Below are 72,089 nucleotides of genomic sequence, written 5' to 3' on the forward strand. Positions count from 1 at the left end.
GCAGTTTAAATAACTGAAAGTCCCTTCTCACACAGAATAAGCTCTGCAAATTCAATTCAGTTACATCGGTGTGATTATGAACTATGTAATGACTTATGGAGATTTAAAGTTAGGAGAAAACAGATTGATTTGTGCTCTGCTGACCAGAGCCTATTCTTTAGGGATGGACACAAATTTTATTTTTATGTAAATTACTTCAAATGCTGTTCTTTCTTCTAAATTACATGAAACTGGTATTTGCTCATTTGCATTTGTTTCCTGGGCAGCAGGAACCTTGTCTGGCACCTGAAAACCCAATTGGAATCCAAATGTGACTATGAGGAAAATGAGGAGAAAGTATTAGGAACAGAAGTGGTTTCTATGTTCAATTTCAGAAATTGACAAATTCATTTAGTTTTGATTTCCATTTAGTGTGATCTAATAGAAAAGTTAGGAATTGGAGTCATAAATGGCTGGGTTCAAATTCTATATGGCTGATTTTTGCCTTTGGCAAACCTAGCCTCTCTTTCAAGGGCCCATTTGTTTTTCATATTTTCAGCAATGTTAATTGAGGACCTTCTATTTCCCAATCATTGGAAAAGCCTCCAGTAGTGAGGAAAAGAGTATGCCTCACAACAGGGATTTACAGTCATAGAGAGGATAGATAAAAATCAACTGAAGTGCAAATACTTGGAATATTTGTGATTCTGGAGTTAAAATATCGGTGGAGGTTCCGGAAGTTAGAAAGGACAGAGAGTATCAACTTTAGTAGTCTAAGCTTCTGTGGAAAACAGTCACTAGCTGAAATATACCTTACTGAAGGGAAATTCAGATAATTGTGTATATTCAGTAGATGTTATTAGGAATAAGTAGAAAACATGTATATTATCTAATCCTGATTATTTCCATCGAAATTAAAATTGTTTTTATGTTAGTATTATACAATGCAATGTCTAAAAGTAGCTCCTACTTTTCGAAAACCCATTCTGCTACTGTGCTTACACAAATATTTTGTATAGCATAGTCACGTTTAACACTCATAATTGTCACATACCAGACTGAGGATCAAAGCCCAGAACTCATGCTAATGGCTGAGAATCATTCAGGACAACATATCCCAAATCAAAACATGTTTTTATCTTTGGCAATGTAAATGTACCTGGGCTACTCACACTACACTTGTCATCAAAACAACAGCAATTCAACAAAATTCGAGTTAGACAAGGGCACAGGAACACATCCATAATCTCTTGGCTCAAATACACCACCACTCTAAACCCATCCATATGCTCAACTTTGCTCAATTTTTCATTTTTTGTTTGTTCTCTGTTTTCCTAACTTCTTTGTTTTGCAAAATGTGTGAATGAATGCATCTGAAGCTATTTGTCTCTATTCATTCTTTTCCCTTGTGCCCAAATTGCAACTTTAATCAACTATACCTTGTAAGTGATAACGGTTGATAGTACTAGCCAAAATAGATTATATTTTTCTACTTTAGAATTGTATGGCAATTATGGTCCCTTCCATGCTCATGCATTTAGTGAAACCAGCTTCTATAATTCTCCCACACTATATATTTCAGCTGAGTTCCTCATTAAGATCTGATAGTATTTATAAATCAGTTTGGACAGAACTGACTTAAGCAAGAGAAAGTGTGACAACTTATTTATATGGAACACTCATTCTTTTATTTGGATCTCATATATATTCTCTTAATAATATTTTATGAATTGCCATTCATATTTTTCACTATACACGTCTTATACTACTAAAATTACATATGTAATATATAGAATCTAATTTTCCCAATGCATCTTATTTTCTCAGCTTGATTATATAATGAGTTTTAAATTGTATGTGAACCATGAAAACAAGGAATTGTCCATATTATTCAAGTGTCATAGTTTGTATGCAAGTTACAGTCAGTTTTATGTACACACAACAGTGAGATTTTTGAATGATAAATTTTATTTCTTATTTTATTTCTTATTCTATTTATTTTGTTTCTTATTCTCCTTTTATACTTATTTGCCTTGTAGACTCAAGGAACAATCACATTATTTTATGTATTATGGTTTCAGATTTTATTTGTATTTAGTAATACAAACACCAGATAGTTTCTGTCTATTGTCAGTTTCTTGGTGGATTCACTTAAGAATGAGAATTAAATTTTAACATCTCCTCTTCATCTAATGAGGAAATCATAGCTTTTCCCATTATTATGGCAATAGGGCAAATTACACTGATTTTCACCTAATCAATCTTGCATCCCTAAAAAAACAAAATTTTCACATTTTGGGATTATTCTCAAGACAAGCTGAGGCAACAGGAGCAGCAACACTCATAGTGTGATTTAGCTGCTTCTGCAGTGGTATCATTGACTCAAAGATGAAATATTTTGACTTCTGTTTTCTCTATGAATCTGCCAATGAGTTACAATGAGTGAACTGAATCATAAGACAGGGGAGGTGTGTGGGATATAGTTCTACAGCTTAGGCCCACTGCACACAAAGAAGTGAAGAAAGAATCAGAACAATTTACGGATTATTGAAAGAAGGATAAAGTGCATAGTCTTTTCCTATTCTGTCCATATTAAAGAGACTTAATGAGTGTCACGAGATCTTTGTTTCATTTGTCTTCAAGCCACCTGGCTGTGAGGAAGTTCAGTACCCTCCAATAATTTGGTCATGTCTGTTAGACAAATGAGGCCTGCAAGCTAAGCTAATGATACCAGGGGTGTATTACTACCTATTACACATGCTAATTTTTCAACATTTGACATGAGGCAATTAAAATGCTGCAGAGTAACAGGGACTGACCCAGATTTCTTACTTATTATGAAGTATTATTACACAACAGCAGGTACTTTATAGTAACACATCAACATAAGCAAGTAGTTTGACATCAAATTCCAGATGAAAAAAAACACTTTTGTATGAAAAAAATATGATTGATACATTAGGATAAACTACCTAAATAGGGACCCAAGTACTTTTTATCTGTGAAACCCTTTCTACTTAGATTACTAGCTGTACCACTATTGCCTTGTCCCTACTGGAACTTGACTGATGCATTGGAGGCCAGCTCAAAACTTCTCTCCTATAGGCTTTCTGACTTCTTAACTGTCTTTAGTAGTCTGCTTAATACTGGGCATTTTATTTTTATTTATTTTTTTAAGATTTATTTATTTTTATCACAAAGTCAGATATACAGAGAGGAGAGACAGAGAGGAAGACCTTCCGTCCACTGATCCACTCTCCAAGCATCCCCTCAGTCCTGCATAGCCCAGCTGCAGTAAAATTCCTGGAGAGATGTTTGCTGGGAATCTCTTATCTTCTCTCCAAAGAACCCCAAGAAAGGTCAGTTCACTAAACATTTGTCCCCTATCTTTGACATCTTCTTAGTAACTTTTCATCTACAAACCTCCCAAACTTGCTCCTTTTCTATATATTCCCACCAGTCCTTGCTGCATTGCCTGTTTCTGTTTTTCTTTGACAAAATGTTAATTCTGTAAAAACATTAGAGAATGTGTAATCATTTCTTCTATTTCAGTTTATTGCATGACATAACCTATCAGCATTAAAAACTCTTTCAAATATGCTTGTCAGTAAATATATCTGTACATTTCTAGTTGGTGTTTTATTACTGAGATTTCATTTGTTTGGGTAAATCAGTTTATTTCAGAAACCAGAATGGTATCACAACAGGGAATGCCCACCCTGACAGTTTCTCATGCAGCTGGCACTTATTTGTCACTTCCTTGCTTCTGTGTTCGGGGTACACAGAAAAACAATTAGGATGGAATACGAAACACGACAGACAAAGCTCAAAGTTTCAGTTTCAGAGAAGTAGAGAGAATATTGTAGGAAGACAAAAAATAACTATAAACAGCAATATGTGGAGAAAATAAGCAAGCTAAAATAGAAAATAATGGGGAAACTAGTTTAATGTGGCTTATCAAAATATTTGGTGACTATATTGAACCAACAATTTAAAAAGGATTAGTGTTTTCCTGAAATGACTGTTATTGGTATAGAGTATAAGCATGATAGAATCAATTTAATGTACAATTGTAAGTAGATATCTATTCATTCAGATATTCTTAGGAATTTACTAATAATTTAGACATAGCTTTTGCCATGTGTAACCTAAAATATGCAAGCAAAAGTATAATAATAATAGTAATAACAGTAATAATAATAATAATAATAATAATAATAATAATTTCGAGCTGGTGTTGGGTCACACCATGTCAAATTACTTCCCAAGATGCTGCATCCAATATGAATGCAAATTAATATCCCTAGAACTCTACTTTCCATCTAGCTTCCTGCTAATGTCCCTTTAAAGGCAGCAGGAGCTGGACAAAATGTCTGGACCTCCACAGCACACACATTGTGGCATGGGGCACTTTGAGGCTCCTGGGTTTGGCATGGCCCAGTGCTGATCATTTGGTCATATGGGAAATGAACCAGCAAATGGAAGATCTCTCTCAATATCTGTCTCTGACTCTTCTCTAGCCCTCCTGTAATTCTACCTTTTCAATATTTTTAAAAAAATCTTATTTTAAAAATAATAGTTATGGGCTCGGCAGCGTGGCCTAGTGGCTAAGGTCTTTGCCTTGATCCCATATGGCTGCTGGTTCTAATCCCGGCAGCTCCACTTCCTCTCTATCCTCCTCTCAGTATATCTGACTTTGTAATAAAAATAAAATAAATCTTAAAAAAAAATAATAGTTATACAAATGGTCATTTGTGTATAATGCTAAAAAAATTTACCTTTCCCAGCATTTAAAACCTAAAACCCATAAGATCTACATTGCTATCACCCCTGTGATATAACCCACAGCTATTCTTAAACAAGGAAGGAATTACAATACAGTGGTATAAATCTACATACAGCTTTTCAGTATCCTGTGTATACACTTTAACACATGCTTTCACAACAGTGTTGGGGCTTGGTGGTAACATTCACAAAGCGTTTCTTAGAACATTCATGGTTTAGAGAGGACGGTGGATTTCGCTGCATTACATAGTTGTGTGCTGCAGGCAGGACTCAATCTCAACTCTGTTGAATCCAAGACAATTTCCACCCACCCATGTTTTCTGTTTCAAAACGTCGAAAAAAGAAAAATATTTAAAAATTGAAAAGAAAGCATAATGTGTTTGAAATTGACAGCTTCCATTTGTTTTGACAAGTCCTTATACAAAAATAAGCATCCTAATTATTATTTAAACATAAAATGTTCTTGTGACAACTAAGAAAATTTAGGTACTGTGTCACCCCACTTAACTTAAAAAAAATCAAATCCAAGAAAAGGAACTGACCAGCCTGGGATACTAGAGTCCACTTATGCTAGCATCTGCACAGCAGACTCTACAGGCAGTGTTCACTCTACAAAATCAGCAATTTTTTTGAAAACTTACTTGTAACAAATACATTTGCATCCCTTTTAATTCATGTTTTTTTAAAAAAAATATGTCTTTAAAACACAATTTTTAGTTATACCGTTAGTGTAAAATAATGTTTTCATTGTTACTAAAATCACATAACATTTGTTAGCCTTAAAATAAGCAATGACTTCCAAATTATCTTGCCAAATGAGTTCAGTAACAAACGCCCTGATGGTCATAACATTAATATATCCATAAAAGTACCATTACATTAATTAGAACTTTGTAAATGCTGCAATTAAGACATTCTGTGACAGCTGTCTTTCCTATCCCTGAGTGTTCCCAAGGAATCTCCCAACACCACTTATTTCTGAACCGTCATCTGCTTAGGGCCGAGAGAAGCCATCTGTTAGTATATTTGAAATGTTATGTGACAAAGGACTTTCAAACTAGTATCCTTCCAAATTTTTATTTGTCAGGGAGAGGAAAAGAAGCATCACTCAGCTACATTTCTAAATGATTTTTAGTTAGGCTTCATAGGTCATTTGAAACAAAGAGCCAGTAAGAAACAGAAAGATGAGACAGAACTCTCCCATTGTCTAGTTGATCCAGCAAAGTCTTCAATAGCAGGGCTGGGCTGTGCTAGAACCAGAAGGCTCAGATCTCCATTCATGTCTTCCCTATGTGTGGTAGGAAACCAACCATTTGAACCATCTCCTGTTCCCCTAAGAGTGTGCATCAGAAGGAAAGCGCAACAGGGACCAAACCGACACTCAAACCAAGGCACCCAAAGGGGATGTGGGTGTCCCAAGAAGTGTCTAACCCCTTGTACAAATTTCCATCCTTAGATATTTTTTTCGAAATCATAAGAAAACTCTTACTTCATTTTTTAGTCAAATGGTACATTTTTATGTTTAAATTATGCTTTATTAATATGAAGAAAATAAATTTATAGTACCTCCTTTGCTCTTTTCTTTTTTAATCTTTCTAAAACTTTGTGATATGCTTAATTTACTTTATAATCACACTGCTAATGCTCCCTTAAATAAAATTATGCTTTTAAGCACTGCATTAACAATACATGATATAAATTGGGTTTGTGATTGCATAACTCAGACCTCATGTTTAGTCATGTTGCTAAGAGCAAGTTGTTTAACATAGCTGAGCCTCAATTTCTGCTCATTTATTTTGGGAAAGTAGTATAAATCTTCCTGCCAGTTTTTATTACTATTCAGAAAAAAAGATGAGAATCTTACATAAATGATTTATAAGAAAGGCTAAATTCACTTCAAAATATTAGTTAAAAAATGGTTCTAAAGGGGATACTCTGCTTTTCTTAGGTAACTTTGGAAAATGTGTCAATTTCAGTTTGAAACTACTCAAGTCAGACCAAACTCATTTTTATTAAATCTAAAAGTCAATTCTGACACTTAATACGGTGTCAGAATTCAGAGGTTACAGGTGTACCACGTCCACCATTCATTTGATTTTAAACAAATCACCTAACCTCACTGAACTTCTACTGGAAAATGATGGTACACCTAGGGATGACATTAATTTACTGTTAGAAAAATAAATTAAAATACTAATAATCACAGCTCACTTTTTACTTTTTTAATCTCAGTTTTGCACTGTTTTGTTACTACTGCTAATTTTTTTCTTAGTTTCAATGAGTTAGCACTACTTGCACATAGTTAACTTTGCTGTAAACTATAAATTCCCAAAAATTCCATACAGCGGATATTATCACAAATAATTTTTGGAATAAAGAGGTTAATTTTTAGAATAATCAATTTTCTCAATGCTATACAGTTCATAAGTGATGAAGTCCAGATAAATTATATAACTATCTCACACCAAACTCTACATTTCCAATATTGTCTTCTACTATTGTGCAACTTTCAAAATGCCAAATAAGTGGACAATATTTGTTTTATAGCAGAAAGAATCAATGACAAAATAACCTTGTTGGCACATTTACTTCAGTCTAGTACAGAAAGGCATTTCTTTTCCTTAAAAAAACAAAGATTTATTTTTCTTTGAAAGGGGAACTTACAGATAGGAGTGACACAGAGTTTTTTTCTGTGCTGTTCTGAAAGATTAATAATTCCTTTGATAAATTAAAGGTCTGTAATACACTGATCCTTTCACATATACAAACACTCTCATGAAATCTGAATTTTCTTCCCTTGTCGCATTTCTTCCTTCTTCTTTCCTTCTCTCTTTTATCTTCCTCTTCTTCCACTTCTCCCTCTTCTGTTTGAAATAAGAATAACTGAATATTGGGACTATCATGCTTGACCTAGTTACAGAATTAATGAATATGAATCCTCTGAATTCATTTTAATGCTAATCTCATTGGTACTTGTTATGTTTTAATTTTATTATTAATAAAATTTGCGTAGTTGAGAGGCATGCACAACCATGTGAGCCTCTGAAAAGGGTGCTGAAGGTCAAATATGGAGCAAGGTGGATGGGACAAATGTTTCAGTATTTTTTGTTAGTTTTTTTTTTTTTCTTTTTCCCTATGTGCACAGTGAGGCGAAGGGAGTAGGTCACTCCTTGCTGTCAAACTATACCAGCACGCGAGGATAGGGGACAGTTATTGTTGACTTAGAGACCCTGATGTGGAAAAGAATGTTCCAAGATTGTCATTTCAGTGGCTTTGGTGTTTCTGAGACTGTGTTTTCTGTTGCTCCAGGGTTGAGAAAATCTTTTCAAGCTCTATTGGCAGACCAAGGCCACTTCAATGTGCACCTGTAGATACTTGCTACAAAGCTTGACAGATAAAATTGTCCAACTTGTTCTGCTTTCCATCCTCTGACCAAGTACTCAGTGTCCTCTGCTGGCTTAGATGAACTGGCTGTCATATCCACTGTGTGCATCTGGGTATGTTATCCAATGTATACACGCAACAGAGGAGGTCCAGTACTGATACATGCACTTCAAGGTTGGACCACACATCTTATGATTTTCCCCTTAGTGGAATTTGAGTCCAGTGGTCTGGTTGGGGAGTCCCTAAGAAACCTGTGTGAGGTGACCTCAAACTTGACTTTTGCATGTGCTATCTAGTGTAGGGTCATGTTCAGTTTGTTACCTGAACCAGTCAACATACATACCTGAGGTTGCAGCTGCATGGTCAGTTCTGCTCACAACCCCATCTCTCATGTAAACTGATGGATACTGTGGGCCTAGGCCAACCCAGCCCACCACCACCCCAGCTTTCACACACATACCAGCAGGTGCCATGTCCTAGTCAATGTGACCCCCAATAATCTCTACCAGGCCCATCCCGGCCCTGTTTTTTTAATGTGCTAGTATATGCTGTGACCCAGCCCAGCCAGTTGCATCTCTTCTGGCTCTTGTGCACATCTATGGGTATTACGGTTTAGCTCAGCCTGATCTGTACCAAGATTCTCACCCCATGTATGGGAGCAGGTGCTCCATCTTCACCAGCTTAGCCTATCCCAGCCTTGGATTTCATGCTCACTTGTGGAGATGCAGCCCAGCAGGAGTGTGCCTAAATTTACCCTACTAGGCCTGCTCCCAGCCATGGATCTTGTACCTGCCAGTGTGGTACTGCAGTCCAACCTGAAATGACTTATACCCAGTTCTGGTACCTGTCAACTGGTACTGTGACCTAATCCCGCTGACCTGCACCCATTATGGCTCTCTCATAGCAGCAGGTGTGGCTGCCTAGCCCAGCCTGGTCTGCCCCCAGACCATGCCCAAATTCCAGTTGAAGGATGCTGCAAATGTGTCTGTACCTTACCATCCCCCAGCCCCGGTTCTCTCACTCACCAGTGGAAGCAGCAGAGCAGCAGAGGAGTCCCTGAGGTTCCCTTACGAGACCCATTACAAGTCCTGGGTCTTGCATATGCCAGGGGGTGCTGCAACCCATTCAGAGATTGCCTAGTCCCAGTCTCACCATTTATCAGTTCAATCTGGTCTGTCCCCAGTGCCAGCTCCCTCTGGCCAATGCAGCAGCCTAGTTCAGCCAGGCCTATTCCCAGCACCAGCCCTCATGTGTGAAGTATCAGGTATTGTGGTCCAACGCAGCTTGACCTGCACTGCATCCTGATGCTCACGCATGCCAGGATGTGATGTGGACTCAACCAGCCCCCAGATCCAACCCACATATATGCTGATGTGTGCTACAGTTCAACCTGTTATCCTGCTCACCAGCTCCTCCCAGCACCTGTTCAATGAGACTGCCAGGTAAGTTCCATGGCCTTGTCTAGCCCAGTCTGTCACCACTCCAGCTGTCCTGTGAACTGACAGATGCTGAAGTCCCGCACAGGCAACCTGGAAGTCCCCTGCAGAATCTGCCCCCAGACCTGGTTCTCTCATATTCCAATGGGTGCTGCATCCTAGACTGATGTGGCCCATCCCCTGCCTTGATAGTCATGAGGAAGCGCTACCACCTAGTCCAAACAGACATGCCCCTGCCAGCTTCCATATGCACAAGTGGGAAGCAAGCAATGCTACTTAGCCCACTCCATGTCTCCCATTTGAATGGGTGCCTTGGCCTGACCCAGACATTCCCCCAATTTCTCCCCTCCTAACCACCCCGTCTCAGTTCTCTCACTTAGCTATGAGTGCGGTGGCTTATTGCATAGAAACTCCCAGAAGTCATTCCTCCCCTGTCAAACATGGATTCAGGAGCTACCATGCCAACATGACCCAGAACCCTTCCCCCGGAAATCTGCAGCACCCTTCCTGTCTGAGGGCCAGAGTGACAGTTCCAGCCAAGTATTCTCACCTTACTCAAATATCTTAAAAAAGAAGGTAATAGGTAATTATGCTGGCACACTGGTATAATTAACACAAATTTAACTTTAGCATTAACCAGGCTGTAATGCTGCCCACTCTTGGCTGCTTTTCTCCTAGCGGTTTAACGCTTGTCTAGGTACAGGGTAACCCAGACCCTTATCCACAGCTGGGGATCTCATTGATTCTAAAGCCTGAAGTGTTGTGGTTCACTGGCTGTAAAGGTTTCAGAATTCCAGTCCGGTGCGGTAGCCTAGCAGCTAAAGTCCTAGCCTTGCAAGCGCTAGGATCCCATATGCGCACCAGTTGTAATTTCTGTGGCCTTGTTTCCCAATCAGCTCCCTGCTTTGGTCTGGGAAGGCAGTTGAGGATGACCCAAAGCCTTGGAACTCTGCACCCATGTGGTAGACCTGGATGGAACTCCTAGCTCCTGGCTTCAGATCGGCACAGCACGGCCACTTGGGGAGTGAATCAACGGACAAAAGATCATCCTCGTTGTCTCTCCTTCTTTCTGTATATCTGACTTTCCAATAAAAATAAATAAACCTTTTTTAAAAAATTCAGAATCCCATGGTTTTAAAGAGAGTAAATAGCCATTTCTCAAAAATGAGATTAAGATTTTACAGAAAAAAATAATCAAAATTTTGACAGTTTGGTTACCAAGAACTGTTGCGTCCTAGTTGAGAAGATCTGAAAAGCTTCTTGCTTCTTTGACCAAGAAAGCATGGATTCCATATCAAAGGATTCTGATCAACCTCCTCTAAAACAATAGCTTAAGGTGCACCAGTAATGTATGGTTAAGCATAACACAAAGTTATATCTCATTAATGAAACTGGAGCTTAAACAGGAGGGCAAAGATGATAGCCAATTACACTCTGTACATTTCAGTTGCTGCTGACTTTGAAACATATACTGTGATCCCTTGATTGAAAACAACTGTAGATACATCTTATCAGTATCACTTACATGAACTGCTTATTTAATAATAGATAACCATAGGAAAACATTTATAATTTACAATCAAGTATGTACACATTCTTGATTTACTGTACATATATACAGTAAATTTAATATATAAATTATATATAATAGATATATATTATATAAAAATATTGCTATTCCAGACCAGTGTCTCCTGAAGATATAATTTGTCTAAAATCTTTTTGGTATCTCTGCCCTCAACTTAGTAAACATGGATATATATGCAAAGCTCTTAGCTTCTACTGGTGTTTATTGATTTTAATGATAATGGTAGTGTAGCAAGTTATAGCTAGTTTTTTTTTTACCTTGTACTACTTACCTACTGTATTTTTTTTAAAGATTTATTTATTTTTATTGCAAAGTCAGATATACAGAGAGGAGAAGAGACTGAGAGGAAGAACTTCCATCCGATGATTCACTCCCCAAGTGGCAGCAATGGCCGGTGCTGAGCCAATCCAAAGCCAGCAGCCAAGAACTTCCTCCAGGTCTCCCACGTGGATGCAAGGTCCCGAGGCTCTGGGCCGTCCTGCACTGCTTTCCCAGGCCACAAGCATGGAGCTGGATGGGAAGTGGAACTGTCGGGATCAGAACCGGCCCATATGGGATCATGGGGCGTACAAGGCAAGGACTTTAGCTGCTAGGCTATGCTGCTGGACCCTACCTATTGTATTCTTAACAACAGAAAGGACAATCAGTTTTATCAAGAAGCTCTAAATATAAGCTGTCACTTATCTATTTACTTAAAAAAAGGATTTGATCAACACAAATACATCTACAAAACTCATCTACAGCAAATCTACAAAACTCGTGTTTCCCCTAACTTATATCTATAGCAATGTGTACTTGGGATTATAAATAATTGCTTGTTCCTGCACAGTATACAACTAGTAAGGAAATAAAGGAAAATCAGATATTATCTTGCGACTTAAGGAGAAAAATGAGTAATTAAAAAAATCACTTATTTTAACACCCAGAGAAGCTGGTAGAAATTTAAAAGCAACCAAGTGACTGAGGAGAAAAGTCAACAGAGAAAAGAAAGATTAGAAACAAGACATGGAATAGATTAATTAAAATATGTAACGTTCAAAATCAAATCTCAAAATTAAAAGCCACATTAATAGCAGTCAGTATCAATGATAATTAGATGGGAAATTGGAGGACAAAAAAATCTCATTATTAACAACTGTTAAAATGTGAAAGTAATAGAACAGAATAAAAAAAAACTGCAATCCATAAAATGTGTTAATCCATAAAATGTGAGATAGAAACCAGAATGCATACAATTGGGGAAGTAGTTTAAAGAAATGAAATAAAAATTTCCTGTGCTTATAAAATACTATATATATTTTTATGTAAGTATAAAATAAAATAATTATTCACCAAATCGCTAATAAATCCAATTGCTCTTAAATTTTTTATGAATGTAAGTGCTGGTTATAGTTTTCAAGTTCAGTGGCATGTTGTTACTTCAGTACTGTGTTAGGTTTTTTGCTAATTGGGGCCATAATGAGTGAAGCCACAGCCTGTGACACTAGCATTCTGTAAGGTACCGGTTCATGTCCCAGCTCCTACACCTGAGATCAAGTTCCCTGCTAATGGCCAGAGAAAAGCAGCAGAAGATGGCCCAAGTGTTTGAGCACTTGCTGCTCACATGAGGCACAGACGGAGCTCTTGGCTTAGCCATGCCCCGTGCTAGCTATTTGTGCTAATCAAAATAAACTAGCAGAATGGAGATCTCTCTCTATCATCTCTTTTTTTCTCTTTCTCTATCATCACGGTGATGATAACTATTTATTTAGCTTTTAAAATAATATATGTTTGCCAAATACTTTCAGATCGTGCATGGTTATTAAAATTTTTAATCTTTAAAAGAGCACAAAATAGTAATCACTGATTTTGTGGGTGGATGATGCCCAATCTCAGAGAGGTTAAATAATTTAGATAATATATTCAAACATTTTACACCTGTAATCAATTTAAGACACATTTGGAATATAATTTTATACCCACCCTTTCTGGAAAGTAGTTAATAGCTACGAAATCATGAGTTCAGTGGGTGTTGGAGCCAGTAAGAAAGAATTCTACAGGTAGTTGCAGACACAGGCTCTAACCGGGATTTTAACTGAAAGCCATCTAACATCAAGAACTTTCAGCTTTTTCAATTACATATTCTCACACGGTGAAGGATATTTTCAGAACTTTCATCAAGAATAGACAATTCAAAGAACTATGGTAAATATTTGCCTCATGTCAAAAAATGCAATTACAGACAAATATTGACAAAAATTACATTTGCTTTTAGTAGCGGAAGTACCTTATTTTGCCTCTTATCCCTCAATGTTCAAATCACTTTCAGAGTTCTACCTTATTTCTATGTACTATCCTCACTGAGTGACAATCAGAGATTGTAGTTTGAGATCTCCTGTGACACAAGCTAACTCTAACAAATGAATTTATTAGTGTAGTTTAGTGAGTTGAGTGGCACCATCAAGTCCGAAAGAGATTGGAATGTGTCACAAACTCCTTTAATAATAAAAAAAATTAGAAAACTAGAAAATAGCAGTGTAATACAGTATATCTATTGAAAAACTGCACTGGAATTGGTTTTGTAAGTATACGCCTGTGCTCCTAAACCCATTTGTGCTTGATTATGGCCACACTTCTCTGACCACTATACATATTATGCACACATATGTACAAAAGCAAAGCAATAGTAAGTACCTCACAGGATTAACATTTTCAAGATTTTACGAGATATGGTGGCATCTAATTGTTTCTCTCTTTTAATGGATTGTTTAGGGATTATTCATTCTGAGCTAAAACAATTAACTGATTTCACTCAATATTTATTTATTCATTTTGATTTGCCTTCATAGACAGTATCTCCTATCATATAGATATGTTTGACCAACAAATTTACCTGTACATGATTCCCAACTTTTTAATAGAAAGTCAATTTACTGTACAGACTAATACTGCTCTGAGCACCATAAAATGTATTTTGTGTATTTTATGTATTTCCACACAAGAAGTGGAAGTTACAAATTACAATCCATAATAGTTTTAAGAAATTTGAAGTCTTTACACTGAAAATGAGTCTTAAAGATGATCCAATGTCTTCATTTTTATAGACGGACAATACTACCCAGAAAAACGACGTCATTTGCCCAAGTAATGTACTTATTGGCAAACAATGAGAGTAAGCTAATGTTTGTTTTCAGTCTAATACTGACTGAAACATGCTGCTAGATCTAAATTCCACCAGTGAAAGAATGACCAACTATGATATCGCTTGTTTGTAGGTAATTTTCTCAGGTATCTCTGCTGATCTTAGCATTTCTGAATTAGTCAAGTGCAGAAATGAATATTTATCCAACACCTTCCAGAAGGTTTTGGAGGATAATCAAACTCACATACTAGCAATTTTTTTATAGGTTTATCTGTGTCCTAAATCATGCCCTTTATCAACCTTCCCTGGGAATTAGGGGATTGTGTTAAGTCAATACAATCGCATTTATAATTCAGATATCTTGGGTGTAAATTATATTTGCTTTTGCTGCCAGCAAGCATTGCTCAATTTTTAATAAATCATTGGCAATTGATCAGGCTCAAGGTCACTCACCTTGAATAATTTGTAGGCATGATCATATCTCTGGCTTTTATAAATAAAAATTGCTTATATTCTAGTACAGAAAATCTATCAGAAAGGAAGAGTAAATGGCTTTCTGCCTGAAATATTCAAATATGATTGGTCCTAAGCTGATGAACTGCAAATCTAAGTACAAAATGTTTTTTCCTTGGGAATTTGGAGTTTTGAGTCAATGGACTTGCGAATGGTTTCAGTATTATGGGTGGAGCTGATCTAAAACCATAACTTCTGATCTCACACCAGTACATTGCTCAGGAATACATCTAAACAATTGATGAAACAAGTTCACAGAAGATGGTAGGTTTTATTCAAAAATCATAAATAGTGACTATTGATAATGGGGAAACAATTTTTTTTCCAATATCTAGTTCAAAAGAGGTAAATCTATGGTAATAATTTTGACAAACTTTACTGTGTTTTAAAAATATTATATCAATTAGAGAGAGTATTTGTTAAGTTCCCCAACCCTAGACTTCACCCTAATTTCACCACATGTTGTTCACATCTTACTATTCTATTTTTAAGGGTTTATTTATTCACTTACTTATTTGATAGGATTAGAGGGAGCTAAGCAGACAGTCTTCGATCTGCTTGTTCACCCCCTAAGTGATTGTTAAGTTCAGGGGTAGGCAGGCACTAGGCATGAACCAAGAACTCTATCCGGCAGGGTCTCTCTCAGGGGCTAAGCAGTTGGACCACAATCTACTTCTTTATCACATGCAGAGGAAGCAAGAAGCTGGATTGGATTAAAATCAGCACTCTTGTGGGATGCTAATTTCACAGGTGGTGGTTTAACCAGTTGTGGCACCAGCACTGCTCTCCAACCCCCATTATTTCTGAATCTCTATTTTCTTAACTTTAAAAACATCAGTTTCATCCAGCTACTATGAAGCCTACATTGAATCACGTATGTAAGATTTTTGCCAAGTCACTGACAAATTATAAAAGCATACTACATGGTAGATATTACTCTTCTATTAACATTTACATCTACAAACTCACTAGAAAATTATTATCATCTCTCTGCCAGAAGGATTAACTTATTGCAAAGCTAATGAGTGGCAGGAGCAGGACTTGGGTTACTTGTCTCATTGTACAAGGCAGAGTCCAGAGTTGTGAAAACCCATGGCCAATGCTGCTGATGACACACACATGACATCCCTACTTTTGTATACAATTGTGTTGATGTGGTTTCAGGCTCTGCCCTTAATTCAGTTGTGAAAAAATACAGTATTTTTATTGGGAGCTTACTATAAAGCCTTGTTTTTATCTTGCAATATTTTGTTAAGAAAAAGCAATATGCTACAAGACATGAGTATCTTCTTCCAATTATTAACCTCAAAATATTAAGATAATTCTGAACTAAGTCGATATTCACTTATCAAAAAATTTACATATGATCTAGAGGATTTTCTGATGTTCTGTTCAAGTATTTGTGGGGCCTGTTTAATGATATTTTGCTTTCCTATCAATCCTCACACTCCAACTCTTAGAATGACTTGCTTTTTCTGAATCTCAAATTTATTATTCATGAATAATAAAAGTTGTAAACTAAGATACACAATCTCCCCTCAAATAATCATATTCTAGCGGTAAAGAATGACATCTAAGCAAATAATTTCTGTAATACAAAAGGTCTTATTGTAATACAATGCACAGAGTAAATGGAAAAACAGGGAGAAGCTCCTAAACCACCTACAGGTGGCAAGACTGTAAGAGAAACAGAGATACCAAGAATGGAGAAGATGATTTTTTAAGGCAGAAAAAAAGACATAAATTCATTCCTGCATATTGCCCTGTTAGCAAAAGGAATGCTTAACCATTTGGAATGATTTAAAACTATTGAGTGCCAGACTGTTCTCAACATTAGAAATAGATTCAACTCATTGAATGCCAGCACAATAACAGGTATGCAACATTGTCCTTGCATATTTCAGCAGTTTAATCCTTTTGTTCAATTTTTAACTTAATTTTATAGGCACAGGGCAGCTGGCTTAGCATGTGGTGATAGGTACTATTAATCTGTAAAATGCATTACACAGCAATAGCTAAAAATGAATCAATAAATTTACTCGATGTCCTGACTCATCATATCTTTGATAGTAGCAATACATATTTTTACATAATTATAAGAATATCAGGGAATTGCAATCATAGATTGAAGACGCAGAGTCAACAAATAGTAATACAAAAACATTGATCACTAGGTGGATAAATTGTATGGGTCACATTTTGATAACATTTTAATGTACATAATAAAAGTTATAGTAATGCTTTTTCATATCTTACAGTACTGAATTTTAACATATTTCCATGTTACTCTTTGTGTTCCCCAATGACATTTGTAAAATACACAAAAGTCTCTACTCTTTATGATACAATAGCAGTGTGTTTATAATGTCCTTTAATATATCAGATAATTTGAAAAGTCGTATCATTGAACATGGTTATCCTTTTACTGTGTCTAATTCCAGTAATCAACAGGCACAGAAAAGATTGGAAATAGCACAGGAAAAATTTTATAAAAAGCAATTTATTTGAATTTCAGAATTTAGAAAAAGAGAAAAAAAGAGACAGAGAAACAATGCTTTATCTATTGGTTTACTCCTGAAGAGGCAGAAATGGCCACAGCTGAGGCAGGCTGAAGCAGGATCCAGGAACTTCATGCAAAACTCCCAAATGTGTGACAGGGTGCCAAGCACTTTGGCCATCTTCCACTGCTTTGTGTAGGCCATCAGCAGGGAACTTAGTCTGAATTTGATCACCTGGGACAGGAACTGACATCAATATGTAATGCTGGTGCCACAGGTAATGACTTACCCTGTTATGCCATGATATTGACCCAAGAATCATTTTAATTTAGCATCCTTTAAGAACACTATATAAAAAAAGGTGGTAAGAAACTTATCTATGTAACAAGTGTTTATCGAGTACCTACGTTAAAATAAGAGCCAAGTAAGTCTCTAGAATGAAAGCAATAAAAAATTAGGTATAATTCCTACAGGAGTTTATATAATATATAATATATTTATATAATATTTGTTTATATAATATTTATATACATTTGAAAATGTATGAGGAAATGTTGGCTACTTTGAATATGGAGTGAAAATTGATCACAAAACATGTTTAATCCCTATTAAGGAGCTTGAATTTTATTCTAAAAAAGAAAATAAAACTCTTTGGAAGATTGTACCAGGGAAGTAACAAAACTCCATTTTCTATAATAATCATATGGGCTCCACAAGAAAATCAGTTGCTAGCAATAGTGAGGTGATGGTCAGTAGAGTAGATTGATGATTCAGATGAGAGATGAACCACGTGTAAGAGGAATAGAGAAAGTTGCATTTTTATCAAAATATTAAGGAGAAAGAATCCACAGGCCTTCCTTCTTTGATAGAGTGGAAAGTAGTTAGGAAGTGGGGACAGTCAGATTTAACTCAAATTTCTGGTCTGTAGAAGTGAAAGTTGACATCAACCCACTGAGAAGAGTCAACATGTTTTTTCCGCAGCTAAATGTAAAGACTAATATTCCCACATGCAGTTGTTATAACAGCCTAAAAACTTAGCAGATGTTCAATAAATGGATATCATATAAAATGAAATGATGAAAGAGCCAAGTATTGAATGGATAGATTGCTGTGTAATACTTGGACATTAAATCATCTTTCGGGAGGAAAAAAGTTTGTAGATTTGTTGTACCAATTTTAAAAACAAGAATTCTATTGCAATATGGATTGAAACACTTGGCCAAGTTTACCCAAAAAGGTAACTTGAAAATGAAGGTTGACACATAGTTCTAAATCACACTTCAGACTTCAGTGATCTTTTCACCTCATCCGCATATTGCTTACCTGCTACCTGCTTTCCTCCTGTTCCATTCTTCTTAAACAATCCATGTCAGTTATGTGTTACCACTGCCATATTAACCAAGGAAATATGCACAGAATTTTTTACTGCAATACTGGATATTATAAAACATTTCATAATCTATTGTACAACATATCTGGTGAAAGTACAGATCAGTCTTCTGTTGAATTCTGCACAGCAAGGAAAAAAAATCAGAGGATGTTGATTTTTGAGTGTTTCTCCCCAAAGTTCATATTTTGGAGGCTTAGTTCTCAGTGTGGCACAGTTAGGAGAACTGTTTAGAAGTGGGACTTCTTGCCCTCAGGAGAGATCCAGGAATTTGAAAGTGACCCAGTTAGTTCCCACAGGAGTGATTATAAAAGAGCAAGGGTAATCTGCTTTGCCATGTGATCCTTCCTGAATGCACTCCCACCATGAGCCTCTCAGCTAATCCAGATCAGGGCCACCCGATCTTGGACTTATCACTACGAAACTAGAAGTGAAGTATGCCTCTTTTATTTGTATTTTATTGATATTTGTTATTTTTATTTATACATAATCCAGCCTTAAGTGTTTTTCAAGAGCAGTAGAATATGTATTGATACAGGTGCAAAAAATGATAACCAGCATCTCACAGTCAATACACACATACATACACGCTGCAAATGGCACAAACATGCAGGGTTTCCAACTCATCAAATACGCGCTAATGATCATTATGCTGTAAGAATGTGGTTGGTAGAGAGAACAGACATATTACTCTCACATAATCAAATCCAGGAGTTTAAGCCAGGACTGTTGGAATTTGATGCAGGGTTTTTGAAATCTTTTTGAGCAATTTTAACATAAGACCAAGAGAAATTAACAAAAGAAGGCCCATTGTAATGGCTCAATTCATTAATCCCATCCACTCCATCCCACCCCACTCCACCCCACTCCACCCATGGTACAGAATTATATAATTAACACTTGCCAATCCAGACTGATGACATCCTATCAAATCCTGCGGATACCTGTGGATTCAGCCCCTATTAAGTTTTTACACAAAATATTGTGTTTACAGTACATTAGACAGAATACCAAATTATAAATTGCAGAGCTAATTCAACTATCTAAAATTTAGCAATTCTGATGCTGCATTTATTCACATTTTTTCAGTGCAACAACCAGTAAATACTACTAACAGATCAATTTGCCTCTTAAACTGTATTAAATTCTAACAGTGTAATTGCAATTATTTATTAGATCTATTACTCATTTTGCTATTTATTATTTCCCCCAAAGGTATTTAAGCAGGTACTAATAAGCAGAATTGTGGTCTTGGGCAGTGCAGCAAAACGATGAATTTACATGTCAGCCATATGTTCAGGTAAAATACGTATCACTGAAAACATTCAATTCTTAAAAATTTCTTTAAAAATAGTAAAAATTGTTTTCCTCCAATTGAAATATATTCTTATGACAAATCAGAAGTCATACTTGAGAATTAATTTTAATGCTGCTTTCATTCTTGATTTCCTTATAGATTAAATAAATTTAGGCACACATATACACACATACAGGGAGAGAAGATGCATGAACACGTCCTAATGTGCAACAATATCTTGTAAAACCAGAGAGGTGAAAATATTTCCTTGTGATCACAGAACAAGCTGTTGACATAACTAGGGAAGGAACTATACTCTTATGACTATAATTTTGCTAATCTTAAACACATTCCTCCCCTGTATACACAAAACAGGTAATAAAATACTATAAGAAATAACAACTTTGATGCCAATTAGAACTGTTCCTTGCCACTTAATCATTTCTTCCAACAGACAAAACTTGGTGATAGAACAATGAATTTTATCTATTTTCAGTGAGGCTGAACATTCTTATGTATTCTGATTAACTTGTACAAGAGTCTCAGAGGGAGAATAAAATCAATGAAATAAATATTTACAAGGGATTATGTGTTGCGAAACATGCCAGTTCCTCTAAACAGAGCTTTCCTGCCAGACTTCAGTGTCATGGATTGGTGCATGTCTTTACTTATTTGGACTTACAATGAATTGCCTCAAATGGAATCAAAGATGCAAGGAGATTAAGAAAATGTTTACATTCTCTATCAACTTGTTTATTGAACACATATATTGAGTCACTATTTGGGGCATTTTTTATATGGAATGTCTAATAAAATCTAGGTATCATTTCCATGTGGGACTAATCAACTCTTCCATCTGTTCAATTATTCACCAACAATGATTAAGATATATCCTGGGAGCTTTCCAAGATACAATGGATTCAATGATTAAGGGCCCTTTGCTCTCAGGAAATCATTCTTGTAGGTGTGAGGTGGATGAATACACAGACCATTAAAACACAGAACAATTATGTTCCCCCAGAAGAAACCAGGAATTCTACAAGGGCAAATGGAACAGTGTTCCAACAGGGGAAAACCAGAGGCTGCCATTCATGACAGGGGGTGATGAGAAATAAACAAATAATCAGAGAGGTAGAAAAAGAGTGCATGTCCTCAAATCTGTCTATTTAAGCTTATTGAAGGCAGGGGATGTAATTAATGGGCTCACCACTCAGTATCAATTTATGGTGCCTAATATAAAGGGAAGAATGTGCCCATTATTTAACAAATTATAATAGATTTCTAGATGAAATAATCCATAGCATTCTCCTAACAATGGGACCACAAAGATCACATGCAGACACACACAGAGAGATCACACATGTGCATACACACATGCACATGTATGCACGAAGATCACACTCACACACAGTTATATCTCTGGTACCACTTTGTATCTGGAATCCATTATAACACCTAGAAAATAAATATCCAATAAAAATGTAATATAATGAACTATGATAAAAAAATTCACATGTTAATTCTAGTATGTAAAAATTTACTCAGGAAGAAGACATTGTGAGAAGAATAGAGAGAGAATATGACGTACAGTGAAATAATGAAAAAGAAAACAGAAGCAGCCAGAGGCACAAAAATCCATCTTTAATTATGTGGAATCATTTTCTTATATCAAGAAAGTAAGAAAAAGACACTAAAAAAGAGAGATAAGAATTTAACACTCAGGGAAATGAGAAAATCAGTATTTTTAGTACATAAAAATACTCTAGTCGCAAGCATTCACATCTATCATTTAATGTGAGCCTTCCAAACAGTTGTAAGAAACCAATTTTTATTTTTAATTATCTGTGTTGAAGAACACTGTGAGGGGATTCAAGACACCATATAGAGAGGTCCAGTGCTTGCCTCTTCCTCAACAAAAGTACTTCCAAGTAGCTACATCTATTGCAAGTCCAAAAATAGGAACACAATAGAACACTGACTACAGGTACAGCAGCTTGCAGAGAAGAAAAATAAGAAAAAGACCAATCCTGGTTGTATCACCGAAGGTCCCATGTTTGGGGTATTTACTGTTGCATAGCTCAGGAGAGCCAAGCAGCATAGAATCCTCCTGAAGAGGTATCCAGCCACAAGAGAACAGCAATTCAGTAAGAAGTTCTCCCTCAAAAACCCTGGGGCTGTTCGTTGAGGGCATCCTCATGATCATCCATAGGACAAGGATGGTGACAAGGAGGTACTATCCAGAAAGAAGAATCACTCATGAGGAATTCGATCAAGTGACAGATCAACCAACCAACCAAACAGAAACTTTAAAAAAGAAACAATGAAGTTCATCTACATGATAGAACAATAACACAACAATCTGTTGCACAGAGGCTGAATGAATGTTTTCTCAGTGCATGGGACATTCTCTTGGATACATCATGTAATAGTCCCCCCCCCCAAAAAAAACCACATAGCAACAAATTCTGAATAATTTAAGGCATATCATGTATCCTATTGACCATATGAAATAAAGTTTGAAATTAACAACAAAAGACCTCTAAAAATTAAAACAAAAGAACAACATGGAGACTGAACAATATGGTCCCTGAACAAACGCTGAATAATAATAAAAAAGAAAACAAAGCAAAAAAATTCCCTGAAACAAATGAAAGTGAAAAAACAACATATTAACCTGTGAGGTGCAGTGAAAGCAATACTAGGATGTCTGCATAAAAGTGCATCACAAAGACCTAGGAAAAAAATAACAAATGAAATCCAACATGGCCAGAAAGAAACGGCCACAAATTTAAGAAATAAACAACATAGAAATAATTTAAAAATTCTGTACAACAATCAGTGAAATAAAGAACTGTTTTTTCAAAAATAAACAAAAATTTTAAACCATTACCCAATTAACCAAGAAGGGGAAAGAGGAGAAGAAGTAAACCAATAAAATCAAAGGAAAAAGGGCTCATTATAACTGATACAATGGAAGTGAAAGTACCATTAAGAATTGTCCCAGTTAAATTCTAATAAATTGAAAAGTGTCAAAGAAACAGAGATTTTTCTAAATACAAAATTTCACAATATCATGACACAGAGATGAAGAAAATAGGAGTACAACAATAACCAAGGATGGAATTAAATCAGTAATAAAGAGTCTCTTCTAAAAAGCCTGATTGGTTGGCTTCACTGATGAATTCTACCAAATTTGGAAGGAAGGACTAATCCCAATTTTTCATAAACTATTCAAACGACTGGAGAGAACCCTTACAAACTCATTCTACAAACTCCCAAGTCAGAGAATACGACAACAAAAAAAGAGAATTATAGATCAATATCCCTTCTGAACATAGATGCAAAAATCTTTTAAAAAGCACTAGCAAGTTGAATCCAACAACACATTAAAAAGATCATTAGCCATGAACACATAGGATTTATCCAAGGCATGCAGGTATGCTTTGATATACACTAATCAATAAGCAGGATACATCACATCAGCAAAATGAAGGACAGAAAACAACATGACTATCCCAATAGATGCAGAGGAAAGCATTTGCTAAAACATAACATATTATAACATTAAAAATCGAATACAGAAGTAATATGCCTCAACACAAGCAAGACTATATAGAACAAAAATACAGACAACATCCTACTGAAGAGGAAAAACACAGCATCTCCACTAAGATTCAACATATTTCTGGAAGTTTTATCTGAAAGCATTAGGTAAGAAAACAAAATTAAAGTGAAGAAAGTAGTTTGTTTTCCCTGATCATAGACATATAATCCTCTACTGATGGTTAAGCAAAAGAATCCACTAAAAGACTGAGAGCTGTTAAGAGAATCCCTGAAAATTGTAGGATATAAACACACAAAAATCTGCAACATTATTAAGCACTAATAATTCTGGTTCCAGGAAAGAACTTATAAGATCAACCCCATTCAGAATAGCTACAAAAATGTAAATATTCTAAGATAAACTTAATTAAGGATGAAGAAGATCTCTAGGGTGACATTACAGAACATTAATAAAAGAAACAGAAGATGTTAAAAATAATGGAAAAAAACGTCCATATTATGGATTGGAAGAATTAACATCATCAAAATGTCCATACCTGATATTATATATCCATTGTGATCCCAATCAAAATTCAAAAGACATTCTTTATAGAACTAAGAAAACAAAACCTAAATTTCATGTAGAAATACAAAGACCTCCAAGAGCCAAATATTAAACAATAAACGGGAAGCTGTAATCATTAAATACCATATTTTAAGACATACTAATGTGACAGCCATCATAAAAAAATACTGGTACTATTATAAAAATAGACATATAGACCAACAGAACACAATAAACATACCACAAATTAGCCTGAATATCCAAAAGTAACTCAGCTACTTTTCCTGAAAAAGTTGTTTCTACCTGCAATAGTTTAAAGCAAGAACTCTACCTTACACCCTATACAAAAATCTAATAAAAATGAATAAAGATTTAAAATTAAGGTCTGAAACCATCAAACTACTTGAGACACATATAGGAAAAAATGCAGAAAAGATATTGGTTTGGCAAAAAATTATTGGAAAATATCCCACAAGCACTGGAAATAAAAGGAAAAACAGAAATTGAATTACACTGCCATTTTTGCTCAGCAAAGGAAATAATTTTAAAGTGCACAGGCAAAGACTGAATGGGGAAAATGTTTGTAAACTATGCACCTAATAAAGAAATTCAATAGCAAAAGAAATACTTTAGCCAAGGAATAGGCTAAAAATGTGAGCAGAGATTTTTCAAAGGGTGAAATGACCAGCAGATACATTAAAATGTGCTCAGGTTCAGGTCCACTAACCATCATTAAAACACAAATGAAAACTGCAGTGAAGCAATCATTTTATTCCAACTAGAATGGCTGATGTACAAAAAAAAATAAAAATAACAAATGATGGTGAAATTTTAGATGGATGAATATCCTAATGCATAATTGGTGGGATGTAAATTGATAAAACCATTATGGAAAATAGCCTGGAGAATCCTCAGAACACTGCAGAGACTTACCAAATGACTCCACTGTCCCATTTCTGTGAATACTTCAAAGGAAATAAGTTAAGCATATGAACATGATACCTGCCACCATCACATATCTACAAGCTCAATTCACAAGGGAAATATATGGAATCAAACAAGATCTCATAAACTGGCGATTGGACAAAGAAAATATGATATATAGATCTAGGTATAGAAATATAGATTTAGGTATAGGTGTATAGATATAAATACACATATAGGTATAGATATAGATGTATTACATATATGTGATGGAATAATATTTTGGCACAAAAGAATAAAATGCTGACATTTTCAACAAAGTGTTTTCAATTTTGGAGATCATTATGCTATGTGAAATCGACCAACATAGCATGCTTTCTCTTTTGTGTAGAAGTCAATATAAGAGAATATGAAGATTGTACAGATGTTATATAATTTGTGTGCAGTTATTAGTATTACTTCACCAAATCATATCATACACATGATGATATATCCTTTCTCATGACCATTGTCATCAGTCTCACTTTTTGATATTAATATCTATGTTTTCAACAAAAAGTAGTATATGCATGTATTCATATAATGACTATATATGAAGTGGATGTGGCAAATGTTAAATATTCTTTACATTTTAGAACTAATAAAACTTATAATTAAAAACCAGAACATTGTATTCCAAGAGGTTAGAAACTTTACCCACCTTACCAAAGTAAGTTAATTTGTGAGGTATACTGTACGTTCACATCTAGAACATTACTGCCCTACAACCTCAAAGGACCTCATACTAAAAAATATCTTCTTTAAAATTCTTCAGGCTTAAATTTGGTACCCAGGACTGGCTGAGAACATCAGTGGCATCAAAGTAGAATGCCTAAGCCTGAGACCTAAAGATCTCCTTATCCAGTTTCTCTTTTTTGTGGTCCCCTCTGATCTGTCCTCATCTATGTGCATTATCAAGCAGGTCAGAGAAGTCAAACATTAAAAAGTGATTTTTAAAAGTGACTAAGAATCAACACAATGTTGAAGCCTTTTGTTCTAGAATCTTGCTCCCTTGGGAGACATTCCAAGAAAATGGTTACATAATTAAAAATAAATCAAAGTTTATTTTCAATTGAAATTATTTGTAAACACAAGAAAAATGTTGTATCTATTCCTCACTTTGATATCAGAGAACTTTTATTATTAATTGACTGTTTAAGTGAGCAATTCAAGTACAATGAAAATTCGGAAAAGAAATTAGTAATTCATAGTACAGTAAATTCTAAAAGAAGTATACTTCCCAAATATGTGATAAAACCCTCCCAGTTGTGTATTTGTTCAATGTGCATCTATATGCAAAAAATGTATCTTCCAGGGTGCCATGTAGTCTCCTCTGAACTCAAATGAGGCTCCTAAACTGTAAAGGGTTCTGAATTGCATAATGTATACTACCTGCAGTGTCTCCTCTGATTTATAGCTACCATGGCCAGGAGCAGAGGGTTCAGGGTTCCCTAATCTCAACCATTGCCTTTCACACTCACTGAGTATCTATGAGGTCCTGGGTCACACACCTGACCGAGTTCTGGAAGAAGGGTCACCTGTCTTGTCTGCAAAGCCAAATGGACCCTCTCATCAATGTGTTCTGTTATTTGTGAATAAGTAAGGAGTTGATCATATGCTTTGTCAAACTGGGAAAAACATCATTATCTCAAATAATGACAATATTTCTTACACTTTCATGGAAATTCTACCTTCTTGCTCATTGGTAGTAGTGTGCAAAAGGCTTGGAGACAGTCAATATGGAAGATATATTCTATAATGACATGAAGTGAACAAAGGGTCTAAGGGAAGACACAACTGAATGTTTCATTTCATTATCACACACACACATACACACACATATATATATGAGACAGATGAAATAAAACATATATATATATATATACACACACACACACATATGGGAGAAATTTATTTTTATTGGGAAGTCAGATCTACAGAGAGAAAGAGAAAGAAATATTCTTCACCCAGCCAGGAGCCTCTTCTGGGTCTCCCATGAGGGTGCAGGGTCCCAAGGCTTTGGACCATTCTTCACTTTTCTCTGAGTCACAAGCAGAGAGCAGGATGGGAAGTGAAACAGCCGGGACACAAACTGGCACCCAAATGGAATCCAACATGTGCAAAGTCAGGATTTATCCACTAGGTTATCATGCCAGACCTTTTTTCTCCCAAATTATGCTCTGAAATATAAATGCTGTTTGAATATTTCCAGGAAATCAATGAACACTATGCACCATATACCTAGATTAAAGCTTGAACTTGCAATCAGTATTAATAACGAACAGAAACACTTCCTTTAATTTTTTTTTTTATTTTTAAAGACAGATTTTTGTAGAGAGAAGGAGAGACAGAGAGAGAGGTTTCCAACTTGCTGATTTACTTCCCCACTTCCTGCAATAGCAGCAGAAGAGACAATTTGAAGCCAGAAGCTTTCTCGGTGTCCTACATAGGTGTGCAGGGTTGCAAGGAATTGAGGCCATTCTCTAACATCTTCTCAAATGATAAGCAGGGAGTTGGATCAAAAGTGGAGCGGCTGGGACACAAACAAGCGTCCACATGGTTTGAGCCACAGGTGGAGGATTAACTTGATATGTGAGCCAAGAACACTTTTTGAAATGTTCTGTAGAATTTCATATGCACAGGCAACACAGATGGCTTGTTAGGTGATGACGAGCCATGAATAATCATATAAGTATTGTTAAACTCCAGGCATTGGGGAACTAAATATGCAAATAAACATTTGTTACTTTAAACAAATACTTTTTAAAGAGTAGTGGAATAATGAGTAGTGAAAGCATTGCTATGCAGAGATAACACATTTGATAATCGAGGATGCAAACAGAGGGTTTGTAGACCAGAGCATAAAGAGACAGCACCTAGAACTAGAACAGCATTCAAATGCATTGACTGAGTAAAACCCAAATATCTGAACATCTCTACATTCATTATAATATTCATTTAGAAATCACAATCTTACATAACCATATGAATTTTATATTTTACTTTAAAAATCAAATTACTCATATCAACTAAAAAAGGGATCACTAAATTTATTTTCCTGAAGCTGTGTTACCTTAACTCAGAAATTATTGACCTAACACATAAAGGAAAGCAAACACACTTTTATGCTCTTCAAAAAGAAATTGACAAAATCAAAAACACAGTAAAAAGAATGCATTTGACTTTTGCATGCCTTGGGAAGCACACATTTTCAGTATGAAAGGAGAAAATCAAGCACAATACTTATTGGACAATAAAGGAAAGATTTTTTGAGGGGAACTAAATTATCTTTTACCAACAAACTGTGTTTAATATCATAGAAGACAAATCTTAGACTTAACAATCAAACACATTTTGTCTAGATGCACCCAACTGTGTGGATAATCATAATGCAGAGTTACAGCTGTAAATCTTGTGGTTTCATCCAGTGTTCCCTGAGTCAAAGTTAAAAGGAACTACTGTTTATATCTGAAAGTTTTGTTCTTTGGATCAAATTTTTGTTAATGATTATTTCCAACTAGCTTCTAGTCACATTTCCGAAGCCACGACTTAGTGGCTTGTTGTTAAGTTTATTTCTCAATTACCAACTTATGTTCATGCACAAGTCAGCTAATACCTTTGCCCCTGCTTGTTTATCTGCAAGACACAAATAAAAAACAGAAGTAGTAGAGCTAAATTATTGCACACACATGGTGTTGCACTAAGTGCTCACTAGGCTTCATGTCTGAACTTTTGATACTTGTAATCCAAACTACATAATCGTGAATTTATTTTTAACCCTCAAAGTCAAACTTTTAATTCTTATGAAAATAGCCATTTAAGAAATCTTGGATAATAAAGTGATCAGTCACAAATACGGCTTTTGGATGTTTCCCTTATAGTAAAATTTCACAAAACCAAAAGAATTAGTCGATGGCCAAAGCACGACAGAACTAGTAGGAAACTGTTCAAAATCACCTTTGACATTTCTGTCCAACTAATACTTGTTCATTTCTGTGAGCCAAACTAGGCATGAGTTCATAAGGGAGCAGGACACTGGACAGAAAGTTGTACCTGTCCATGCAACATCTATCCTATTGCCCTTTAGGAAAAAAAGATCTGTCTTCCTGCCTAAGAAATTCACAACTCAGAGCTGGAAATTTATTCCCAGAACCTCGGAGAGCCTCCCCTAATCCCATTACTCCTTCATTCAGAAGAGACTGAAACGAACTACAACACACTACATTCTCTGCCCTAGAAAAGAAGTGATCTCACTGCTTTTCATTTCTATTTTTAAGATTTACTTATTTTTATTTTAAAGGTATATTTACAAAGAGAAAGGAGAGACAGAGAAAAAGATCTTCCATCTTCCCAAATGGCTGCAATAGCCAGAACTGAAGTAGCCTGAAGCCGTGAGTGAGGAGCTTCTTTGGGGTTTTCTACACAGTTACCAGGTCCAAGTCTGTGCGCCATCCTCCTCTGCTTTCACAGGCCATAAGCAGGGAACAGGATTGGAAGTGAAGCAGCTGGAACACAACCCAGTAAACCGGTGCCCATATTGCTCGCTGAAAAGTCCTTGCTCTCATCCTTCTGAGCACATCCATTCTCTTTCACCTGTCCTGCGGTTATTTCTAGCACCTTCTCTTGCCAGTCACTCTAGCACATTCACAGAATGCATGCTTCCGTTCAGAGAGCCTTCCCCTCCCACCCTAGATAATTATTCCCCAATTCTTCAGGGATCAGCCGAATAACCTCTTCACAGAAGAAAATCTTGCACAGTTGAGGAGTCCAAGCTATGCCAATTGCTTTATAACATGAAGAAATATCCATACACTGTCATTATTATCCACTTAATCAGACTGTAATTGTTGCTCAAGTGCCTAATAATGTAAGAATTGAATTATTTATAGATACATACATAAAGGAACAATAGATAGGATGTAATCACTTCTCAACCCTTTGATAGAATTCATGATATCCTAATTATGGTCAAGCAGGTATTAGGAACAATGTAACATGTTAGTTCTCCTAAAAACTTTGTTTCTTCTCAATTCCAGAGTTAAGCTTATCTCATCAGAAATTTTCTTTCTGTTTTCTGTCAAGAAAAAATGAAATACACCTGTCTTTCACAGTATTATAAAAATTTCTTCTTTGAGTTAATTTTGAATTAAGGAAGTATTTCAGAGTCCAATAGCCCTAACACAGATATTTCTGTGTCTAAGAATAGGCTAAAAAATTGGAGATTTACTATAATCCCAGCTGTGTGGAGATAATTCCATGAACCAAATAAGGAATAAACCTGGAATAAAGTTAATAGAAGCTGCCTTGTAACTGAATATTGAAAAACAAAAGTAATGAATTAAAATTCAGCACAATTTCTTCTGAACTGTCTATCCTTTTGAACCTTTTGAATCTTTCCCCTTCCGATACAGCTTAAGGAAACTATTTACATATAGGAAGTTTTATAAATATAAGAAAGTTATTTACCAACTTTTGTAACTATCATATTGTGTGCAAAACTTAAAGAGATTCAGATGAATAGAAAATATGAAAACAACTCAAATGAGAATACCATAAACAATATAATAATAGTGCTTCCCAAAATGTCACCTACAGACTGTTAAATATGGAAGTTTTTAAGACCCAAGTTTACAAATATTGAAACAATTTCTAGAGATGAAGAGGTTAGAAATACATTTTTCCTAATGCAAGATACATTTTTGTGATGTGCAATTTTTATGAGAAACATTCTCAAAGCAAATGTTGTATGATAACATAAATTTTATGCAAACTATGGAAAGTGAAAGTGTTCGGCTGTGGTTTTCAAAGATTTTTGAATGGAAATAGCAGTCTTTTTCCATTTTGATTTTCACCTAGGGAAAATTTAGTTCAAAATATTCTGAAACCTGGGAATCTAAAATGCGGATTCTTTTTTTAAAGATTTTGTTTTTTATTGGAAAATCAAATATACAGAGAAAAGGAGAAACAGAGAGGAATATCTTCCATCCACTGATTCACTCCCCAAGTGGCTGCAAGGGCCAGAGCTGAGCCGATCCAGGGCCAGGAGCCGGCAGCTTTGTCTGGCTCTCCCATGTGGGTGCAGGATCCCAAGACTTTGGGCTGTCCTCGACTGCTTTCCCAGGCCACAAGCAAGGAAGTGGTGCCACTGAGATTAGATCTGACACCCATATGGGATCCTGGCGCATGCCAGGCGAGGATTTAAGCCACTAGGCTATCGTGCTGGGCCCAAAATGTGGATTCCAATCAATATTAAATCACATAGCTTTGAATGTGTCCTTGCACTGTTAATGATTGAAGCTCAGGAGTGACTAGCTTAAAGTGGAAATAAACTCATGGTACCTGCATAAATGCTGTACAGGAAATTTACAAATGGGGATGGGATGGAAGACCTACAGTCTCCAGGAGTCAAACAGACCTTACTTCATTAATAGATCACATATTTAATAGATATGGAATCTCGGACAAATTTTCCAATATTCCTCAGTCTACTTTTTATCAACAGGAAATATTCAGTTACATTTACTTTACAAACCTATTGGAATAGTTATATGATCATATAAATAAGGCTATTTGCATTAAATGCTAGTTTCATCTCTCTGAAACAAAAAGGAATTTCTTTATACTCAGTCTTGCCACTATCCTACAAGATTTGAGCTAAGGAAGCTTAAGCTGAGATTTCGCTTACACTAAGTTTCCGGTACTTTCCAGTTTCATTACAAGGGACATTCATTTGGGTGACATATCCCCCAATGTTATAGACTAGTTGATAAAGCTAGTATCAGTAGCTTGATTTGGAATGGTATCTTCCTAAATATAATGCATAGGTTATGTTATGACTGAAACTGGTGTTAATAATGGCCGCTGATATCAGAACCAATGTCTTTGCAAATATAAACAGACAGAAATACACAAAGCCAGAAAGCCTTGACAGATGCCCTGTCCTAACTAGACAAAGCTCTTTGGTTTCCACTGGAGTATTTGAAAGGGCACAACTAGTAATCTGTTACTGGAAGCTGGAGTTAGCATTAAAATTATTCAAAGGACAAATGAATTATGACAGAGAAGTAAAGTTCTAGCTCACTTTCCATTTGATCAGAAAAATATCCAGTCAGTCTATACTTTTCATTCTATTTTGTAGATTTGAAATCAAATGTCCAAAGAGCAGCTCTCTCGGAATTTGGACATGAAATAAACTATTCCCAGGTCATAGATTTTGCTCCTTCAGACTGCTTTGTCCCTCTCCAGATAATTTATCTTGCTAATGTAGAACTGATTCATCACATGAGTTATTTTAAGCTTTTGTTAATATCTAATTTAATATTAAAGATAATATTGCTAGTTATTATGTGATCAAGACTTAATCCATTTGGAGAACTCTGAACCTCTAGTATATTAGCAAAATTGCACAGAAAATACCTATCTAAGTCACTAAGAGAAAATGCACTCATCAATTCTCAATTGTGCTATAATATGAATGGGTATTAATGACTCAAGTCATGTGGATATGGGGCTTTGCCTAAAAAAAATAAATAAATAACCTGCTATATACAGAGACCATGGAGTAACAAATGCATTCTGAACTTAAATTCAACTTAATTATTTGGGAGGTTTTTGTATTTATTTTTTGTCTTGTGTGATTGGACAATGTTTTGTGTTTGTTTTCCACTTGAATGTCTTGAATAACTAAAGTGGCAAAGATATACTCTTAGATGGGTTATCTTTCTGTGCTATTACTCTACACTGAGTCAAATTCCATTTCAGGAGTCTGTTCAGATGAACACTCACGGCATGAAACTAAATTGAAAGTTCTTGAACTAAGTAGATAAGAAATATGTCCAGACTCCAGAGGACCACATGGAAAGTGAAAAGAGTCCTGTATTTAGTTTCTGCAAACCTTGTTCAACCTTGGATGAATTAGAGACCTCAGAAGATAGAATTGGAATTATTCATCTATGAAGACATTTTTAACTCTAAAATAAATATGAGATGAAAATAAGATTTCTTTGCTCAACTGTGAAAATCTTAATCTCCTCCAATTTCCCAGGACTTTTAGACATATTTTGTATTTGAACTTTAAAGTGTTCTAGGCTCTGTTATTTTCAACCGGCATGTGAGCCAAGTGAGACGCAGCAGACATGTCTGCCTCTTCATTGTCATAGCGAACTCAGAAGGCTCTTTCACACACTATTTTCTCTTGAGATTATTTATAGAATGCTTTTTTTTAAGGATATATCCCTAATCATCTACCTAAATTGACTGGATATGATCCTCAGCAGTCACTGTGTCTAATTAACATCATATCCTGTCAAGTAGTTCATTAATCATATTCAATGGATATAAAAACTCAACAATCTTAAAGACCCATTTTCTGTCTATAAATTTTCTACAGCAAGAAAATGTGTAGCAATTTCAAACATAGCTGTAAAATAATACAGTGTGTCATTTATAAGTCTTGCATTCAGTTTTTAATTAGTGGCCCTTAGATTCCACAACAAAAGGGTATTTTGAGTTCCCTCAAAAACAATTACATGGTACATACCTAAATATGATGTGTGGAATTTAATGATATTAAAATGTCTATTCATTGCCAAACAAATTAATATTATTAAAGGAGAAATTTTAATTACTGAGCCTTAAGTTCCATGTTTTTGTGTCATTTTTGTGATTTGCATTTGTAAAACTTAGCTAAAACTGTAATTCACTGCTTCTCAGTCACTATTTTGATGAGTGAATTATATTTCATTACCTGAGATCAATGTGTTGGTTAACTTGATTTTCTGTTTTTCTTCATGATTAGCATCTTCCAATATCTGGACAATTTCAGCATGCCTACATTTTCAGTAGACACTACATCAATGCTGTTTTTCACTGCCCTGGGCATAATCACTAAACAAGTAAATGATTATGTGACTAATCAAGATAAACCAAGCCTCCTTGCTGTAATGTAGTATCTGTTGGGTAGGCCTATGACTGATCTCTTTTCATCATCAGTGCATGGGGGTTTTCCTTTTCCCACTTCTAATTCCTCAGAATCTTCAGGCTTTCTTCTACACAAACCTACTGTAACTTACACCTTCTTTCACAAGTAGTATAATTTAAATGATGTTTTCTCAGTTGTCTCATTACAAATACCTCTGTTTCTCATGTTTTGAAGGGGGAAATTATCATCTATGTCATTTTCTTTCTGTTTGAAGAGGATAAAAAATTTAAACCTTTATGAAATTTGGAAATGCAGATTATACTACAAGCTTTATAAAATATGTTCATTGATAAGAGTTAGTGGTCTTAATTTGGGCCTGCATAATTTTTAAAAGTATATCAGGGCCCAGTACAGTAGCCTATTGGCTAGTGTCCTCATCTTGCAAGCATCAGGATACCAAATGGATACTGGTTTGTATCCCAGCTGTTCTATTTCTCATCCAGCTCCCTGACTGTGGCCTGTGAAAAAAGTAAAAGATGCCCCAAAGCCTTGGGATCCTGCATCCAGGTGGGAGACCCAGGAGAAGCTTCTGGCTCCTGGTTTCAGACTTATCTCTGGCCATTTCAGCCACTTGGGTAGTGAACCTGTGGGTAGAAAATCTTTCTCTGTGTCTCCTTCTCTCTGTAGAACTGACTTCCCAATAAAAAATAAACCAATCTAAGAAAAAATACATGAAAAAATCTAGACTTATATTACTAAAGTGTACTTTGAAAATTTAATAGTTTTGTAGTTATTGAATGATTGTTTTAAATATTTAGTGAAAATGTTTTTAAATTAAATTTTATAAACTTTGATACCACTATGCAATGAAGCATGTATGAAAGCCTTCAATGTCAAAAACATTGACATTATTTGAGCATGGATTAACGTACAATCTCCTAAAAATGCTAGACATGTCTTATCATAAATTAAATAAGAAAATTATAATAAAGGTTGCTTTAGCTTCTTAAAGCATTAATTCTCAAATTCTTACCAAAAGCATTAATTTCTCAAATGACATTATTTTTCACTGATACCTCTTGTAACAAACACAATCACTGAGATCAAATTTACTGCACATTCAGGACTGATTTTATGACATAGCAGGTAACTGCTACCTGCCATGCTGGTATCCCTTACAATGTAAGTTCAAGTTTAATTGCTCCATTTCTGATTCAGCTTCCTGCTAATGCACTGGGAAAAGCAGCACAATGGACCCATGTGGGAAACCTAAAAGAAGCTCCTGGCTCTAGGTACTGAAGACATTTGAGGAGTGAGCCAATGGATGGAAGATCTCTTTCTCTGTGTCTCTGTCACTGTCTCTCCCTTTCACTCTTTAACTCTTACTTTCAAAGAAATAAATATTTTTAAAAATTGCTGCATATTAAGAGTGTCCTCATCTGAGATCCTTCACAAAATCTATGTTGAACCAATCTCTAAGGTAGCATCATTGTGCTTGTTTGTGAACCAAATGAATCATTTTTTATGTGCTTCTGATATATTTTAATTGAATTTCCAAAACGATATCTTTCTGCATCACCCTTATTATTGGCAAAGTTCTATGTGTTCTTCCCTCAGCTTAATGTAGAAATAAAAAGCCAGAATCAGATGCAGGCAGAGAACAAGTTTTATTTGCAAAGCGCACAACTGAAAAACAAAGGAAGGAAGGAAGGAAGGAAGGAAGGAAAAACAAAGGAAGGAAGAAAGGAAGGAAGGAAGGGAGGGAGAGGGATATGAAAGGAAAAATGATTTGGAATGACCAGCTATCTCCAGATTGATTTTCCTTCCCTGAAGAAAGGATATGTCTTCCTTGAATGAGTTTAAATATCTCTACGAAATCAACTAGTCTTGTGATTTTGGATTTAAAGTAGTAAATGATGTTGTATTTTCTGCTACTTAAGGCAATTCTTTTAAATAAATTACTTACTCAAGAATACCTTCTGAGTCTACCTCTAAGGAAGTCAACGTAGGGGTTGCTACTCTTAGAAAGTAGACACTGGAGAAATATATACCCAAATCATTCACGAGCTAAACAGCAGTGAGCCCTATCTTTTGGAGGAGGAAGAATATAAGTAAGTTCTAACATTCTCTAAAAATGTCACGGTAGTGGTCTTCATTGGTTCCTACACTTGAAATGTTGGTAGTTCAAGTGCTTCATGCTCTTTTGATTCTCTCTTATTTTTTATCCACTGAAAGCTAACACAGAGAAATTTCAGCCCTCTCAAAAAACAGAACATGAATATTTTATAGGCACTCAAAATCAGCATACCCAATATTAATTACATCATCTTACTTAAAATCTACCCAGGTTCCCAATTCCTCATCTTGATTAGTGCTGCACACAGTATCTTCCATTCTGCAGACCTGGGGGTAATTATGCTTTCTGAACACTCAGAATGACTCACTTGCAATTGAGAAGTATTTTGCATCTGGTCTATCTCAAGTGTTTTTCTCCAAACCATGTGTGCTATAGGACTCAAATTCTCATTGCGACCAGGTTACTGTGACAATGAGTTTAGCAGAGTTATCTTTCCAGATAAGTCTAGGTATGCTCATTTAGGTTTACATTGAATAACCATTGCCACCCACTGGATAATGCCAAACTGTTTCTGAATTGTTCACCCTTTTAAGTTAAATTTTTAAAATATGGATAGTTTTGTGAAAATATTTTTGTTTTGCGAATTGTTCTTTAGTAAAAACACAAAAAAATAAGTTTAACTGTTTCATTGTTTTCGCCCTTCATAACACTGTATCCCTGGGGTAGAACAATCAGTAGTCTGGTATTTTCAAAATGCTCTTAAATTAAGTCTTAATGATAAAAGTCTTAATAATAAAATTATATTCATTGTGACAAGTTTCCAATAATTTCTCAGAAATGAATTAGTAAAAATCAAATCTGATTTCCAAATAAATGCTATATTTATCCATGAATAGCCTCTCATTTTGTATTTTTTGTCAAACTTTGTAACCCTTGAATGTATTTGTCACATGAATTTTCCAGATGATTACATTTGTGAAACATTTTCAATTCAAGATATTCAAATCTTCCAGGAACTTCTAGGAATGTCTGATTCTTAGGATAAATAATTTTTACTTAGTTATAGTATAGAACTTTGGTGACTATAGAAATGTGTAAGAACACACACATGTCAAATACTGCTTTGAGTAACATATATATTCAATATTTTTATTAAATTTATTCATAAGCCTTTTAATTACATTTCTAAATATCAATGCCTTATTCCTTTTATGCACAGGAGGAAGCTACAATTCAACAAGCAGAGAGTATCAGAGCAGATGATATTCTATCACATTTATCCTACACAGTGCATGTTTTCCAGCCACTTTCTGGGAATTTATGAACAATAGGATTTTCATTAGTTTGCTACCTCTAGTCAGACAACTTTTCCCTTCACCCTGTATGTTTTGCTATTTCACTGTGTTTGAGAGGACAACAGTTTAGTTTATTGGCAATTGCCATATCTTCATTTATTTTCTTAAAATTTCTTGTGCTTCTTTTTTATTTATCATCTGAGGAGGTATACTCATTTTATGTTGCCCACATTTCATGGGTGTCTCTTCTAGAAGTCCTATAATTGTGACAGAAACATTTTTAAAGTGGTTTGATCAAGGTATAAAATAGGATACACAATGGTAACTTTTAAAAAGCTGCTTTATTTTACTATCAAATATAATAACACACTCCTTGCTACCTATCCAACACTACCTATTGGGCTTTGAAGAACAGCACTCTACAGAAACTTTATTTCAATCTTTGTTTCCAGGATCACTGTGAAACTAGAAAGTCATGAAGCACACACACTTTATGTTGCCACGCTGAAGGGACACACATTGTAACTGCTTATATCCCCTTGATCAAAGCAAGTTATATTTATGGCTTCATTTAAACAAACAAGAAAAGATAAAGACTAGGACCCAAAACAAAGTGCTGAATTATTTATTGTTGTTGCAGTGATTAAGGTGACTGAATCTGGAATTACATAATATGTTTTCAAAACTCATCTGCAAGTACTTTCTACTGTATCTTAAACATATACTAAAACCTTCCAGGGCAAGATCAGCTTACAAAGGACTAAGTAAAAATACCTTCTGAAAATGCAATTTTGAAAACTGAGTGGTGAAACAAGCACAGTGTCTGACTTAACATACGTTGATATTGCTGGTGATATATCCCTGAACTCTGGACACCAAATTTTTAACTTGTTGAAATTTTTTAAATGGGTATTAATTCTAAAATACATTACACTATTTCCTGAAATGTGGTATATTCCTTCTTCAAAGTGCAGATGCCAAAAATGTATTCTTTAGTGAAAGATAACACATTTAATGCAAGGAATTCATTCAACAACCTGTTTATTATTTGCTTTGATTTTTAAAAAATTTATTTATTTTATTACAAAGTCAGATATACAGAGAGGTGGAGAGGCAGAGAGGAAGATCGTCCGTCCAATGGTTCACTCCCCAAGTGAGTGCAACAGCCAGTGCTGTGCCGATCTGAAGCCAGGAACCTGGAACCTCCTCTGGGTCTCCCACGCGGGTGCAGAGTCCCAAGGCTTTGGGCCATCCTCAAGCAGGGAGCTGGATGGGAAGTGGAACTGCTGGGATTAGAACCGGCGCCCATATGGGATCCCGGGGCGTTCAAGGAGAGGACTTTAGCCGCTAGACCATGCCGCCAGGCCCTATTATTTGCTTTCTAATTAAAGAACATGACTATTTAAAGAAGATAAATCTGGTAACAAAGATTTTTGTTTCAGCCCACACCCAAAGTTACAATTCACTCTTTTCCTTTGGAATTAGATCCTTGGAGGAAAAAAAAATGCTAAGATAATAAAATATTATTATATTATAACCAAACTAATCTTGATCTCTTAAAAAAGTTAACTATAAAGTGATTATAATTCAAGTTGCACTTTAAGAAAAAGCATAGAAGATAGTACATTTTCACCAAGAGCAGAGAAAGGTGCTGTCAACATGGTTGGCTTTGGAGTAAGAGGAGGGCTCCTTGACAAGATTTTCTCCTAATTGGATGTGGCTCTCTGGCTGAGGCCTGGAATGAAAAGCAACCTAGAGTCTGAGCCTACTGCCAATGGCTCCATCCTGTTAACACACTGCTGCTGTCTCACATTCCCAACCAGCTTTAGGTATTTTTGCCTTGTCAAAACATCAAATCTTTCCCCATCATTTCCAGGATACAGGAGAACAAAGGACTCAATTACCAGAGTTGGCTCAGTGCCTGGTCAATAAACCTTTGAATGGTAAAACTTCTAACTGAAAATTAGATCAGAAGGAGGAATCTTACAATCTGTGCCTACTGGAGGGGAAATATTCATGTAAATGTGATCCCACAGGTGTCCCGTATTCAACTGGTGCTTCACTCCTCCCCAGTAGATCTTCAGCAAAATGAATCACACCAGGCTCTGCTTACAACACTTTGTTGGTTCCTGGCTTTGTACACAAATCATCCAAGCTCTGGAATTAATTGCTCCTGTCCAGTAAGCAAGAATTAAAAGCTGAACATGATGGTGTAGGCGCACATTAGGATCCAGTGTGGGGGCTGGAGGACAGACCGTGAAGGCTGACCAAGTAAAGACTAGCGGTTCAAGTGAGCACAGCACCATCAGAGCAGTGGGAACAGTTTGCATGCATGGTTGAGCAGTCTCCACACCACGGGACAAAGTTAGAGAGCAGCACGTACAGCTTGTTGAGAGGCTTGGTGGTGTCAGCAGGAGACACAGGAAGGATCAAAACCACTGACCTTTCCATGGCCTCACCAAGCCACAAGCCACGAGTGCAGCAACAGAGAGTGAAGCGCACATAATCAGGAATGCGGCTCTACGACTCCACAACCACTCTGGCACCTGCCCAATGCTGTCCCCGATATTCAACTGACTAGCAGCCCTGCAGTGTGCCCAGCAGTTTAGTGGAAGTCCCAGATGCTTGACAGGAGTTTTTACCACCAGGTAGCAATAAACAAAGAGAAGTCCTGAGGATCCTCCAAACATTCCTTCTGCCCTCCACTGACATCATCATCATCATCATCATCATCATTTGGCCATTCCCTTGTTACTATTTTCTTTTCTTTTTAAAGATTTATTTTATTTTTATTGGAAAGGCAGATGTACAGAGAGGAGGGGAGACAGAGAGGAAGATCTTCCGTCCGGTGGTTCACTCCCCAAATGACCTCAATGGCTGGAGCTGAGCCAAACCGAAGCCAGGAGCCAGGAGCCTCTTCCGGGTCTCCCACACAGGTGCAGGATCCCAAAGCTTTGGGCCGTCCTGGACTGCTTTCCTAGGCCACAAACAGGGAGCTGGATGGGAAGCAGGGCAGCCGGGATTAGAACCGGCAACCATATGGGATCCTAATACATGTAAGGTGAGGACTTAAACCATTATGCTATCGCGCCAGGCACCCTTGGTACTATTTTCAAGAAGTCTCTCTACTCCTCCGAAGAAGACGCTAGGACTCGTTTGCCTTCAAGAGCACTACTTACCCAACCACCAGCTAGGGCAGAGTAAGAAAACATCAAAGAGCAACTACACAGTTTAAAGTCAGGACAGTAGCCTTCCTGGCCCTAGTCACCATTGTAACCATGAGTAAGAGAGAGCAAGGCAGACAAAAGCACACAAACAACTTCAGAACAGGGCTGAGAGAGGCAGCAGGGGTGCCACAGACTACAGAGACCAAACAGGACCAAAACTCAGGATCTGCAGGCTTCTAATATATACAGTTATACAGCCCAAGTATATACAGACACCTCTCCAGAGCTGAAAAAGAACTAGTCAAAAATAGCGGGGAAGAGCCTTACATACCTTGGAATAAACATAACCAAATCTATGAAAGACCTACCTCCAAGATGAAAATTATAAAACAAAAACAACAACAACAAAAAGAAATCAAAGACATTAAAAGAAGAAAAAAGTTGCCATGGTCCTAGATCAGCAAAATTGACATAATGAAAATGTCCTCATTACCAGAAATTACATACAAATTCAATGAAATAACAATCAAAATAATCTCAGAAATAGAAAAGATGGCATGGACTACCAATGTGTCCCTGTTGGTTCTTGAAGCCAGAAACATGTTGCCTCACTGTCTCAGTGGTCTCAGGGCCTGCTGCCAGGAAATACCACAATACAATAGTTAAATATATTAGATTCCCTACCATTACCTATAACTATAATATCATGGAGCACACAAATAGCAGATGCTGGAATTGTGACTGCAACTGAAGGACTGTATCATTGTAAGATACAGGAGACAATGGCAAGCAGAGAAGGAAGAGGGGGAAAGGAGAAAAGGAAGAGAAGTTGAGCCCCCCACCCACAGACTGAATGGTGGGAAATAATAACGCAATAAAATAATTTTAAGAGCTCAATAATAACTACAAAAAGAAATGTGATTCAGAAAGTTCTCACCACATAAGGAAAGAGAATTCTTTCTCACTGCAACTCCCACAAAACCTTCTTTTCTCACATCAGGAAAAGCAGTGTGGTCAGCAATAAGCAAGCTTTAAAGGAAACAATTTGGAAATGATAGAACTGGGTTGGGAGTAGACAGAAAGTTGTACTGCTTCAGGAGGGACAAAAAAAATCTTGGCGGACAAAAATCACAAAACAGAGGTCCTCCAAATGTATGAGAGTTACTAAGAATATTACAAAATAATCTTCCCCAACCACAGTAGAGCACTACACCAACAACTCTAGGGTTTAGTTATGACAGGTTCCAGGGGAACCTGAAAAACAGATTGTTTCTTAGGATCACTATGTGAAATTTTTCTGTCTGAATCTGCTCAAAATGCTGTAATGGAATACCATAGATTTACTGCATTAAAGAACCAAAAATATCATTGAGGATGGAACACTGAAGATCAATCAGCATATTAAAAAAAATTTCCTAACATTCAGTTCGCTAACTTACAGAAAATCTTCTTCAGGTCAAGGGAGATAGTCAGGCCTAAGATGGGGAATTATAAAATGATAAATAAAATCATTTGTCAACATAGTATCTACAACAATAAAATTTCAAAGTATTTGAGGTGAAACCTGAACTAAAAAAAATAAATACATATAAGTTAGACTAACTATAAGCTCAGGTCTACAGACAAAATTTTCCCTACTTTACTCACTGCAATAAACCTATGCCAATAAAAATGACATATTTTGCGGCTGACACCATGGCATGGGAGGCCAAGCCTCTGCTGGCGGTAATAATATTCAACATGAGGAGCATCAGTTTTTATCCTGGCTGCTCCATGCACAATCCTGCCCCTGCTTATGGCCTGGGAAAAGCAGAGGTATATGTGCTCCTGCACCCGTGTAAGAGGTTAGGAGAAACCACCTGGCTCCTGGCTTTGGGTTGGCTCAGCTCTGGCAGTACGGCCATTAGAGGAATGAGTCAAACTCTCCCCTTCTCTCTGTAAACTTTACCTTTCAAATAATAATAAAATAAATCTTTAAAAAGGGAAAAATGTGATTCACATATTTTAAGCTTAAAATGTTCATTTTTAACTAGTACATTTCCTCCATTTAAATAAATATGAGTTAAACTCAACAGCTGAGTAAAGAGATGTTTTCCTTGAACAGAGTAATAGTAAACATTGGTGCACTGGGAGCTGTGCAAAGATGCATAACTCTACACTACTCATGGATACTTTGAACTCACAGAGACTAACATGTTCCCCCTTTCTTCCATCAGCAACAGTAATGCACGGGAAACATCAATGAGGAAGCTAAATAAGCTGAATTACCCTATGTAACAAAGCCGACTTCACAATATTTGAGCACTTATCAAAGATGCCTAGTGTTTAGCTCTTATATTCTGATGTGTATCATAGTTCTTCATAGGTATCATAGTTTTGAGTTATTTAAGACTAATACAAATTAGTAAATCTTATCATGGAAGGTTTTTATTTTTTCTTAACCTCTTTCCAATGATCATGAAGTCAATTGCAAATCAGTAAAAGAAAAATTTTGCTGGAGTGGAACTTTTGGAAACTGATAATAAAGAGGAAACAAATTGAAACAAAGTTCTTTATTCTTCAGGGACATCTGTCTAAGGATAGGTACTCAAGAAGATTAATAATCTCATTTTATATTTATCAATCATAACATCTTAGAGGAAACTAAGCTTTATTGAATTAGTAGATTTGATTCAATGTTATCCTCTCTAAAGGATGCCAATAAAATACAGTTTTAATGACAGTGCTTGATGGAGTAGGGATTAATCTCTGAAACTTATTTTCACAATTGTTCTAAATGCCAGTTCCCTAGGAAAGAAAAAATGAATGCCTAATCTTATTAAATCTTGGATTATGATGTGCAATTATATGTTCTCAGAATATTAATCGGGTAATTAAATACACCATCATCTTTAAATGAAAAAATAGTATTTCTTATGCCAAATATCTATTTCAAAACATGAAAGTAAATCATTTATTAATCATTCTAATAGTTCCATAATTCAATTCCAAAATGACTAAGGATTTTTCTAACTAAAATATGTGTCTTCCTAGGCATGCATCTTGTAAAAATTCTGAAAGCAAACAGTCTGGAAGCAGGAAATAAAATAAACGTTTATGAGTACATAATTTTTTAAAACCACACTAGAGGATAGAGAGTTCATATTTTAATAAATTCTGAATGAGGTCAGGGATATATCCAATCAATTGGATTATTCATAAGAGAACTGAAAAATCACAGTTATTTAGAAGCATATATAGCAATTTGTTTTCTTCATATTCAAGGTAGTGTTTTTTAATTAAATAATTTCCAAAATCTCCAGAGGCATATACCTCTGCAGTACCTAGGCACCATACTGACATTAAGAGGACTAAACAGAATTTTGGCTTCTCTACAACAAGCAGAATGCTAGCACGCAAGATACTAATATGTAAAATATAAAAATAGAGCAAAATAACAGGTATTTCATAAAATAAGTAGATACATATTTTGTGTATTCCTCAGGAGAGGAAATGATTCTCATGCTACTGCCCATGTTGTAATAATAAGACAAAGCTTATTTGATTAAATCAAAAAATAAAATATTTTGGATTAATTGATAAAGTGTTTAAAAAATGAAGGCCAGAAATATGAATGTATGTTGTCATAAAATTGGAGAATTATACAGAGAGCCAGGAGCTCTTTTGGGTTTCCCATGCTGGTGCAGGGTCCCAAGGCTTTGGGCTGTACTGGACTGCTTTCCCAGGCCACAAGCAGGGAGCTGGATGGGAAGCAGGGCAGCCGGGATTAGAACTGGCGACCATATAGGATCCCGGCGTGTGTAAAGCGAGGACTTTAACCATTGTTCTATCGCGCCGGGCCCAGAATTACAAAATTTTCACAGAAGAATATGGTCCTTATTTTTTTCAGTCAATGACTTAATGATAAGAGATTGGAGTTGGTAAAAAATGAATTAGAAAATTGGGCCCTGCGGCGTGGCCTAGCGGCTAAAGTCCTCGCCTTGAACCCCGGGATCCCGTATGGACGCCGGTTCTAATCCCGAGAGCTCCACTTCCCATCCAGCTCCCTGCTTGTGGCCTGGGAGGGCAGTGGAGGACGGCCCAAAGCTTTGGGACCCTGCACCCGCGTGGGAGACCCGGAAGAGGTTACTGGTTCCCGGCATCGGATCGGCGCAGCACCAGCCGTTGCGGCTCACTTGGGGAGTGAAACATCAGATGGAAGATCTTCCTCTCTGTCTCTCCTCCTCTCTGTATATCCAGCTTTCCAATAATAATAAAATCTTTTAAAAATGAATTAGAAAATCATTGCAATAATCTAAATATAAATAATGGATGTCTGAATTGGGGTAGTAACATTGAGATTTTAGAACAAAAAAAATGGTAGATGTGAGAAAAAATAGTGACCAAGAAATATACAGGATTAGACAACATCTTAAATGTGCAAAAAGAAAAATATAAGGGAAAGTCAAAGCGGAATTTTGAGATTTTCACCCTGAATGATTACTTTGACATCGATTTTGTTAATCACATAAAATACAGCAGGAGATCAGAAGTCAATTAGTCAAGAAAAAAAGAGAGAAGCATTTTTTCCCTGCAAAACTATCCAAATGTGCAACTATTTCTGTCACCTTCCCACTCTGTCCACACATTGAACTGAATTAATGAGAACCTTGTTTTTAACCACAAGTCTGCTCACAAAACCCTGCTAAGCAGGAGTAAATTTTATTTGAGAAGAAAGGAGACATACAAATCCTTCTTTAGGCCAATTCAAACCTATTAATTCGATAGGAAACAAGTGAGGAAAAACTAAGCATCACTTGTCCAATGTTTCAGCTTTTATTGGACAAGCAGTGGGCTAGACAGAAGTTTAACAGAAATACAGGAAACTCGAGCGCCATTAGGAAAGAGCTAGAAACAGTTCACAAGTGCCCACTTACTGGGAGATGATAAGCATTTCAGAACATCTCCAAAGAAACCGTTAAAATACAAAATTGAAGGGATATTCCCAAACAGACCACAGCTTTGAATATGTTTCCATTATCACAGATGGTTTGGCAGAGGGGAAAAGCCTTAAAATCGTGCTATGTTTAAAAGCACAACCTCTGTTCAAGCTGCTGGATTACTGTTAACTTATGGAGCTACTAAGATGATCCATAGGAAGTCAGACAGAATAAGATAATGACAGTAGTTATCTGAAGGTAGACATAAGCAGTTGCAGCACACAGAAAATACTGTAGTGTAAGTGTAGACAAAATTTTAAGGGCAAATAAATGAAAATTAAAACCATTTAGATAAAATAATGTATAGAGACACTACTGTACATATTATTGGTGTGTGATCATTTAGCCAAAATTTGTAAAACATGCAAAAACTCAAGAAGCAAAACTGGAAAGTAAGGCCTATACTTCAAGCGGGGGGAGCAATTAATAAGAACTTTTGGTTTTGCCGGGCAGGATCCAAGACTGGGGACTGGTCACATTCAGCAGGGTCAAGACACTTACGAGCACGTGAGAGAATTTGGTCCAGGGGTAAACTCTATGGGGGAAGTGTGGGTCTAACCCTGTGGAAATACAAGTCCCACAGGTTAGCTCGCGAGCTGGGGTGGTGATGGGCTAAGTTAGGAGTGACCAAGGCACCTGCCATCACTTGCGGGTAAAGGAACCAATGGCATTCTGGGCAGGTCAAGGCAGCATCACCCGAAGGAGCATCCTAAAACAGGATGTGGAATGGGCCGAGCTGCAACTGGAAGGGGGCAGACTGGGCAGGGCCAGGCTCTTACAACAACTGGTCTAAAGGAGGCAGGGATACTATGCCACAGCATTGAAGGCAAAGGCTGAGACAGGTGAGGGGAACACCTGTGGGCCTCATGTGAGCTAGATCAGGGAAGGGCCTGATTGGGCTGACTGTTCTGAATGGTGCAAGCAAAATTAGAGGACAGGGGCAGGGTTGCTAAACAGAAAGGCACCTGCCAGTATCTTTGTGGGCTGGGTAGTAGGCTGGTTGGGTAGAACTAAGTTTCAATGCCCACTGACAAGTACGAGAGCTTAATGGGAGGTGGGACAGACTGAATAAGCCTGCGGTACATACTCACATGCATGGGAACCAGGGAAGGGAGCAGGCCTGGTGGGGGTTGTGGGAGTCGCCCCAACTAGACTGCAGCTCCCACTGGTTTGCATGAGGACTGAGTATGAAGTGCGTAGGATTGAGCTGGACCACAATACCCATTGCTCCAAGTGGATGACAGGGCTGGAAACAGAACTGACCCAGCGGAGACTGGTCACCTTAAGCAGGGCCATGATATTATCAAACACGCTAGAGAACCATATCCGGGAGAAGATTCTGTGGGGGATGTGTGGGACAAACCCTATGGAACTTGTAGCCCCACAGGTTACTTCAAGAGATGGAGTTGTGGTGGACTAAGCTAGGTGTGACCGGGGAGCCTGCCATCGATCACAGATTGGAGAACCAACGGCAGTCTGGACTGGTTGGGGCAGCAGCACTCGAGAATGCATCCTGAGTGGGGTGTGGGGTGGGCCGGACTGCAACGTTCACGAGCTCATGCAAGGCCAAGGGGAGGGCCGGACTGCGCCGGGCACTGGCCTAAAGCCCAGTGGCATGTATGAGAACTGGGTTTGGGAGGGAATCGGGGAGAAACTTGGGAAGCTCCCCTGGCCAGTCATAGCTCCCACTGGTGAACAGGTGGTCCAGACCTGGGGGTCGGACAGTCTGGGCAAAGTAGCACCAACGGCTCGTCAGTGTATGAAAAGGCGATGGAACAGGCACACCGGGCAGTACTGAGCAAACCCTAGCCCACAAGTAAGACTGGAAACCAGGATGAAGCACAGGACAGGCCCAGCTAGGTTCTTGCACCAACTGGTCTGTGTGAGCCACGGATGCTGAGCCACAGTGTCTAAGGCGGGGGTCGCGACAGGTGACGGGCTGAGCCAAGCTGAGTCAGAGCAACCACTGGCATGCTAAACAGTGGCTGGGAACAGGCCTGGTTGGGGAGCTAAGGGGACACCCTAGCTGGGTGGAGGTTCCCACCAAGGGGCGCATGAGCTGGAATGGGGCTGCGTTCTGGTCAGGATACATTTGCAATCTCCACTGGCACAAGTGTGGACTGGGACAAGACGCACCAGGCCGGGCCAGACTGCAACACCTTCTGGTGTTCTGGAGGACCAGGGTAGATGTGGGACGAACTATGCTAGGTCTCAACCCCAACTGAGCCATATATGAGCTAAACGTGGGTATGGATGAGCCATGGCTGGGCTGAAACATCCAACAGCAAGAACCAGAATGGGTTGAAGGCCAGTTAGGAAAAGCCACTGTTCCTGCTAGACAGGAGGTGAACTGAGTAGTGCTGGCTCATGGACCCCCTGGTATGGTGGCACTCGGAGGGGTTCTGATGGAGGAGCATGGGCAACTCCTCTGGCAGGAAACAGACCCAGCAGGTAAGCACAAGAAGCATGGAAGGAAACAGCCAAGAGGTCATGGAAAGTGTCCCACTGACATACATTTGGCATGGGTCGGGGGCAGACCAGGCTGAATCAGTTCACGTCATCCACTGGCAAATCTGAACGTCAGAACAGAGTGTGGGTCGAGCAGGTTCTGTCGCGACAAAAGCAGTACACAACATGGAATGCCAAGGTGAGGTTGCCTGTGCCAGATGTGACTGCAGCACCCAACCAGCACATGTGAGAACCAGGAAGCGAGGGGTCAGAACCGGCAGGGGAGTAAGGAGTGGTTCCCTTGCTGGACAGCTACTCTCACTGGAGAGTGTGAGCTGCGATGGGGGTAGACCAGACTAGGCAGGGCTACAATACCTGTGTGCCTCATGTGGACCAGATCAGGGAAAAACTAGGCTGGGCTGATTGTTCCTACTGGTGCAATCTACAATTACAGTGGGTGAGGGTTGTTGGGGCTTAGCCACAGCATCAGCTGGCAGAAGCTGGCACTGGGGGCTAGTTCTGTCAAGTTAAACCACAGAACCACCTGGAGAGTACATAATCTGGCAGTGGGAGTGGCCTGGGAGGGAAATAGTGGGTTCCTCCCTCTTAGGTTACCACCCCTCACGGGAGGGCACGAAAACTAGGACAGAGGATGGGGTGGCTACACAGAGACACCCAACAACATCCGTGAGGGCTGGATAGTTGAACTGGTTAGATGGAACAAGGTTTTAATACCCATTGACATGTATGAGAGCCGAATGGGATGTGGGACAGACTGGACTAGTCTGGCAAACCAGGGTAGGGGGTGGGCCTGGTGGGGGTTTTTGTGGGTCGCTCCAACTAGGCTGCAGCTCCCACTGGTTGATGTGAAGGCCGAGTATGTGCTGGGCAGAACCAGGCTGGACTGCAAACACCCATAGGTTCCAGGGGAAGACAGGGATGGAAACAGAACCAACCCAGCAACTGCAACCACCAGCTGATCATGGTGATGGACTGTGCCGGGCCTGTGCTTGCTAGTACATACAAGAATCTGGTCTGGGAACACCTCAGACAAAGTTTCTTTGCGGATTCCCCCAATCGAGCTTCCGGACTCAGAACCCTAACCATGAAAAGACAGAGGACAGAACAAGTCAATCAACCACCTCAGCTATATGTTGGCAATGAAAACACTGGGCAAACAGAGACTCTATGATGGACTATGTCAGTCAGTGGATTCTCCAACGACCTCATCGTGCTTGGAGTGGTGAGAGTGGCAGCAATTCAGAACTGTTGAACTGTCAAAACCACTTGAGCAAGACCCTCGGAGCATGCCCCACATCTGGGACCTGGGGCGGGTGGGAGACTGGGTGGAGCTTCTCCCTTAAAATCTTGTTTTACATCAGATATGTTAAGGAAACAATACAGAATGAATTGTTTTGCCTATCTTCCTGTAGTGCTTGAAACTTTTTACCCTAATTATGTCAAGATTGTCAAATAAATAAATAAATAAAAATAAAAAAATAAGAACTTCTGGATTTCCAAACAGTTTAAAATTTCTATGCTAAGTATATTTGAAGATATTTAAAAAGTGACACTGATTCACTAAAACCTGAATGTCAACAGACAAGTCCCGGGAGGATTCCTGATCGTCAGGCTCGTGGAACCACAGAGGGAATGAGGCACCAGTGGTGTCCCTCATCAAGAACCAACAGGGACAGTCTGACTGAACATTCTGTTTATTGTCAAGCAAGCACAAACATATAGACTAAAAAAGGGAAGGCAGAAGGGTGTCTCCCTGTATGGTCAGTTATCAGGCCAGTTTGAGGTCTTGGTGAGCCAAGGTCACTGTCAAGGGTTTCTCCAGAAGATATGATGTGCCCCGTGCCTATCACCTCCCACACAGGCCAGGCAGCAGAGATCCAGGGGCAATGTCTCACAGAGAAGCATATACAATAAAAAGTAACCAATTAAATCTTCTCACTAAAATGAACAATCTGGGCACAGCGCAATGCCTCAGTAGCTAAATCTTGACTTTGCAAGTGCCAGGATTCCATATAGGCACAGGTTCATGTCCCAGCTGCTCCACTTCTGATCCAGCTCCCTGCTATGGGCTGGGAAACTAGCAGAGGTTGGCCTTGGAACCCTGCACTTGGCGTAAGAGGCCCAGAGGAGGCTCCTGGCTCTTGGTTTTGGATTAGCTCAGATCCAGCTGCTGCAGCCATACGGGAAGTAAATCAGCAGAGGGAAGAGCTTTCTGTCTCTTCTTCTCTTTGTAAATTTGCCTTTCCAATAAAATAAATAAATAATGAATTTTTAAAAGTAGTAGAATCTTTTAAAAAATGAACAATCTGAGACAATCATTGGGATAGCACAAGTTAAGCTGACATCTGTGACATTGGTATACCACATTAAAATGCTGGCTCACATCAAGCTTTTCTGCTCCCAATCCAGTCTCTTATTAACGTGCCTGTGAAGACAGCAGATGCTAGTCGAAGTGCTTGGGCCCCTGCCACTTATGTGGGATACCCTGATGGAGTAACTGGCTCCTCGTTAGACTCTCATCTCTGTTCCTGATGCCAGGGCAAATCCTGGGAGGCAGCAGTAATGGTGATGGCTCTTGTTTTCAGAATGGCCTAGCCCTGGTACTTGCAGACATTTGGAGAGTGAGCCCATGGCAGGCTATTTTGCTCCTTCTCTCTCTTTCTCTGCTCCTTTCAAAAGCATGCATAATTTTTTAAAATAGTAGATGGAATACAGATAACCTTACATGAGCAAAAGTTAGGGGAAAAAGTTTATAGTCACTACACTATAATGAAAATGATATTTAGATTACCAACAACTAACAAAAGCAAAAGAAGGGAATACATTAAAGATTATAAATTTTTAGATAAATAAAAAGACACTTAAGTACTTACTTTATTTCTACTCTTCTTTTTAAAGATTATTTATTTTGAGGCCGGCACAGTAGCTCAACACACTAATCCTTTTACTGAAAGTACCAACATTCCATATGGATGCCAGTGTGTGTCCCATTTGCTCCACTTTCCAGCACCCTGTTTATGAACTGGGAAAGCAGGAAAGGATGGCACAAGTCTTTCGGCCCCAGCACCCATGTGGGAGACCTGAAAGACTTGAGGATCTTGGACTACGAAGTTTCTAAAAGAAAATGTGGAAGAAACTACAAAAGATTGGTATATGGCATGACTTTTTCTATATAAGACCCTTAAACACAACAACAAAAAAATGTAACTGGTAAATTAACAATAGAACAGAAAATAGTTAAGTATTTTATTGGGAATAATTCACTACAAATAGAAATAAAGATAACCATGTCAGTATTAAAATGTCCTAAAACTAGATTATGGTGATGATTGACACATTAATAAATGTACAAAAACTCAACAATTTTTGCACAGTGAGTGCCTTCTATGTTATGTAGATTGTATACTATTAGTCGTAAAATAGTAGTCAACACCATTTTCATACTAATAAAGCAAAATGATTACATGAACATGTGCAGAGAAAACACTAATAATATTCCAGGATATTTATTATTTTAAATGGCATGTTTCAACAAGCTAGTAATAGAAAGAAGTCTCCTTAGTATACCTGAACATTTCAAAATATTATGAAAAAATCAGAAAATCTTTTTAAAACAAGAATGTGCCACCAAATCTGTTAAGCATCATGACCTTAAAGTCATAAGCAAATATTTATGAGTAAGACAGCAATATGGTTAATTAAAATTTATTTTTAATTATTCACTTAAGACGCAAAAAGAAAGAGACAGGCAGGTTAGACTAGCCCCTAAATGCTGAACCAATCCAAAGCCAGGAGCCAGGAACTCAAACCAGCTCCCCAACAGGGGTGACAGAAACCGAGTTACCTGAGCCAACATCACCACCTTCCCACATCTGCATCACCAGCAATCTGGGATCAGAAGCCAGACCAAACTTGGACTCCAGACACTCCATTATGGGATAAAGCTGTATCAACTACTAGGTAAATATTAATCACAGAATAGCTATTTTGTAATACACAGATGCAGTTATCCAGGAAGTATTCGCCCTGATCCTTTCTTTTCTTTGTCTTGATTGTCAATCTATCAGTCTGAATACTAGGCTGTAGGTGATAGAAATCCAATTTCAAGTATTGCCCTGAAATGCAAACTACAAATATTTTGGAACAGACCCAGAGTACACAGATATAGTAACTGTGTTCTTCCCACTAGAACTGGGTATATCCTAGATATAGTCAACTAGAATCGAAGTTTGTTTGCTTGTTTATTATGCATGAAAGGACATTATACATCTACTATAAAAAAAACAAATAGTCAAATAGCAACATTTGTACCAACAGTCAGTATAAAGGTAAAATGTCAGAAATCTAAATTCACAAAAGGAAATGGTCTAATTTGCAATTTCTGCACTTAAGATATCATGATGCATCAGTACACTCATAATTGGTTTGACATTGAATTTCATAACACAAAGCATCTGGGCTCACTCCCACGGTGGCCAATGAGAGCAATTTCTGTGTCTGGGACAAATTATCCTCTTTAAGAGCAACAACAGCTGTCTCGATGATCTATAAACATGTCTTCCCCTTTAGCCAGAGAGAATATTCATGTCACAGAAAAGCAGGGACAACGGTTCTATGGGGGGTTTGGCCCTGGTGGAAAAACAACTGTTCTTCATTTATCTTTCTGGTGGCCAATGAGCCTTTATTCATGACACAGCTGTTCTTTCCATCCTCCCAATTAGACACACCTGCCTGCTGTATACACCCATAATCATTAGATTCATTTATTTGTTACTGAAAACTTTCATTTTTGCATTATTTTTGTGTAACTTCAAGGGTAAATCTCCTTCAGAAGCGAAATGTCTGGAAAAATAAAGAAACACAAGTATAACTGAATTAAGAGTAAAGAAGAAAAATCACTACATCTGGACCTCCGATGAGAGTGGTACATTTAGTGATACTAAAAGCTTAAAATTAGAGGATTATCCATATGATATGCACACACTAAATTTTTCCTATTTTTGTTCCTTTTAAATTCACACTGTTAGAAGCAAAGATAGTGTAATCTTTATTTATTACAAATAATTCCATTATATTTAAATTAATTATGAAAGGAAACTTGCTACTTTGAAATATTATGGCAAAGCAGACAAATCTGCAACTTGCAATGCTAGCATTCCATAATGAGCGCCAGTTCCTGTCCCAGTTGTTCAGCGTCTTAGCTAGCTCCCTGCTACTGCCTGGGAAAAGCAACAGAAGACAGCTCAAGTGTTTGGGCCCACGCTGTCTAGTAGAGAGACCAAGATGAAATGCCTGGCTGTGGCATGAAGAGTTGGTCTGGCAAATGAAATTATCTTCAGAGCTATGTGTAACTCTGGAAAATAAATAAGTAAATCTTCAAAAAATTACTTGACTTTTAATTATTTTCTTCTCAAAGTCTGAAAAAATTCTATAGTTACATACAAAGAAATGGAATTATTATAGTTAAATGTTCCTCACATTACAAGCTACTGCAAAATTACCTGATTCAATTGCCTAGTAATTTAATAGGTTGCATATATGACAGATAATAGATCCATATGTCAAAATTGCCATCTGAGTTTTGATTTTGACCTTCAAACTGTCACCACAAACAAAAACATCAATTCCCCAACTAAAGTTTTCCTATGTCTTTTTGCAACTCCCTCTACAGGGAAACACTACAGCAAATGTTCTCCCATCCACAAAATCATGGTTTCTCTTTCTGCCACTATAGATTGGTTTGTCTATTACAGAGTTTTCACATGATTTATCTATCTATCTATCTATCCATCCATCCATCCTTGGAAAGAAGATAAAATTTAAGCAGAGAAAGAGAGACAAAGATCTTCCACCTGCAGGCTCACTACCCAAATAGCCACAATGGTCAGAGAAGAGTCAATCCAAAGCCAGAAACCAAGAGCTGCTTCTGGGTCTCCCATGCAGGTGGCAGGGTCCCATGGCTTTGGGCCATTCTCCACTGCTTTTCCAAGCTATAAGCAGGGAGCTGGATGGAAAGTGGAGCAGCTAGAACATGAACTGGTGCCCGTCTGGGATCTGAAGCTTGCAAGGTGAGAATTTAGCCATTAAGCCATCATGCCAGGTCCAAGTTTTCACATAAATTAAATAGCATGTTATGTATTTTGCAGAGGAGAAAGTGATGTGGCTTTATTATTAAGCCTATTTTGATATTTATTCATGACTTTGCTTGCATTAAGAGCTCATTCCTTGGTACTACTAAGTAGTATTGTAAGGATATATCAAAATTATATATATATACATGTTAATTGGCACTGGTTTTGATACTGTTTTTTTTCTTATGACAAGTAGACAACACCTGTTTACAAATCTCTACAAATGCCTGTTTCAATTTTTATTTCGATCATCAGCTTAATTACATAGTTCAAAATAGAAAATGAGTTTTATGATACAACATTTTTTTCTGAATTAAACTACCAAGCTGTTTTCCAAAGTGGTTATTCCATTTTAGTTGAGACCATTACATGTAATTCCTCCATATCATTAGCAACACTCTATATGGTTCTCCTTCGTATAAGGTGTCTTTGTGCTATTAAGTTTAATTTCCCTAATTATTAGTGATATTGAATATTTCATTGTGAGGTTATTTCTTTGACAAAGTAGCTGCCTTAGTATTTTGTCCATATTATTATATTCTATTTTGTAAATTTAATAGGATTGTATGCATATACATTCTATCTTATATGTTTAACAGGATTGCATATATATACATATATAATTATATGTATGAATAAAGAATTTTATTAGTTTTTCCATATATGTGTGTGCGTGTGTATAAAGGATATATATATATATGTATATAACCTTTAGAAACCTGAAAGGCAGGTTTAACAAAGAAAGGATAGACAGAGAGAGTAAGATATTCCACTCCCAAAGTGGTCCTAACAGCCAGAGGTCAAGACCAGGATCCAAAAGCTGATTTCAGTTTTCCATGTACATGCAGGGAACAAAGGATCTGGGCCAACCTCCACTACTTTGCAAGGTCATAAAATGGGAAGTGTGTGTGTCAAAAACAGAGCAGCCAGAACACTATACAGAGTCCATATGGAATGCCAGCACTTGGAGGTGGAGGATTAGTGTGCCAAGCCACTGTGCCAACCCCCACATATATCCTTTTTATTTCTTTCCCTTGCCTTATTGACTAATTCAATTCTCCATTATCACGTTCAATAGAAATGGTAATAGTGAATATCCTTGCCTTATTCATTATTTCTGATTTTGCTTTCACAATTAACATCTTTTACCCTTATCTAAGAATTATCTGGAGATAGAGGTTGGCATTCTTATGCAGCAAGTTAAGTTACTGCTTTTGATGCCAGCACCCCATTTCATAATAATGATTATAGTTCTGGCTGGGTTGCTTTCTTTCCAGATTCTTACTAATGTGCCTAAGAAAGCAAAGAAAGATTGCCAAATACTTGATATCGCACCACCCACCTGGGAGGCTAAGGTAGAGTGTCAGACTCCTCAACTTTGAAGCCATTGGTAGAGTAAATCCTAGTGTCTTTGGATTAAAACAATGAATTATCAGAACTGAAGTAAGATATTGGAAAGAAAAATCTGATTTCAAACAGACCTGCGTTGTATTCATTATCTTTAATTTATCTCTAGCTTAAATGTAATCAAATGATAAAGATAAGTGATCATAACCACTACAGACTTATTCCAAGGACTAAGTAAGATTCAGATACATGTATAAATCTAGCCCTCTTATTAGTCTGCAAAAATTTATGGCAACATGGGCTACAAAAAAAATTTAGGATGAGTTTTAATTACTTTGAACCAAAATAACATTATCTTGTAGTTTCATTTTCCATGAACATTTATTAGTGAGCTGCTATGCCCTCTCATAAAGTTAAGATCTGCCAGTTGAAATGCTTCATGAGAATGTTGTAAAGTATTCACTAACAGAGATCTTAGTCGCTAGAAAAGCAAGGTGTATTCTGAAGCACATGTCCCTGCTTAAAAAAACGAGTATTATATGGCTTTCTCTTGCAGAGGTCATTAAGTCTTTGTGAAGAAACAAGAAACTAAACAGCTCTCTAGCTCACACCCTTGCAAGACAGGCCTAACTCTAAATTTATATAGTCTCCATCATTGCCCCAACAGTCAGAATGCATAAAAAATAAAAATGAATCATCAAGAAAAGCAAAAATTGATTAGGATTTTTGCCAGACTAAAGCAGTGGATGCCTGCAGCAAGTGTAGAGATAGAGTAAATAAATAAATAAATAGATAAGAAATGACCTCCTACATTGGTTAGCTTATTCTATCATGGAAAAAAGTGAGGAAAATGCACATGCTGATATACAAAATACTAAATATGTGAATCTTTCAACAATTCGATAACTCATAACAAACCATAATCTCTCTTTGTGATGGATAACCAACTCTCAGGTAACATTGCTGTATCATACACGAATGAAAAGGCAAAATTCAGCCTTAATGTGATCTATATGCTCCTTACAATCCACACTATTTGGGGAATTTCCAGCTGTTACTTTCTATGAGTAGACATCATGGAGACATAAAAATGAAATTGAAATGAAAAGGAGGCATACCAATAAAAGTTCAAGTGCGGATGGCCTACTCAAACAGTGTAATTCGATGAAAGTTTGACAAAAATGATCAGGATCAAGGAAAACCAACAAGCAGTGTGAATGCATCATCTAATATGGTAAAATGAGAAAACATTATCATATCTTTCTGTTTTTGTAATATTTGTTTTTGCTGTTGTTCCTTTGAAAGATTGAGTTACAGAGAATTTTTCCATTCAGATTTAATCCCCCAGTGTTCACCATAACCAATGCTAAATGAGGCCAAAGTGAGCAACCAGAAGGTTCTTACAGGTCTCCCGTGCATGCAGGGTCACAAGTACCTGAGCGTCTTCCACGGCTTTTTGAGACTTATTTGCAGGGAACTGGATCTGAAGGTGAGCAGCTGGGATTCAAATTGACCTCCAAATAGGATGCCAGTGTCAGAGGTGAAATTTTAATCTGCTACTTCACAATGCCATCTCCTATTTCTACATCTTATGGGACCAAGGGCATTAGCAACCAACCAACTAACTAACTAACTAACTAACTAACTAACTAAGCCATCGAAGGAGGAAATTCCAAGAGAAGCTAAAGCCTTGAGAGGGAGAATCTAGTCACTAACAACCCATAGTATCACAGGGAAGGTGTCAAGAGAGTAAGATTCACCTGTCATTCCTCTCCCATTCTACTCTTTCCCCAGCAGTGATAAGACCAAAAAGCAGAAACCAGAGAACTTTCATGTAATCTGTTCCTAAAATAAAGAGAATGAGAAAGCACCATAGAATCACACAAGCAAAGGAAATTATTTTTAGATGTATCATCAACTCAGTGCTGTGCTTGCCTATCCCAAAGGCAAGTGAAAGAAGCAGCATCCTGAGCCCCCTCTCAAAGAAACCCTAGCCAGCAAGAACTGCTAAACCAAAAATAAAGAAAAGATTCTAGAAGATATGGACTTCAGGCCAGGTGAAAGATCAGGGCAGTAACAGGCATTTGTAGCACAGTCAGTGTAAATAATAATAAAACAAGTCTACACCAGTCATTTCAGTTCACCTCTCTACCCCAGATGATGACATCCTCCTCTCAGAGGAAAAATGATTCTCTTCACTGTATATTCAATGCAGCTTGGATTTGTACTTTTGATTTGCAATCAAACTGCTTGTTTTTTTAAGACTATAAAGTAATGATAATCAAAGGAATTTCAGAAAATAAAAGTAGAAAGAAGAAAGCTTATAAGGTATGAGCACAGCTCTCTAAAACAACCATTATTAAGAGCTAATTCTCAACATTTTTTCTAGAAATAATTTCATTTATTGAATAATTATTCGATACATACTTTTATTTGTCTTGCATGTTTGCAACCATCCTTAAAGTAAGTATTTCTTGACATGTGATTTTTAGAGAAGCACAGTGGGCATAACCCTGAAAGTTACTACAAAAATACATTTTGAGGCCCATTTCTAAATTATGAAACAGAACCAGTGTTGCAGCTAAGATATCTACATTTTAACAAGCCTTATATGTAATATGTATGCAATATGAAGGAAGTGGGAGTATAAATATCATTTCTTTTGATGTTGTCTTATATTTGTATTTTCTTTTTAATACTGCCATATTCATAATTTTCAATACAATGTTTAGCTCATTTTATTTTATTAATTTTTAAAGGTTTTTTGATTTTTTATTTTATTTGAAAGGCAGAGGTACAAAAGGAAGGACAGAGAAAGTTCTTACATCTGCTTGTCCATAGATCAGAAGTAGAACAACTGGAATCTGAACCCAGTGGCTGTATGGGACGATGGTGCTGCAGGCTACAGCGGCAGCACAGCACCATTATTTTCATAGCTGTTTTTGACTCTTTACATCAGACAATTTGTGTATCACACAAAGAGTCCTAAATGCAACATACATAAGATCAAAATGAAGACTATTCCACTTAACCTTTTTTTCTCTAATTCTCTGCCATTACAGTTAATCTTGGAAGAAAACATCTTTTTAAAGTAAATGCTTTACCTGGTATTTTATAAGGGAAAAAAATGACTAAACTGGCATTAGTTTGAAAGTCCCATGTTACCGTCTTTTATTTTTCTTAAGATTATTTTTTAAAATAAGGTTAAAATCTGGGAGGTCAGTTGGCACAATATTCCAATTTTGTTTTTTCTTGTTTCTCACAGAGAAACATTACAAATTCTATTTAATGTTCATAAAGAATTCATTCTCTGCTCTTAGCACAAAAAAAATCTTAGGCTCCAACAGATGGATGTAGTTGCTTTCCAATTTAATCATGGTTAACTCATTGTTGATAAGAAGAAAATCTTTATCTCTAATTTTTATACAAATAAATATGTGCTTTTTTCCTTCTTTTATGTTTCCCAGTAAGTGTCTGGGGGCCCTAAGTAATTGTTGATGTCAACATCCTCACAAAGACATGGTCAATGGACTAGAGTGGCTGGATTAAAAAACAGGATCACATAAGCCAGGAGATAAAGATCCTTTCAAACCCTGTAGACATGTGTTTGAGCATATTTGATCCTCACTGTTTCTTTTACCGCTTAGCTTCCAGACATTTGACCTATGACAGAGCTAATTTGGTCCATCAGGGAAGGCTAAAAATGTTAAATTTCAAAAGGAAAGCATCAGATCTAGTTTACTCTCTTCCCAAGAAATTTGTTGGGCAATTTGTCTTGCAACAGACAAAGGGCACAATTTTTTAAAATAAACTAGGAAAGTGGGTATTTTTTTCCTCTAATACAAGATGTTTCATTCAATAACAGCTACTTAACTGAGAAAGAACATTCCAGAAAAAGTAGTACATGACCCAGGAGGACAAGATGGTTGTTACCATAGTTAACACAGAGACTGAAAACTTGAAGAGCAGCTTATCTGCACAATGATAATAACCATTCCACCAGATAAGCAAATATTCTCTCATTCTATGAGGTAGTAATTATTATTAGAATTGATTTGATAAGGAGGTTCAGATTAAAAGCATTTCTAGAAAGTAGATAAAGTCGAGTTCATATTGGTATGCACACTATCCTTTTAAATAAAAGTTTCTACCAGCTATTACTCCCAGCAATATTCGAAAATTGTACCAATTTCACTGTTAGTTTCTTAAATATTTTGTACTTTTTTTGATTTTGAGAGAGCTACACAATGACTGGCAAAAAATGCGATATGGAATCCTATTTGTCCTTCACCCAATTTCCTTCTGAAGTGTTACTTTTTACACAAGTATCGCATAATAGCAAAACCAGGAAATAAAATACACACATGGGTTCAGTTATACACCATCTCATCAATGTGTAACCACCATAGAAATCAAGTTACTGTCTGTTACAGTAAAGATCTCCTGTATTTCATTTTTACACTCATACAGATTCTCTATTTCCATTCCTAATTCCTGACAGCCATCACTTCATACTCCTTCACAATAGTTGTGGCACTTTGAGGAAGCTATATAGGTAGAATCTTAGAAGATGTGATTTTTTGAGATTGTTGTACTTCACTCAGGATAACATCATCATTTTATTTCCTAGTTGTGGTTATGTGTTTTCTTCTATGTTTTCTGTGTTGATATAGTATATCTTTTAATGTTTTTAGTCAAATATATTGATTTCTTTCCTATGTGAGTTCTTCTATTACTGTTACATAGAAAGATTTTATTTCTCCAGAACTTAGGCCAATATACCCTTTTATTTTATTTAACCATTCTTGTTGTTATTTGTGACTTCATGTAACTCTTTCAATAACTTAAAACTTATTTTAGTTATTGTATAAATGTGTGTGTTTTCAATAAATGAATCACTCATTCCAATATTATATGTTGAAAAAATAAAGAACAGGCATTGGATAGTTGATCTAGCAGTTCAGACATCTGTTAAGATGCCCACAACCCATACTGGAGTGTCTGGATTCAGTTCTCAACTTCAGCTCCCATTTCAGGTTTCTGCCAATCTAGGCACTGGAAGGCAGTAAGTGCTGGCTCAAGTAGCCTGGAGACCGCTTGAGATACCTTTACTGAGTTCCTAGGTACTGGTCTAGAGCCTTGCTGTCACAAATATTTGAGGAGTTAACCAAAGGTTCACAAAACTCTCCTTCCCCTGCCAGCTCTCTGACTTTTTCTCATCATCAAATAAATTGAAACAAAATTTTCTGTCACTCAATTTTTATATATCCTGAAATATCAAAGTTGTCCATTTAATACTTTCTCCATTACTTGGATTTTTGCTTTGGAAATAGTAGATTAAACATGTAAAAGTTGAAATTAGAGTCTTTAAAAGAATTGCATGTGGGCTTCATGCCACATGAAGTTACACCACTGGAGCCTTATTTGATCAGATAGTCAGTTTACTCAATACAGGACAGAACAACCTTGGATCACAGTCCAGAAGTACAACAGAAACAAAAACAAAACATGAGAACTTGTACAAAGATAGCACAAAAAAAAATATCTCAGAAACTCTGGTGAAGCTCTGATCTCTTTACTGATCCCTGTTGAGGAAATCAGAGCAATAAAGCACCTCACTGGAAATGTGAGGAGTGGTCTGCAACTAATAGAACCAGAATTTCCTCCTATATGAAGAGTTTCAGAAACTTGGTGTGTATATATATATATATATCAAGTAAGAAAATAAGTCCTTCATCTTTTAAAACCCAATCAAATGCAATTTGTGCTGTGGGTTTTTAGATCAGTCTTTCCTACCTCTTACCATCTTTGGTGGGCTTCCCAGATCAACAAACAACAGAAGACACACGTTCCAATGGCTATTGTGGGGAAATCTACTGTGAGGATAGTAGGTTTGTGAGGGCTGTTGTGAGGAAGCCTATAGTGAGGATGTGGTTGCTACATATCACTTCAGGACTTTGGGTAGCTAAAGAGATATTTAGCTATATTATTTCTGGAGTAAGCACAAACTACTGTGACTCAGTCATTCTACACTTAAGAAAAAACGATTTGACTCAGAGGAAGGAGTATTCACAAAGATGCACAAAATGTTATAAAAGAGGGGCCCACATGTTTGCTAATGATGCTTGAGGCTGTTCCAAATATCTTCTTGTATTTACATCAATTGTCCCTGCTATGTGATTGTATTCTTCCTACATGTGAGTATTTAGAATACCAAGTAATTGCTCTACCAGTGACATGATGAAATGAAGTCTCTCAAAATATTTCCTTGCTTGCCTGGTCAAACAACTGTGGTATCAATATATTTCACATTATTACAGTATAATGGATTCATTAACACATAAATAATTATGCATCCCAGATCCTCTGGTAAGCTTCTAAGAGCAATGCTATTTACCTTTGATGGTGGAGGGGTATGTTATTTATCACTTTCATCCCATATTCCAAAGAAAGTTTTTGATATCTGTGAAGTAACATTTACCACACTGTTTTCCCTAAAATTTATATTAATCTATTCCTTATTACCTTCAATAACTCAACTATGTCTGTAAGAAATTTACTATCTTTATACAATATCTATAATGTAATCTCAGCTCAGAAAATGCTTAGTTTAATGCTGTGTTTTAATAAAGGAATCATAAATATAAATTACCTACCACTGAAGATGCATCTTGTTATGTAAATATTGTCAGGTACACAAGAATAAGCACTTTGGAAACACACAGACTTGGAACAATTATAGTTTTATGTGTTAGACCTAAGGAATTTTCTAAGTCCACGTAAGCCTTAATTTCTAAGTACATAAAAATAATATAACAATAAGATTTATGCAACAGGGATGATGAAAGTAATAAAGATAATTTTAACTTTAATGATTTAAATGATAAATTTAAAACAAGTTTAAACACATGTAATATGCATTCCATAAATATTAGTAGTTCTGTAGTTAGCAGGAAAATGTAACAGAAATCACTATGAGTAAGTTCATTTCTTAAGACGAGATTCAATTTAATTACAGGAAGTAGACAATTATTACTGTAACCTTAATCAAAAGGAGAAAACAGCTAAACAGTTATTCGCAAGAAGAAGGAGAGCAGTATTTAAGTGAATTCTGAAGTCGACCTCTAGAGAATTGATTGTGAACTTTACACTTGACATGATGGCTAAATAAACAATTACTTATTAACTGCTGCCTGAAGGTTCACTTTTTAATCTCCTGAACTAGCGATAAAGTGAAGATTTGATTTGGAGATTCAAAATCAGGCTATAGACAATTTGCAGCAAAGGTGAGAGTTACAGGAAACAGGGAAGGTTGGGTCAAATGGTAAAAACACAATTTAGTTGTTGACCAAGAAGATGGGCTGAGGAGACACTTTTGAAGCTAAATACACTTGGAACGATTTACCCTCCACGGATGGATGAGCGAGACACTCCTCAATATCACTTAATGGCTTTCCCCTGAAGGGCACCAGCACTCTGCCTTGCCCTGCTTTGCTCTTTTCTTTTTGTTGTGAGAGCATTGCTCAATTACCAATGTATTTAAACTTGACTGTGTGCTACATAAAGGATCTGTAATTTTCTGAGGATTGTTGGCGGGTGGGGGGAGAGGCGGGAAGGGGAGGGCTGCTATAAAGAACACAATCTTTGCAGTTTGATGAAAAAAAAAATCCCAAGAAGTAAGACTCCATTCAGGACAGACTGGACATCTCTTATAAGGTAAAGCTAGGTCTGTATTCTGGGCTTGGCACCAATTTCTGGAGTGACAAGAGACTGCACATCTATGTATCCCAACTTGTTTATGTATAAAGAGAAAAAAGAAGTGTCTGTTTCATGAGAGTGTAAGTAGACAGGCAGCACAATGCCCAGAAATGGCGTATTTTGTGCATCTGTGTTTCATATTTATTATCCAAATCACAAAGAATTGAAAATATACTAAAAACTTAGCAAGGAACAGTTCTGACACAAACCTATTAATATTGCCAGAACCTTGGGGCTGGCTCGTGGTATCCAGCTCTCTGCTTATGACCTGGAAAGCAGCAGAGGAAGGCTCAAGCTCTTGGGAAGCTGCAACCATGTATTAGACCCAGAGGAAGTTCCTGGTTCCTGATTTTAGATTAGCTTAAATCTGGCCATGACAGTCATTTGGGAAGTGAAGTTGTCAACAGAAGCACTGTGTGTGTATGTGTGATCTGTGTGCTAGTTCACTCCCCAAGTGGTCACAACAGTTGGGACTTAGCCAAATCAAAGCCAGGAGTCTGGAGCTTCTTCTGGGTCTCCCATACAAGTATAGGGTCCCAAGCCTTTGAGACCCTCCATGTTTTCCCAGGCCACAAGCAGAGAGCTGGATGGGAAGCAGAGCAGCTGGAACATGAATCGGCACCCATATGTGATCCTAGCAGATGCAAGGAAAGAATTTAGCTAGTAGGCTATGTACTTGTCCCAAAATTAAATAAATCATAAAATATATTTTCCAGTACCTTAAAGAGACACTTCTCATAAAATCTCCTCCAAGTTCTTCAAAATATAATTGGGTAGTTTATGTTCAATCATGATTGCCCTTCCAAGGTGTTTTCACCCAACCGTCCTTTCACCTACAAACTGGCTCCTAAACAGAACATGAAACACAATATCATTGTCTTTGCTTTATCATCCTTGACTATGTGAGTTGGACAATTCTTTCCCTTCTATTTAAGTTTATTGGTCATTGATTTTGCAAATCATTGCTGCCTTGAGGTAGGGGCCCTAAAAGTGATCAATGATTCAATAACAGCAGTTCAATAAATGTTTTTTCATTATAAGCAAAATGAAATGAAATGAAATGAAATGAAATGAAATGAAATGAAAAGAAAATTTTGGAGGTTATTACTGAAATCCAATGTTTTCATAGCAGACATTCCACAACACTTTGAATCTTTTTCCCATTTGTTCAATATGTGAAAAGTCTCAAAATCCTAAATACATGGCATGCGTTCATGATCTGTGATGCTCAAGGTCTCCAATGGTGAAATGCTTTAAATGACATAAATTCAGATATTTTCAGTAACCTTTCCTTTTCCATTTGTGAAAAAATATGCCTCTTAAAAACTACATGAAAAGTGACAAAGAAATTGTTTTGTAGTGCTGCTACACTTACACTTGCAAAGACACAATTGTGGAGAAAGAAAAAGTTGCTACATGTGTCTCTATAGACACATGTAGCAGGGAAATTATTGAGATGTTGCAGGGAAATTATTGAGATGAAAGTCAAGGTTGGTGGTCCATATCATAGCTACTTGCAAGTGCGAGATAGCTCAAGCTTTGGTATGTATGGGTCCATACAGAGAAAATGCCTCAATGTGCCTGGTAACATTTTGGGATCAGCAGTTAAGTGACCACAGCAACGACTGCATTCAAGTCCAAAGGAAGCATCGTTTTCAACCAATCAAGAGTGGTTTCCATCTCCTGAGACAGGCTGGAATACCCAGGATGTCTCTAACCTCTGAGAACCCAACAGCACTGTGAATTGCCTTTATGACAGAAACCTTTTCCATCCCATGTCCTAGAGAGATGAAGCAATCCATAGCAGAGTCAAGCATATCAATAATCACATATCATTATAAAGTGAAAATTCTTTCATTCCTACCTGCTAAATGGTCATAAAATGTGGCTTGCTTTGAAACAAACAATCATACAAACTAAAAAAAAAACTAAAATAAATAGACAAACAACAAAAAGTAGAGCTTGGAATCTGACAGGAAAGAGCTGGCATGGATTGGCTCATGCCTCGCTGGGTGGGACACAAAGATTAGTCACTCCTCACAATGATGTTGAGGATTTTCCTGCACACCCCCCCCCAAAAAATGTTCTGCACCTTAATTGTTGACAAATGTCTTGTTAGAGTTACAAGCCAGTCTAGATTATCCTAAAATCTGCCAAGATCAGTAAAATTATACTTCAACACAACAAATGGCTAAATACTAAAATGAAATAGACATGAGACAGCTGAATGGTACCTTATAGCCATTTTAAGGTATATAGCAGCCGGTCCTGTATATAAACTAAAATTGAAATGTCAATGAGCTAATCATAGGTTGTGGTTAAGAACTTGCTTTTTTTTTTTTTTTAACATACTGGTTACTCAAAATCATGTCAATTCCATAATGTTGCAAATTGCTGTTGATGTTATATTGGGACTCTTAATTGACTGGGATGATATTCTACCAGCTCTAACTTTGGACCAGAAATGGTCTCCCCAAGAAACTGTTCAACCCATCTGGACAATAAGTAGCTGGACTCTATGCTTGGTATACGTTTGCAAGGAAAGAATCTTGATTGAATTTGAACTGTAATACTGCATCAAGGTGGAGGAATCCACCAGGGGGGAGGAGCGTGGGGAGGGGTGGGGGAATTCCCAGAGCCTATGAAACTCACAGAATGCAAAATAATTAATAATAAAAAAAAAAACCTTTCCATCATTAAAAAAAAAATGTGGCTTGCTTTCCTCCCATTTGGTAGTGCCATATCATTTATGCTAAATGAATAGGATTTACTGTTACAGTTCCTTCAATGGAAGCTTTTAAACACTGCATTACATTTCAGCTTCTGAAAGGATAGCTTTCACAAAATTGTCTTTGTGTTCCATTCAAGGTTCAGTGATTCTTATCTCTCAGGAGTTGGCATTATCCAAATGGTAGATGTCTTGTATCATCATGTAGGAATCAGGCAAGGACCACATACTACCAGCAGTAGTATTTACATAATGTACATCAGAAAGTGCTACAGGTTAGAATGCTCCCTCAGGCATTCTTATTAGTACAACCACAGGCCCTGCGCTGTAGCCTACTGGTGAAATTCGCAGCTTTCAACTTCCAGGATTCCATATGGGTGCCAATTTGTATCTCGGATGCTCCACTTCCCTTCCAGCTCCCTGCTTGTGGCCCAGGAAAGCAGTTGAGGATGATCCAAAGCTTTGGGGCCCTACCACCACATGGGAGACCTGAGAGAAGCTCCTGGCTCCTAGCTTTGGTTCAGCTCAGCACCAGCTGTTGTGGCCAATTTGCAAGTGAACCAATGGATGGAAGATGTCTCTGTCTCTCCTCTCTGTAAATATGCCTTCCCAATAACAAATATTTTTTTTAAAAAATGGAAAACAGTACTGCTCATGGATCTATCTTCCATCTCAGAAACAATCTACTTTCTTTTTGGAATGTTTGATGCCTGTCAACTACAGAACACTTCATTCTTGGTTCTTTGTGGAACACTGAGCTCCAGATCTGAGAACCAGCTGCACGGTACCTTTCAAATATGGTTCTCCAAGGAACTACCAACATGTTACAGCCCATAGGCTCCTCCTGTGCTTTAAGGCAGCAGCATAGTTTGTCTGAGTCTCTGTTTCTCTGGCTGTTTCCACCTGTGTCACTACTCAAGTCTTCTGTCGGGCTATGACTATTCCTGCAGTCCTCTTACAAAAGTCCTTATTGTGCCAGTGTTCTATTTGGATAATCCAAGATAATCGCGATACTTTTCAATACTCTTAACCTGGTAACATCTGAAAAATTTGTTTGTAATCTTGTTATAAAAAGCATAAGAACATTGACAGCCTTTTGAAATGAAGAGTTGAGTATCTTGGGGTACACTACATAGTCTATAGCTGATCCTTCCCACATTTTTTTCCCTCTAGGCATGAAAGCGTAATTTAGAGACATACTTATAACTTTCCATTTCAGCAGTTTGTCTCTCCCTAATCACACCTGCCAAGTCAGTAAAAGAAACATGATATCGTCAATAAGAGTAGTGTTATATAAATAGATAGTATAGTTACAGAACAAGAACAAATGCTCACACTTGCACTATTTAGATACCAGCTAAAATGTCCATTTCTGGTATCAGAGTACCTAAATTTGCACTTGACTCCAAATCCTGACTCCAGCTTCCCTGTAATGCAGATTTTGGTAGACAGTAGTAGTTGGGTTGCTAACACCCATGTGGGGGACATGGATTTAGTTCCTGTGGCTGAACCCCTTATCTTGCTCTCTGCCACTTTAACAAATAAAAAAAAAACACTAAGAATTTCAGGAGTTACTGATTCATTTCATTAACATTTAAAATTCAGAATTAAGAGATGGATAATACTGCATCTGTAATGCTGGCATCCATTATGGTTTTATGGGTTCATGACCTAGCTGTTCCACTTCTGATCCACCTCCCTGCTTATAGACTGGGAAGTCAGCAGAGGATGACCCAAAAGTGTCTTTTATGGAGTGAACGAGGTGATGGAAAATTTCTCTTTCTCCTCTTTCTGTAAAACCTGTGTTTTCAAAATAAATTAATAAATATTTTAAAAAGAGTTTCTCTCAGCAAGATTTGTCATAAAAAATAATAAAAGAAAGAAAAACACCTGTTCTTCAGCGGTCTTCTCCCTAAGGACTCATTTGGTTATTAATTAGTCACAGGATTGCACCATAATTAAGGAATCCACACACAAAGCCAAGAAGTACTAGAGCCACCATGCACTGCCTCACCAAGATTAACATATTCATTGCTTTCTACCATGGTTTGAAAGTTTGTCCTAGCTAAAATTCACATAAAAATTTAATTGCATTTGTGTTTGGCACCAAGTGTCTGGATCTGTGGGAGATCGCCCTTGGATCTCTGCCTGCCTAGCCCTTATGGGAGGCCATAGGCACATGGCACACTGTGGCCTTGACTAACTGAGATCCCAACATGGCCTGTTCACTGTGCATGAAACGAAAGTGATGGAATGCATCCCAGTCTCTGTTCTGTGCCCCTTTAGTGAGCTGTGCTAGGACTTCCCTTGTAAACAACTCTAGGAAGTCAAATGCTACATTCATCCAGCTTTTCAGCAGGTAAAGACTCTGCCCTGAGATACAATTTTCTTTGCTTCCTGACCTTTTACTTCATTCAAGGGTCCAGAGAGACAGACATATCTCTTGGCCCATCACAATTTGTTCTTAGGTGGGAGTACTGTTGGGACCGCCCTTCTGCCTGCCCCCTTTGCCTATACAAGACTGTGACTTCTCTCAAATGGACCAACATTCTTTACCACCAGTTTGTGTCTGGTGTTTCTGCTGCAGAAGAGCACTATGGTCTCATTCTTCAGTGGTCTCTGGGCCAGCTGGACAGAAGACCCCCGAGATGGATCTTAAGGTGGTGATTAGATTCCTGACCTAATCCAACCTAGTAAATGCAGGTATTGCATTATCACAGGGGTGATTTAAACTCCCATCTCCTTCACATGCTTTTTACCTCTCTGCCAACCTATGATGCAGCACACTGATATTGGACTTCCAAGCCTCCATTATTGGAAGACAATAAATCTATGGTCATTATGAATCACTCAGTCTTAGGTACTCTACTATGACAGCAAAAACAAAAAAAAAAAAACGTAGTGGAATACAGTCACCTCTTTTAATAATGCCATCATTTTAATAACTTAAAATTAGACGCAGCAGTAGTCTTTACATAATGTACATCAGAAAGTGCTACAGGTTAGAGCTTGCTTTTATTTTTCCCTGTCATTGCTCTCACTTTACCCTACCCCTTCCCATGTTGCCTTCTAATGAGCCTCTCTCCCTCAGTTTTTATTCTCTACTTACTTTCTAAAAAATGAGAAAAATATGTGTTTTTAGATTCAGCAAGCAGAATGAAAGACATAATGAACCTTTTCCAACTTCTAAACATCTGCAACCAACTACAGCCAGGTCTTGGGGAGAAATCTCACTATGGGTCATATCAAAGTTCCATAATTTCTTCAACTGCTTCCCTGGTTACAGTGCAGTGAATGTGGTCCCAGAACCCATCATTAGCCAAGACACTTCCTCCCTGAGACCTTTAATATAAATGCAATAATACACAGAACTTTGTCCAGATTGAGAGAAAATATGTCATAAACATATAAAAAGATCAAAGCATATGAAAATAGATATTAGGAAAAACCCAATGTTGAGTAATACATGATGTACTTTAACAAGGAAAGAAGGTTTAGGAGTTCCATCATGTAGCTAATAGACTGTTTTATAGTCTCTACAAAAAAAATTCCCCACCCATTTTCTTATCCCTTTCAGGAGCAACAAGACACAATACTCTTCTCAGTCATTTTAATTGAAAAGACTTTCTTGCCAAATGGAAGGTCAGACTGCGCCAGGCACTGGCCTAAAACCCATTGGCATGTATGAGAACTGGGTCTGGGAGTGGATCAATGCAGGAACTTGGGAAACTCCCCTGGCGAGTCATAGCTCCCGCTGGTGAACATGTGGTCCAGACCTGGGGGTCGGGCAAGCTGGGCAAAGTAGCTCCAACAGTTGCCTAATGTGTAAATTGGTAGTGCAATGGGATGTACTGGGCAGGACTGAGCAAACCTTAGATACAAATGAAACTAGAAGCCAGGATGGAGCACAGGACAGGCCCAGCTAGGCTCTTGCACCAACTGGTCTACGTGAGTCACGGATGCTGAGCCACAGTGTCTAAGGCAGAGGCCAGGACAAGAGAGGGACTGAGCCAAGCTGAGTCAGAGCAACCACTGACAGGCGCATGATCTATGACAGGGAACAGGCCCAGTTGGGGAGCTAAGGGGACACCCTAACTGGGTTGAGGTTCCCACCAAGGAACGCGTGTGCTGGAATGGGGGCTGCGTTCTAACCAGGAAACAGTTGTAGTCCCCATTGGCACAAGTGTGGACTGGGATTGGATGCACCAGGCCGGGCCAGACCCCAACACCGTCTGGTGTCATGGAGAACCAGGGTAGATGTGGGACTGACTAGACTAGGTCTCAACCCCCTACTGAGCCATGTGTGAGCTGTATGTGGGTATGGACGAGCCGTGGTTGGGCTGAAACATCCAACAACAAGAACCAGAATGGGTTGAAAGCCAGCCGGGAAAAGCCACTGTTCCTGCTAGATAGGAGGTGAACTGAGTAGGGCTGGCTCATGGACCCCCTGGTATGCGTAAAATCTGGCATTGGGAGGGGTTCTGATGGAGGAGCATGGACAACTCCTCTGGCAGGACATAGTCCCTGCAAGTAAGCGCAAGAAGCATGATAGGAAACAGCCCAGAACAGGCCATGGAAAGCTTCCCACTGGCATACGTTTGGCATGGGTTGGGGTAGACCAGGCTGAATCAGTTCATGTCATCCACTGGCAAATCCGAACACCAGAACAGAGTGTAGGTCGAGCCAGGTATGGTTGTGACAAAAACCAGTGCACAATAGGGAATGCCAGGGTGAGGTTGCCTATACTGGATGTGACCACAGCACCCAACCAGCACACGTGAGAACCAGGGAGGGGGCAGAGCCGGCAGGGGAATTAAGGGGCTGGACCCCTCGCCGGACAGCTACTCCCACTGGAGAGCATGGGATGGGATGGGGATAGACCAGACTAAGCAGGGCTACAACACCTGTGCACCGCATGTGAACTAGATCAGGGAAAAGCCAGGCTGGGAGGATTATTCCTATTGGTGCAATCATAAATTAGACTGGGTGATGGTTGTTTGGGCTTAGCCGCAGCATCAGCTGGTAGAAGCTGGCACTGGGGGCTAATTCTGTCAAGTCAAACCACAGAACCACTCGAAGAGTGCATAAACCCGGACTGAGAGAGACCTGGGAGGGAAATAGTGGGCTCCTCCCTCTTAGGTTACTACTCCGCAGGAGGGCATGAAAACTAGGATGGGGACTGGGGTGGCTAGACAGAGAGGCACTCAACAACATCCGTGAGGGCTGGATAGTTGAACTTGTTAGATGGAACCAAGCTTTAATACCCATTGACAAGTACAAGAGCCAAATGGGATGTGGAACAGACTGGACTAGTCTGCTATACATACTGGCAAACCAGGGTAGGGGGCGGGCCTGGTGGGGGTTTTTGTGGGTCGCTTTGACTAGGCTGCAGCTCCCACTGGTTGATGTAACGGCCAAATATGTGCTGGGCAGAACCAGGCTGGACTGCAACACCCATTGGTTTCAGTGGAAGTCGGGACTGAAAACAGAACCAACCTAGCAATTGCAACCATCAGCTGATCGGGGTGATGGACTGTGCCGGGCCTGTGCTTGCTAGAACATATAAGAATCTGGCCTGGGAACACCTCAAGGTTTCTTTGGGGATCTCCCCGGTCAAACTCTTGGACTCAGAACCCTAGCCAAGAAAAGACAGAAGAAAGAACAAGTCAATCAACCACCTCAGCTATATGTTGGCAGCGAAATACTGGGCAAATGAAGACTCCATGATGGACTATCTCAATCAGTGGATTCTTCAACGACCTCATCGAGCTGCGAGTGGCAAAACTGGCAGTGATTCATAACTGGTGAACTATTAAAACCAGTTGAGAAAGTATTTCAGAGCATGCCCCACAACCGGGACTTGGGGTGGGTGGGAAATTGGGTGGGGCTTCTCCTCAATATCTCCCTTTACCTCAGATACATGAAGGAAACAATATGGACATAATAGTCTTACCCACTTCCCTATAGCCCCTGAATTTTTTTTACCATAATTAACTATGTAAAGATTGTCAACAATATAATAAAAAAAAGAAAATGTCAAAAAAAATTGAAAAAAACTTACTCAAATTCCACAACTTTTCAGAGAATGAACATTCTTATAATCTGCATATTTTGTGGAATTTGACTTAATTTACAGCTCAATGAATCTGTCTCTATCTG

The sequence above is a fragment of the Ochotona princeps genome, chromosome 4 (assembly GCF_030435755.1).
Source record: "Ochotona princeps isolate mOchPri1 chromosome 4, mOchPri1.hap1, whole genome shotgun sequence".
NCBI classification, from domain to species: Eukaryota; Metazoa; Chordata; class Mammalia; order Lagomorpha; family Ochotonidae; genus Ochotona; species Ochotona princeps.